Here is a 72,089-nt window from a genome sequence, read left to right as displayed (position 1 = left end):
ACAGTGATGTACAGGGCCAGGTTATGGTTGGCTCCGAACAGGGGGATATCCTCGTCGAAGAAGACGACCGGATTGCTCAGGTCAGGAGCGTCTCTTGTCATGTGTGCCACTATTTCTTCTGGGGAAGAGGTGGAGGGCACGGTTAATTTTCCCAAGTCCTGTAGCAAGGCTTGTCGATGCTCAAAAGACGTTGCGATCAGTTGCCAGATAGAGATCTCGGCTTTTGCTTTCTGGAGCTGTTTCAGGATCGAGTTCTCGGGAGCCTTTGGTTGAGTGTCCACCTCTGGGACGATTTGGTCATTCGTTGCTGGAACGACCGCTGGGTTGCTCGGATTCTGATAGGGACGTTCGGACCGGGTGAGATGTCCGATTTCATTCGTCCGCTTCTCCTTTCCTGGGACGACGTAGACATCCTCAACATCATCCCGCCATATGCCGTTAATTTCAGGGTCTCGAGGATACCTTGAAGGGGTATTCCTCGGTGGGTAGTTCTTGTGGGGAATATTTTTGTGAGGGCGATTTTTGTGACGGTAATTATTTTGAGGGTAGTTATTTTGAGAGTAATTCTCATGAATGTGGTTATTTTGAAGGTGGTTTTTGTGGGGTCTATGCCAGAATGGTCGCGGGAGCAATCCATCCTGGGGTGGGTAGTTTTGATTGCTTGGGGAATTCTCTTGCGGACGTGGTGCCGGGGGATTGAAGATGAGTCGACGGTAGGCGTCGTCGAGTCGGGTGATTCTCTCAGAAAGGGTGGCAATGGCCTCCTCAACTTGCTGAAACATAGTGAGCATAGTGGCAGCACTGAACACGAACACTCCGTCTAAAGGGTCCTTTTCCAGAGCATTTATCTCATCGTCAATTGGCAAGATGAGATGAGAGCAGTCTAGGGTCGGCTCATCGTCAGAGATGGCGTGAATTCCCAGAGGATTCCTCTTGTTGTTTGGCTTAGTTGGTGGGGGTATAGGCAAGTCTCCCTTCTCAATCATGTCTTGAATGAGGTGCTTGAGTTTGAAGCAATTTTCTGTATCATGCCCTTTCCCTCGATGATACTGTCAGTAGGCGTTGGGATTCCAAAATCGGGATTTCTTGGCGTCGGCCGGGTCCGGGGTGGGCCCGATCGGTTGTAGCTTCCCTTGGTCCATGAGCCTTTTCAAGGCACTTGCATAAGTTGACCCTATGCTGGTGAACACTCTCTGGGGGCGTTCAATTTTCTTGGCAGATGGTTCGACGAGGTTGACCTCATCAATCTTGTTTGTCTGACCGTAAGGGCGAGATCCGGTTGAGGTGGATCCTTGATAACCCCTGCCTGTGGTCTTTGCTAAGACACCCTTTCGGAGGTCGTCCTCAATGCGTGTCCCCAGAATCTCCAGATCTTGTAAAGTTTTGATATTCTGATACCCCAGCAGGTTGGCATAAACCGGGCGGAGGTTGTTGACAAATTTTTCCACCAGAGTTGATTCATTCGGCTTACTAACCAACTGAGTACTCACCCTCCTCCAACGGGTTAGGAACTCAGTGAATCCTTCCTTGTCGTTTTGGGTTAACACCTCGAGAGTACGGGTGTTGGCCTGGATCTCGACATTGTCGCCATACTGTTTCGCAAACTCAACTGCGATCTCATCCCAAGTGGTAAGGTTTTTCGGGTCTAAGGAGTAGTACCATTGGCGAGGTATTGGCTCCAAAGAGGATGGTAAGATCCTGGTAAAAAGTTCCTGTTTAACCCCCTTAATGGCCATGTAGTCTTTGAAAGCATGGATGTGGTTGAGTGGGTCCTCCACTCCCTTGAACTTAGGTACATCAGTCAGGGTGAAGTTGTCGGGTAACTGGTCCCCAACAGGTTCAAAACTTCGGTTATTTTCAAGGTGGATGTTGTTACCCCGGGCTAGGAGTTGTTCTTCCAAGAGTTTCAGCCTCTTCTCAGTCTGAGTCAGAGGTGGGGTATTATGTTCCCCAATTTCCTTGTTCTCCAAGGCGTCGATACGGGTCTCGACGCGATCCAGGGTGACCTTAAGAGCGGTAAGTAGGCTGGCTAGCTGATCAGTTGTGACATCTCTGTTGTTATCATTGTTGTTGTTGGACGAAGTCAAGACGGGGCCATGGCTCGAGGCGCGAAAAACGGCTCATTACAACTCAATCCGACACGGTTCCAAGACTGAACGCAGACAACACAGAGGAGGAGACCAAGATCGACTCAACAAGACGGGGTGACCGTGTGTGGTCCCTCGGTGCTGACTCGATTTATGACATGACGGTGTTTGACCGAACCTTTGACACGGGTCCAACATGACGGCGTGACGCCATTGGACGTGTCTCGTGGTGAGACGACTCATAAGTAAAGACCCATAAGTACGTTTCCTTTGACTCGATAGACACGAGGCGGAATTGGAATGGTGGACTGAAGTTTTCGAAAATAGAAATTTTCAAAAAGATTCATTTGTCGCTTTAGTGGGCGGTTTCCGAAGATAGAAATCTCCGCAAGTCGATCAGTTGAAAAGGGTTGTCTTAAGTTTATTTGCAAAAGACGGTTTGAGTTTGAGTCGGCTCGGAAAACGGCGTGTTGCTTCCCAAGACGGTTTTGAAATTCAAAATTGTATGTTTTGAAAATCGAGTTTGACATGTTTGAAGAGGTCTCGGGGACGATGCATGGTCCTCGGGATCCCGAAAGTGTCTCGAGAAAAAAGGGCGTGTGCTTTTCTCGGGTTTTGAAAGAGCCATTGTCGGCGCGAAACGGGTTAAAATCCGTGTCTAGACGCGGCGATTATAACGGCGTAAAAAGGTGATTTGAAATGGTTATATAAAACCGAGTTTGAAAATCGTCATTACGACGGCCTAGAAAGGCATGTTGAAATGGTTATACAAAACCGGGTTTGAAAATCGTCATTACGACGGCCTAGAAGGGCGTGCAACGGTCGGCGAAAGACCGAGGTTTGAAACGGCCATTATAGCGGCGCAAAAAGGTGTTTTGAAAGTTTGCAAAATGACACGGAAGGACTTATGATCAAGTAGCACATAAGCACTCACAGTTTCATTATATTATGCATCATGCTGACATGGGTTTTGGCTTAAAAGGGTGGGTTACACACCAAGCAATCAAACCCCGATTTGCGAGAGGGATACCAATCCAAACAAAATGTGTAAGGAGGGTGCCCTAGCCTCGTGCTCGAAAGTGATGAAAGCTCTTTGAAGAAACAGAAATGTGTAACGTCAATGGTATGCTTGACTCAATCGGGATTCGAACCGCGGGGATGAGAAATCTCACGCCTACGAGACGAGCCAATTGGTCGATAAAGGTTAGGTTGTGGGCCTGGACAAGGAACCCGACCGTGACTGTAATATCAATTAATGCATTCCAACCAAGACCTCGTTCGAGTCTCACCATCTAGGGATCACAAAGACGTAAGTGTCCTAGTTTTCCCCAGCGGAGTCGCCAATCTGTGGACGTGGGCCCACCTGCGTATGCCCAGCCGATCTGTGGACAACGGCAGTGGTCTTTTTGAAAGCCACGCTCGGCGGCGTAAAGGTGCTTTCGACCGGATCGTTTTAGATCGGTCGGTTTCATCTCGGTAAGGGTCTCGAAACGATTAGAGATGTTCGGAGTCGCCACCAAGCATTTGTGGGATGCACGAACCCGTTCGAATTCCACTTTATACCTCGGTCAAATCGAAGCACAAAGCAGCGTTTTGACATAGGTACTAAAGATAAGGAAATCGTCCCTCTTTAGCATCCTATCTCTAGAATGACTCTCGTACGCCCTGGATAAGGTCGTCCACTATCCAAAGTTTCTGAGTAAGAGGTGAAGGTACGTATTGGGAAGCCCTTTAATCAGACACCCAATCCCGCCCGCGTTTAGCGGCCTCTACTGATCGATCTTGGTTGGTTGAATGCAAAAGTTGATAAAACGGTTTAAATGCATGAATGCGCATACAATGATTTAAACCTAACATGTGAGCTTTCTAAGTCGGTTGATTTAATCCAAGTATCAAGTATAAGATGTCGAGTTGGATTAATGATTGATTTGCATGCAAGACGGAAATTAAACATCCATTTACCGTATTAGGTTTAGGGTGCATAACATGATCCATTTGTCTTAGTAAGGCATTTGGCAAATATGGATCGAATAGTCATCCGATCCGTCCTATATCCGGGTTAACCGAGTCGGGATCGCCCCGGACTAATCTTTGGAAGGGAACAAGCCCTGCACTGACGGCTATAAGAGGCGCGAGCCAACCGGCGGTGTAAAGGGCCTCCCTCTGTTTTGAAAATGAGAAAGAAAAGGCCTGCTTGAGGCGCGGGTTAGCCAACGGCCGTATGCCGTGTTCTCGATCTTTTAGAAAACGTTGTAAAACGTGTTGAAAGTGGGTATTTGAACCCGGTTTGATCTTGAAAGGGTCGTTTAGACCGCATTTGTTGATTTGAAGAACTAGACTCGAATAATCATCATTGTTTGATAATATTCGGTGTCGGGTTCGGTTTGACAAGCTTGACATGAATAGTTTTGAAGATGATTATGGACTAATTGTTTTAAGTCCATTCTGAATGTAATTAGTCGTTACTCATCATCGCACCCGGGTTAAAATCCGGCATGGTATATGGAACCAAGGATGATTTCGTGTTGGTGACTAATATGCATGTTTTGCAAATGTAAAGAAATGAAATAAAAGGTTTTAAAATACCTCTTAAATGTCATTAACCAAATATTATCACCAAAGCACGGATTTTAACCGTCATGGTATGAAGAACCAAGGGTGAAAAATGCTTTATGGTTAAAACATGTAAAATGAAACAAAAAGGTTTCGAAAATACTTGAAATGGTAAAAACCGATTACAAATATGAAAAATGGATTAAGGGAAATGACGAGAACAAACACGGTTGATCTCTCGTCCGAACACCCCATTTAGGCGCGAGCCGAGGCGACCTAAGGGGCTTCGCCTCAGACCAAAAATTAGTTTTGGCTCGTTTATTCCATGTTTTGGTTCATGTTATGCATGTTTTAGCATGTTAAAGTCATGAAACAAATGAAAACATAATAAAAGAGGATTTTTACACCCTCATACTTACATGTTTGGTTGTGGCGAGTGACCGACGTAAGTGTAACAACTTGTTTGATCGGAAAAAACTCGGTTTAAAACCGTTTTGGTAAGTAAAAGAGTGTTTTAAATGTTTAGTGATGGTGTAGTGGTCAAAGTGGTCGGACAAGTAGTTTAATGCACGATGACGGTACCAAACAATGTGTAAGGCTCGTGTTTACGATCGGTAGGTCGTAAACACGCGTCGGGTTGTGACTTTAGAAGTCGAGTCGAGAATTTTAAGGGAGAAAAGAGGGGGCGGACACTCGCGTAAGTCTCAAATGGGTGGCATTTGAGGGGTATTTATAGGAGAATGAGTGATTGTGTGAGTTTTGAGCGACGTGGCTACCTGGGCTGGTCAAAGAGGCGCGAGCCAAATCGCGGCACTTCGAGTTGTGTTGTCACTATCACAACAAACGCAATCATGATTTGTTCTATCCTAGGTTTTGTAGTCACATGTTTGGTACTTGACCATTCATGAATCCGGGAAAACTTAATATAGAAGGCTTGAAGATATTTTGTTTCTGTGGTTGACTCGGTTTGACTCGTTGTTGGAGTCGGGATTTTGAATTCTCGAGTCGGTTTTTTGGCTTGGTGTCGGTTTTGACTCTAGTTAGTGTCATCGCGACCCCGTCGTTGTGTATTATACACTCCAGGTATTTTTGAAATGTTTTGAAATGTTTTGTTTTAGAAATCGTTTTAAGTTTTCCGATGTAAAGTTGTACACAAACTGTCGATCAAACGCTGCGATCCTAAAACATGTTGTAGTCCGATAATCATCGGGTGTTTGTTGGAGTCTCCGTAGATACTGGGTATCTACAGAGTCACCGTGTTTCCTTACGGTTCCTTTGAGTTGAAGAATGACAAGGGAGAATGCTTCAAGGTGAATGGTCATCGAGTTAAGTACTTCTATGAGGGTCTACCCATTGAGACCCGAAATGAAGTTGATTTGGAAGACTCCCCATCCTTGGGGGATGATTGATTTCAAAATTAAGCAAGCCTTGGTTTGGTGGAGTTCCTCAAGAACCACCATTTGTATATAGCATGCATTTTAGGTAGATAATGAGAGATTTGGAACCATACTTTGTCAACTTTGGATTGGTGACGGAGGTCACACTTGAAGAAAAACAAGCATTATTTTCGTTTGACCCGAAATCCCGACATGATGCGTCGGCGTAGATGTGGAAAACACGAATCCCGAGGTCAACGAAAAAGCTCGAATTCCGAGTTAAAGAAAATTGAGCAAGTTGAAGGAAAACAAGTGACAAAGAGCTGATTGTAGTGCTCTGCCGGTAGGCCGGCAGCCGGTGCCCCTACCGGCACCGAGGGCAAATTGTTTTGAAGAAAATTGAAGGAGTGTTGTGTCCTGCCGGTAGGCCGGCAGCCGGCTCACCGGCAGGACACACATGAGTAAGCTGAAAACACGAAGAATTGCTGATAAGAGTGTGTTCTGCCGGCAAGCCGGCAGCCGGCCCACCGGCTGGACACACGTGAAGACTTGAAGAAAAATTGAAAATCTGGTGAAGAGGAGTACTCTGCCGGTAGGCCGGCAGCGGGCTCACCGGCAGAGCACTCATTCCCAAGTTGCTGAGAAGTTGATTTTGTGAGTGGAGTAGTGTTCTGCCGGTAGGCCGGCAGCCGGCTCACCGGCAGGACACACCTGGGCAAGGAAAATTTCAAGCGAGGGGAGTGTTCTACCGGTGGACCGGCAGCCGGTTCGTCCACCGGTAGCGAGGTCAAAATGTTTGAGGGAAATTTCGCAAAAATTGAAAAAATGAAGGGGTGCTCAGCCAGCAGACCGGCTGTCAGTTCACTTACCGGCAAAACGCATCAATCAGACTAAAATTAAAACCCGCAACACCCTTTATTTCTTCATTCTTTCTTCATTTCCTCATCTTCATTCCTCCATTATTTTTTCCCCTTTCCAACCCTAACTCCCTCAAATCTCAATCAAACTTCCCCCTACCTTCACCAATCTCCTCTAATTTTCACAATGTCGGGAAGAAGGACTAGAGCGGACGTAGCAACGGATCAAGCGGAGTTGATTGCCCGAGCCGCAAGTGACACTAATCCCGATCCGGATTTTCCTACGGTTGAGTTTACCACCCAAACTCAAAAGGGTAAGTTTATTCTATTCAAAAATCGTCCCCTCACCCCCACTAAGTTTTGCATCATCCGTCCTTGTCGGCCCTTGGGTTAGGTAGGGAAACGGAGGCTCTTTTTGCCAGGGTAGGAATGCGAGGGATGTACTCAATGCATGAATATACTTACCCTCGTATCACTTGGAAATTTTTGAGTAGTTTGCGGATTACCCCCGACAAACAAATTTAGTGGCCACCCTTAGTTTCCGCCTCATGAACCGGGAGCACAATATTACATTGGGTCGGTTGGCTCACATGTTTGGGTTGGAAAATGCCCCATCACATAACCCACCCGCTGATTTTCATTATTCCCGAGTGTGGAAAGCGATTTCCGGCCTAGAGGATAAAGTTGGAGTGAAAAGGCCCGCCATGAGTTGCCACAACCCCGTCATTCGGGGGTGGCATCGATTTATGGGATGCACTGTTCTAGCGGTGGATGAGCCGTGGGTTTTCCGGACCAATGAACTTGAAATTTTGGGGTCCTACTTGTTTACAAAACCCACCCCCTTCAGAATTAATGTGGCTCACCACCTTGCCATTCATTTGTCTAAAATTGCTAGTTCTCCGGGGCAAAAAGTCCCAATACATGTGGGTGGCATCATCACCCGCATTGCCCGTAATTTGGACCGTCCGGTAGACCTTTATACCATGAACTGGATACCCGGGGACACTTATTTGACCAAGCATTACTTGGGGACAAAGCTTGGTTGGCTTAAGACCAACCCCATTCACGACAAGGAGTATTGGCAAATCAATTACAAGAACTCAATCCCGCTCCCCAATTTCACGGCAATCATCATTGAAAAGGAGAAGGATTACTACCTCCTTGATATTGAAGAAGAACCGCCCACCGACCAACCTCCTCCTAATATTCCTTGTGTATATACAAGAGACCGTAGAATGGACACTCCTTCCTCCCTACAATACACCGCACCTCAAACCCACCAACCCCCACCTTGGCAATTCCAACAAGGTGAGGCGTCCTCCTCGAGCCAACCTTCCTATCCTCCCTTACCACCTTCTCTTATCGAGTGGATGGAGAGGATGGATATTGCCACGGCCAAGGCCGCTAGCGAGAGGGACATTTCGGGGCGGAAATTGGACCGTATTTACTATGATCAAGCCACCGGTACGTACCCAGTCTACGACGACTTTTGTAGATGGGATTACGTGCCCTTTGATGTCTCTCACCCTTCCTACTTTACATGGCCTGATGGGAACTACCCGAGAGCGGATGGGACGATGGTCCACGGAGGTCTTAACCTCCAACCGGACTACTTTTCCGCCTCTATCTTTCCACCGAAGGGGCATAACGCCCATTGGGTAAGGGGCATTCGGCCCTACTTTGCTAGTGATGTTGGTGCTTCGGGGTCCGGTGGGGCATTTATGGGAGATGCTTCTACGGGAGGTGATGGCGGTGTGATGAACATGAGTGGAGACTTCATGGGAGGTCTCATGGGCGGCGGTAGTGGAGGTGATTTCACCTTCAACCCCGAGGACTTGGTTCAATGCTCCGAGTTTACTACCGGAGAAAATGATGATGATGATGATGAGATGGACTCCTAGTACCGAGGGCCGAGTTGGTGGCCCGATTTCCTCCCTTTTCAATCTAAAATAACAAGTATGACCTCTCCCTAAATCCAAATCCTCTCATTCATGTTTAATTTTTCGCATGCACTTAGTTAGAAATTCACTTAGTTGCATTCATATAAGATTGCATTAGATTTCAAATTTGTAATATATTGTCACATTTAGTTATTGCATTCATATAGTATAGCTTGCATTGTATTTCAATATTGCATATAGGTTAGATCATGCATTGCATGCTTATTTGAAAAAAAAACCACTAAAAATTTGAAAAATAAAAAATCACCAAAAACACGCATTTATTTTCGAATTTCCTCCACACATTTATTTCCATCGGAAATATGTAAATAAATAAGTGTGGGGAGAAAATTCCGCCTATTTAAAAATACAAAAACATGTTATTTCTTTTCAAATATTTAAAAATCCAAAAACAAGTTCTTTTATTTCTCCAACTTGCCCTCCCATGTAAATGAATAAGTGTGGGGAGGGCCTAAAAAAAAACTCAAAAATATGTTATTTCTATTCTCAAAAAATTTTCAAAAATACAAAAATATGTTCCTTTCTTTTACCTATTCTCTCCCTAGACTTGTTCCCTTGGAGACTTACTCGGGGACGAGTAATGTTTAAGTGTGGGGAGGGAAATATCCACTTTGTGAATATTTGTTTATATTTGTATATACCTTTAAATTTGATAAAAATTCAAAAAATGCCTAAAAATTGAAAAATTTCAAAACTTACAAAAACATTGCATTGTATATATATGTTGTTTGTTGGCTAACCTTTGGCATAGACATCGACCATTCGAGGCAAAAAGGAGCTAGAAGACGCTTGGTAAACTCGTTCTAATCTCTTACTCCTTTACCGTTCTTTCTTTTTATCTCTTGAGTATATGAAGGAGAATGGGATTTTGTGCCTTGGATGTTCCCTTGGGGAACTTGTGGACTGTTGGTGTTGATGTGTTGCTCGGATTAGTTAAAATTGTTGCATGTTTACCTTATGTTCATTTCCATTTCTCGCATGCATTTGTTTCACATGTATATATATGTTGTGTTCCCTTCTTGTTGCATTGAGTTTGTATATAAAGTTTTGAACAAAATTTGGTCTAGGAAAGGAGTATGATACCCTCTATGATGATATTGTCTAGGTCGTGTCTTTCCCCTCTTAGTGGCTTGCACCTTGTGACCTCCTTGTTAGGGTGTTTGCTTGCAAATACCCGGGAAATGAGGCTAGACCGGAAAGTTTTGACCACCATGTGAGACCAAGACCGTAGACTAGGCCTAGATTTCGACATAGCTACTCAAATGTGAGGATAGAGCCTCTTTGGGATCAGTACATCCATACCCGGTCTCCCATAGGTGTGAGTAGGCTCCTTGCGTGGCATGTCACATCACGACGCACAAGCATGGCGTCCTTTCCTTTTAGACTATGAGATGTTCATTTATATGCATATTTTGAAACGACTAGTTGCATTTCATTGTTAAGCCTCACTTTGCCAAATAAGCCTAATTTTTCGACCCTTTAGACTAGGTCTTATTTTGATAACCCTTTTGAGCTTGAACCTTTTTCTTGGCATCTACAAAACTAGTTACATACCATAAACAACCTTCCCTTATCAAGAAAGTTGCTTACATGTTGTTGGTTGTATGAAGAAAGGAGTTTTGAGTCTTAGTTGATGATTTGAGTCGGAATAACTACCTTCATTTGGTTGGTTTGAATAAAGAGGTTTTGAAAAAGAAAAGAAAAAGAAATAGAAAAGTGAAAAAGTTATGAAAAATCCAAAAAGAATTAGTTGTTTTGTATATATTTGTGTTAAGAAAAAGAAAAAAAAAGCCAAGCAACACTCCATTCATCATTGGGGTAGAAAAAGGCGTTGCAAGAATAAAGGGGCACTTGATGTTTTTCCTAAGTGAGTCGGGTTTACACAATTTTTGCTTGATTTTGGCAAGCCAATTTCTTGTTAGGGTGTAGACGTTACTCATTGGTTGCAATAAGGTGATAATTTTTGTATTTTTCCAAAGTGAGTCGGGTTTGTACAATGTTTGAATAAATTCGGGAAACCAATTTTTGTTAGTGTGTAGACGTTACTCATTTGTTGCAATAAAGTGGAAGAAATGGAATTTTGGCAACTTCTTGATGTGTACCTCCACATTTTTCCAAAAATGGTGCTTGCACCAATCCCGTTTCGTCCCGTCACCTAGCCCCGTTACAACCCTTGTTTCTTTCATGCATATTTTCCTTTTTTACATCTCATTAATGGTCTTGTAGGAGAGGATTCCATGTTAGATTGCGGGCATGTCTCACGAGTCGAGTAGTTGAGTGATTTTGGTTACTTTTTGCACAAAAATCACCCGTTCTAAAAACAAAAATGAGAGATTAGTGAAAACCGCGAGGAAGTCGGTAGTCTTGGTCCCCTTAGTCATGGGTCGATTTGGTCGAATCTTGTGTGTGTCATGTAATTCTCGAAGGTTAGGCTTTGCTTCCCTCTTTCCCGCCTTTGGATTTGTTTCTTAGGCATTTGGTTGTCACATCAAGGTTGCTTGAGCCACCACTAGGGCATCGACACCCGCCAAGACTTTGAGATGGTATCTCCTGACCAAAACCTTTAAATGTTTAAAGTAAAACGGCCGCTTAGATGAGGAAAGCGGTTTGACTTTTTGTGATGCATCTTATATGTTGATTCATGCTTAATTGTTGGATGTGTCGAAAATTTTGTAGCAAGACCTAACTTGCCTTGCAATAGGGCACTTTCCCCTCATAAATGCCAAATTGCGAGTTGAAGGGGCGTTGAGTGCGCTAATACTCGATCGGCTTAGGTAGTAGCCTAGTTGAGTGATGCTTATATTGTGCACCCACTCTCCATATCTATTATAGTAGGGACTTGTACATTGATTTTGGACTTACTCGAGGACGAGTAAGGTTTAAGTGTGGGGAGGTTTGATATATGATTTATTTACACCTAATTTCCCTTTTTCTTTTATGCATTCCGACTCATATCGAGTCGGTTTCGTGTGCCTTTCCTTGCATTTTGTGCCCAATCCCCATACTTGTTATTTTGTGTATCCTTTTGCAGGAACCGAGCCGAGTATAGAGGAATTGGGGCAAGAAAGGCATTCCAATGCCTTTACATGAAGAAAAGGTGGAAAATGGTGAATATTGTGTTCTGCCGACAGACCGGCAGCCGGTCTGGCCACCGGCAGAACACATCTCCCAGCCTTGCCAAAGAAATTGAAGAAATGACCTGAAGGTTGTGTTCTGCCGGCAGGCCGGCAGCCGGCCCACCAGTAGGACACAACAGGAAAAATTAAATTGAATTAGAGAAGAAAAAGAGGCTTGACTTCGCTACCGGTTGGAGCACCGGTAGCCTGTCCACCGGCAAGACACAACATCAAGGGATTTGAAGATTCTGAAGACCGTGTTCTGCCGGCAGGCCGGCAGCCGGCCCACCGGCAGAACACACTTGCCAGCTAAAAATTCAAAGTTGAAGCCATTTTGACCGCCCTGCCGGTAGGCGAACCGGCAGCCGGTCCACCGGCAAGACGCAGCGGCTGACGAGATTGTGCTTTTCTCCTCTTTACTCCTCTTTTCTTTTTAATCTTGGGCAAGACTATAAATACCCCCTCCTTAAACCCCTTGTACACAGAACCCTAGATCTGAAATTATTTCCTTTTCAAAGTTTCAAACTTTGTTAATCATTTTGTTAATCATTCCTTAATTAGACAAGTTCTTCAATTAGTTAGTAATTGAAATTGGGGTGTAAGAAGATTGAAGGTTCCTCCTTCTTTATTATTCTATCCTAATTCCTTTTCTTGCTATTGAGTTGGTACTATTTCTCTCCCTATTTTCATTAGTTTACATTTGCTTTTCCTTTACGTTGGTTTGGTTGTTTATGTTAAATTTGCATCTTTGTTGTTTGATTGTTGTTGTTTTCACTATTGTTCATCTTTCCATTGTTCATCTTTGTTGGTTACACCCAAAGATTCAATCTTTGAGTTGATTGTGTTAAAGATTGTGTCTTTTAGTTTACTCATCCTTGTTATTAGATTAAATCATCTTTCTTTATAATTATTGTTGGATTGTTGCATGTTTAGAAGTAGAATTCATCCTCCCACCATGTTTATGCTTAAAGACTCCATCTTTATTGTTTATCTTGCCTTTAGAAACATGATGAGTGAGTAGTTGCCCTTCTAGGGTCTAGGGGGAGTCTAAACCGGATTATTGGGCATGATAGGTTGATAGTTTTGAGTCTTTGGTGTAGAATTTGTCTTTCTTAAGCATTGCATGCAAGGTGTTTGACGATTTGTGTGAGTGAGAACTTGCACCTTTTGTCTTGATAACTTAATTCCTCCATTAAATGAGAGTTTGTTGGTGGTTTTGTTGCATGTTTTAGAATGGGTAGTTGCTCAATGAGAGTTGGTAATTGCCTATAGGATTTTCAAGAGATTGAATCCCGTCCTAGGACGAACCTACACCTTAGACTAGTTTAATCGACTTGTTTGCCCATAGTTCGCTTAGATGACCCCGAAAACCCTAGTCTTTAATCAATCGAATAAATACTTCGCTTAATTACTTGCATTAGTTACTATTAGTTTAAACAAAACTCACCTCCTTACAATTTTTGACTAGACTTGATTCTTACCTAGACTAAGTAGAAACCCCCGCCGTCTTCGTGTTCGACATCCGACTAAATACTACATTTAATTGGGTTTTTATAAATTGTTTTGATAAGGGTAGTGACGACAAATACCTACAATCATTGGCGGATCGCCGTTTGTTTGAAAATTTTGAAAATAGCGAAGTTAAATTTTCACTATTTGCTTTTGAGAAAATGACGATCTTTAATATCGTCGATGAAAATTTGAAGTTTGTTATGTGGAAATTGGGCCGAAGCCCAAAATTCGCTGAAAGACTAAGGGACGCCTGATTGAGGCGTGAGCCACCTGGCGAATCAAAGGGGCTTCCCTTTTTTCTGTAAAAAGACGCGAGGTTTGGCTGCTCGTCATTCCTCATTCATCTTCAACCTTCGACACAAAAACCCGCAAAAACTCGCCATTGTTGGATTTTTGCGAGCTTCCATTCGTGCCATCAACAATGATGTCGTCTCAAGGTATGCATTTCCTCTTGAATCCATTTTTTTTTTGATCATTTGGCTTAATTGAATTAGGGCTAAATTTTACCCTAGAAAATCGATTTGGGCGGTTTTGATTGAGCCCATTTCGAGTGAAATTGATGATTGCATTAGGTTAGAAACCTGTTTAGGAGTATAGAGGTGCTTTTAGTTTGCATTTTGTCCCCGTTCTCGCTCCCTATGCTCGAAAAACGTGAGTGAGGTGAGAAACCGTCTCATTTCACAATGTCAAGTTTATTTGCTTGGATAATAGATCCCACTAGGTTGCATTGTAGTCGGGAAAGATCATTTTTGCCATTGTGGACCTTTGTTGGGTATTGTGGGCAAAATTGGAATTTTTGCCTTTTGTGACGGTCTTATGTCTGACAAAATAAGAGTCTGTTTGAGCTTGAATTGAGTCAGTTTGCCTTGAAATGGACCTTTTTTGTAGTTTAGGTCGCCTTGAGGCGTGATAAAATCACGTTTGCCTTTTTTGCGGTCGTTTTTGAATTTTGACCGGATTGTGCTCAAATTGGCGCATAAATTGCCCTTTTGAGCCGTAGAAAAATTTTCCATTGCCTTGGGAATGTATTTTTGGTTCGTTGGCGGACCTTGTATGGGTCTTGAAATTCCGTTTTTTTTGTGGTGGTTTTGACTCGTCTTTTGCTTGAAAAGATGGGCGAGTCGTTTTTTTTGTGCGTTCTTCGTTTTTTTTTGTGAATGGTTTTGTTAAGTTGGATTTTGGGCGGGATTGCCCTTATTTTGCTTTGCAGGTTGTGTCGTTGTTTTTTTTCGGATTTGTCCATTTTATGCCGTCATAATGCCGAAATTTTGGCTGACATTTTTTTTGTTTACAGGAGAGTGTTCGGGATAGGCTGGGTCCCTGGCTGCGACCTTTGAGGAGTTGTTCGGGACGGGCCTGGTTAGCACTCCGGTTAGTGCACCCGCCGCGGTAGTGGAGGATGTTACTGAGGAGGAGGGACCTCCTGAGCAGACTGTTGGGGCCACGGGGGTCGTTAAGGAGCGTGAGGTGCCCGTTGTTGAGGCTACTGTCACTGGCAGAGCTCAGACTGGGTCTGAGGCTGGTACCTCTGGGAGGAGGGTTTCTACGAGGGAGCGTCATCCCCGGGCATCCAGACGGACGTTACAGAACGTCACCAGGGTTGTAACTCCCCGTATTTTATTAAGTTGGATAAAACTATTTTAATTGCTACTTGGTACTTAATTACGTTGGTTAACGATTTATATATTTATTTTCTCGGCTAATTAATTAATTTCATTATAATTTTTACGTTAAATTTAATAATCGTTAATAAGTTCTTTTAAAAGTCAACTCAAGTTTGTTTAGCTGACTTTTTATTTATTTATTTATTTAATAATTTTTGTTTCTTTCTCGAGCCTCTTTTATCGAAGTCGAGCTAAGTGGGCTCCAGACGGATCTGAGAAGAATCGTCCAGTTAGCTATTTCGAGTTTGTTCTGCTAAATTAACAAAAATCTTTAAAATCCGCTAATTCAGTAAAAATCGCTACTAATTCTGATTCGAAGTGATTTCGTATTATTTCCGTTAACTAGCCGAGTTTGTTTTATTTTCACTCATTAAATTTCTTTATTATTAATTTCTTTTCATTTTTGGGACTCTCTCTTAAATCAGTTTTATTTAACTCGGGACGGTTTTAAAAACTAGCGAAATTTCTTAACGATGAAGAAACGTACGTATAATAAATAGCTAGCTAGCTAGCTGCTCCCGCATTTTCTCACGCATCATTCCTTCTTCTCCCTTCATTTTTCTTCTTTTTCGTTCTGTTTCAATTTTTAAAATTTTAAATTGATTATGCCACTCCGTTTGTCATCCGTTATCAATGATTTTCGTTCCATAGTGCTGCTGTCATCGTTCCTGTCAATCCGTTGTAAGTAAAATTCATTTTCATTATGAATTTTTACAAACCCAAGTTATATTTTCATCTTTATTTATTATAAGACGGTTGTAAGTGCTGAGATAAACGGGGTGGTAGAAGATTTGTTAGTCATAAATGATTAGTTCAATCGAAAAAAGGTAACAATGATAGGTTACTCAATATTACTTGTAAAACATGTTTATTTCGAATGCTGGTTAGTCTGTTTTATAGTTGAGACGGTGTATAATTATATATAGGGATCATTATGGATGTTAATTAGTTTGTTGTATAGTTGAGATGGTGTATACTGATATGTGGAGATGATTGAGATGGTGTATACTGACCTGTAGGGATCATTTGGGATGCTAGCTAGTAAGTGGTATATTTAAGACGGTGTATGCGAACATGTATGGATTGTCTTGGGTGCTAATTGGTGTGTTTTATAGTTGAGACGGTGTATACTGACATGTAGGGATTGTTTTGGGATGCTATTTGGGATTCTGTTTATTTTGTGGTATATTTAAGACGGTGTATACTGGCATGTAAGGATCGATTTTGGATACTAGTTAGTCCGTTATATAGTTGAGACGGTTTATATTTACATGTAGAGATTGTTGGATACTAGTTAGAGTATTGTATAGTTGAGACGGCGTATATACAGGTAGGGATTGTTTTGGATGCGGTTTTGATAAAAGAAAATGGTATATTATTTTATGGACTTGTCTGGCTATATTTGTACTTTGTTGCAGGTGAGACGGTAAGCATTATGGGCTGTATATGTACTTTATTTATGTTTGAACAGGTACGAGATGCTAGATAGATTGGTCGGCCAATACATGGTGGTATTTTCATATTTAAGTGTGTTTATTGCCATTCCCGTATTGCGTGGTTGTTTCCACCTTTGGATTGTATGGTTAGTCCATGCTAGATATGTAAGTACAGTGGGTCTAAATATGTTTGTCATTCTATACTAGTGGTAATCAATCTCATTTGTTATGATCGTTTCAATTCGGATCCTAGTTCATGTGTCGTGGACTAGGTGGCCGGATTGAAGTTACTCAGCCGTGGTTATGTGGTGTAGCCCGGTTACGAGTCTCGGGGTTACGGGAAGATACCGTAGCCGTTGAATCGGATACGTGTTGTATTCCGAGAGTATAGTGTCGGGTTACCGAAAGGCCGGTACTGTACTTAAGCTAGGACTGCTTATATCGGCTATGTGTTGTAGTCCGATGATTGTCGGGGTATGTGTTGTATCTCGAGAGCGTGATGCTATTTAGCTGTCCTACCTGGAGATCTTGGTTTACTCTTTATGGTTGATTTAGCATTGTACATTGACAGCAGTCCAGTACGTCATTTTGGTCATGGGTTGTCCCCGTGCTTCCTTTACTATGATGTCGTTTTTGGTCGTAGTAAAGTGGGACACGTTTTGGCTGTTTCAGTTTCGTTATTACATGATTTATTTTTCTTATTTATCTTTTCTATGTTGTATATGTTTTGTATTGTACTTATGTTATTACATTGTAATATGGCTGGGGGCATCTGAGTTACTCCCCACTGACTGTGGCATTCATTTTTATGAATGATAGGTGACAGGTCGGTGGTATATGCTAGGGGTTACAGGACGAGTGGCTAGCGAGCGTTGCTAAGGCAACGATATACCCTTTTGATTATCGTCCGTTATTGCATTTTTGGAAATTTGGAGGAATCCGAGATCTCTTGTATATTTGTGTTTGTATTATGTATTTATTTTGCAAAATTAGTAATTAGGTTTAGTTTTCAAATGTTTTTAGTGAACTCCGCGACCATGCCTCAAAGTGTTACGAACTTACGTATTTTCCGCTGCTAATTATATGTGTATGTTTTTGTATAACTGCGGGGGTTCACAGTTGGTATCAGAGCATAACGCTCCCAACGCACATTCGTGTAACCCCAATGAAATTGACCTAGAATAGGTGAGAGTGGGTAGAAATAAGGACCAAATTTGATAGTCTTTGTGTGTTTGCTACTTGTTAAGTACTAATCTGTTTGTTGGTTTTGGTAAAAAGTTTATATACAACTTGGAATCGATTACCAGATTGTCGACGTGTGAAGGAAAAGAGAGAAAGTGGTCATTGTACTGTATGACGATTTGTTAGACTAAAAGAAGGGGCACTTCTAATTCCTCGTATTTTCTAACCGTTCTTGGTACTGCTCGCTTTATTCTTTTAATTTTGATATCTTCACCATTCCATTCCTTTTCTTTACTATGGATCGTACTTTTATTTCTTCTAGTCAAGGTCATTTGAACTCTATGTTTAAGATTTCTTCGTTCGGCTTTTCTTTATTGGTTCGTTCACATTCCTTCTACATCTTTTCAGTACCATGCCCTACTTTACCTTTAGGTGGATTGATTACTTCGGTTTTGGGGTGAGCCTGAAAATCTTTGTGAGAAATATTGTTGGGAATACTCGAACCTAGATCTTTTCACAGGTTGTGTACTCGGTAGTTGGACTTGATCTTGCATGGATATAGTCTTGTTCATGATGAAACCATCTTAAATTTAGAGGAATAATTTTCATTATATTTGACATGGGGATTTGCTAAAATAAAAGGTATTATTCTTTGTTACTTTTCTAAAACACTCCTTGTTCTTGGTTGGGAATCATATTTCCGACTTATCCTTCGTGTCTTATTCTTTCCTCTGCCCTAACTTATAGAAGCTTGCCTTGGACTTTTGGAATATTGCAATTTTTGGGTAAGCTTAGAGAATTCAGGTGAATGGTGTTTTGAAGATCTTGGAACTTAGATGCGCGATAAAGGTTGAGTGTATTTACTCCAAGGAACCGATTGTGCAAGGATGAGCTTGTGTTTAGGATTAAACTTTGATACTTATTGTTGGTAACTTTTCTGGTTTCAGGTTTGTGATTTGATAACCGGTGAACCATCTTGAGGAAAATTAAGTTCACTGAGATTATTAGTAAGGATAATCTTTTAACTAATTTTATGGTTTTAGATCCAGTGTATTGGCTTGTTGGGTAAGTAAACATGTAACATTTGGGAAAATATTAGTGGAATTATCTAGTGACATATTCCTTCATGACTAGTTCTCTTTCTTGTCCATATATCGTTTACTTCTAGTGTCTTAAGACTAACCTCGTTTCAAGAACTTCCATTTAATAGTCATATCTAAACCTTTCATAATATTCCAAGTTATTCTTTCCATCATGCTCCATTTTGTGCTTATGCTCATATATCGTGTCATCGATTGTTCCTATCTTTGTGCGTTATCTTGGTTTAGACTTAATCTTTAAACTTGTTGGTTGACTTAGTCTTCCCTCATTCCAAACCTCTATCCGTTCCTAGTAATTTCTTGACCTGAGTTGTACTACCCTTGAGAATTCTTTTATCGCTGCCTGGTTCGTAGATACCTTAACTTTTCTTGATGGATTGTTATTAAAGGACCCTTGAGATATTTCACTCTTATTTGGATTGAGCATGTTTTTGTTTGACTTGACCTTGAGTGATAGAGTTAAGTTTGGATTTAACTATAAACTTGCGTGATTGAACGTCTAGGTAAGGTAAGGTTGTCAAACCAATGATTGTGAGCTACTTTGGGAACCATGCCAAGAGTGAGACTAGTTGATTTGGGATGAGAGTTGTTGGGTGTTTGCCATATAATGCTTTGTGAGAAAGAGAGAGTGTGACCCTCTATTTGGAGAATGTTGATCGAGTTCAGGTATGGTGTGTTAGCTAGCTTAGATAACCTAGGCAATGATCTTTTGGGATATTAGTGACCTTAAGGATCCACTTTCATGGTTTGGCTAGTGAATAGAATTTGATTTTGAGAATTTTGAGGAAAATCCTTGAGAATGTGAGAGACGAGCTGTTGGATACTTAGGGAACCAATTGTACCGAACTTGGGTATTTTGGAATTTTAGATGTCATACGATCTTTTCTCAAGTGTCGTGGAATTCTATGAGTAGAGGTTTATAAACTAAAGACCATGCTAGGTTTCGAGTGACTGTTCCCCATTTGGATAGACCTAGGGATTGTGTGGGTAATGATATCTGAAATATTGTACTTTGATGCTTAATAGTGAGTTGAATGGAAGAGGTAATGTTAGAAGTTGAGCGGGTATGATTAACGTTATGATATTTTGGCATGGTAGTAGAGGTGTATATTTTGGACAATATCAAACTTACGAGATTAGTCCTTCGATTTTCAATTGAGTGTCGAGGTTTATCGGAGATATGATATTGTTTCGGTTGAATTTAGTGAGATTCTATTGGAGGTATATGGAGATGAATTGGAATAAAATATTTGGAGATTCCCTAGATGGAATGTGTTGCAATAAAAAAAAAAATTCAATGGTGATTATTTGATGATTGATGTTTGAGTTAGACTACTTATAGTAATGTTGATATTGGAATTGGATTTGATAAACGGTAGCACGGTTTTGACCGTTTGCATAAACCGTGGATTAGTGAGTAACAGAAAACTGAAAATTAAGTGAAAATCATTAAATTTGTGAGTACAATTTGTTTCCAGTTTATAGATTTTGGTATTAGATATCCTATTTCATCTCTCATGTGTGACACTTACGAGCTCCACTAATTCGTTCATCCATGTTACATTGTTTTGATTCATTTCTCCGTGTGCCCCGAAATCATTGAGTTATCAGTAAGTTGCTGACTTCTGTTTTCTTTCATTTGGATTATTCTTATACTGAAGTGAAACTTTGGATATTAGGTGATCATTGTCGGGGATTAAAGTCCTCATTTTCTTCACTTATTCTTCGCACTCCTTCGTTTCGAGTTAGGAATTTAGCTTCCATAGTTCTTTCGCAGTCCGTTAAACATCTTGTTTATAACTTTTCTCAGTATGTTTACCCATCAATTTATTCATTGTTTCTTTACTTTTCCTTTTCCCAACGATTCAGTTTATACTGCTTTTCGTTAATCAACATTAGAATTTTGAGAAGTCGTTTCCTTTAAATTAAAAATTTTGCTTTATCTTTGGATTGTATTACACATTTATCTGTTTTTGCAAATGTGTTTTACCAAATGTAAATTTTCACTATATATAAATTTGAGATTTTATATGAAGTTTCAACTGTTTTGACGTTGGTTTAATGATTTAGCCTGTTATTGGAGACGTTTAATACCTGGTTCATCACTTGTTAACGCATTAATTTTAAGTTTTGTTTCGGCTTGGTTTGACTTGGTTTAGAATTGGACCGACTGAGTTCTTGTTCGCGACGGGCACTCGATCGTTCAATCGGGCGAGACTAATGTTATAAACCTTTCTTGAAAACTTGTTAAATGATTGTTTTGGTTTTAACTTTTACTTTTGTATCCTTTTTGTCAACAGACATCTTTTAAGACTAATTGTCTTTTCTTTGAGTTTTGTTTTTCTAATTCAAGTTTCGAGGACGAAACTTTTTGAAGGTGGGGTGATTGTAACACCCCGTATTTTATTAAGTTGGATAAAATTATTTTAATTGCTACTTGGTATTTAATTACGTTGGTTAACGATTTATATATTTATTTTCTCAGCTAATTAATTAATTTCATTATAATTTTTACGTTAAATTTAATAATCGTTAATAAGTTCTTTTAAAAGTCAACTCAAGTTTGTTTAGCTGACTTTTTATTTATTTATTTAATAATTTTTGTTTCTTTCTCGAGCCCCTTTTATCGAAGTCGAGCTAAGTGGGGTCCAGACGGATCTGAGAAGAATCTTCCAGTTAGCTATTTCAAGTCTGTTCTGCTAAATTAACAAAAATCTTTAAAATCCGCTAATTCATTAAAAATTGCTACTAATTCTGATTCGAAGTGATTTCGTATTTTCTCCGTTAACTAGCCGAGTTTGTTTTATTTTCACTCATTAAATTTCTTTATTATTAATTTCTTTTCATTTTTGGGACTCTCCCTTAAATCAGTTTTATTTAACTCGGGACGGTTTTAAAAACTAGCGAAATTTCTTAATGATGAAGAAACGTACGTATAATAAATAGCTAGGTGCTCCCTCATTTTCTCACGCATCATTCCTTCTTCTCCCTTCATTTTTCTTCTTTTTCGTTCTGTTTCAATTTTTAAAATTTTAAATTGATTCTGCCACTCCGTTTGTCATCCGTTATCAATGATTTTCGTTCCATAGTGCTGCTGTCATCGTTCCTGTCAATCCGTTGTAAGTAAAATTCATTTTCATTACGAATTTTTACAAACCCATGTTATATTTTCATCTTTATTTATTATAAGACGGTTGTAAGTGCTGAGATAAACGGGCTGGTAGAAGATCTGTTAGTCATAAATGATTAGTTCAATCGGAAAAAGGTAACAATGATAGGTTACTCAATATTACTTGTAAAATATGTTTATTTCGAATGCTGGTTAGTCTGTTTTATAGTTGAGACGGTATATAATTATATATAGGGATCATTATGGATGTTAATTAGTTCGTTGTATAGTTGAGACGGTGTATACTGATATGTGGAGATGATTGAGACGGTGTATACTGACCTGTAGGGATCATTTGGGATGCTAGCTAGTAAGTGGTATATTTAAGACGGTGTATGCGAACATGTATGGATTGTCTTGGGTGCTAATTGGTGTGTTTTATAGTTGAGACGGTGTATACTGACATGTAGGGATTGTTTTGGGATGCTATTTGGGATTCTGTTTATTTTGTGGTATATTTAAGACGGTGTATACTGCCATGTAAAGATCAATTTTGGATACTAGTTAGTCCGTTGTATAGTTGAGACGGTTTATATTTACATGTAGAGATTGTTGGATACTAGTTAGAGTATTGTATAGTTGAGACGGCGTATATATATGTAGGGATTGTTTTGGATGAGATTTTGATAAAAGAAAATGGTATAATATTTTATGGACTTGTCTGGCTATATTTGTACTTTGTTGCAAGTAAGACGGTAAGAATTATGGGCTGTATATGTACTTTATTTATGTTGGAACAGGTACGAGATGCTAGATAGATTGGTCGGCCAATACATGGTGGAATTTTCATATTTAAGTGTGTTTATTCCCATTCCCGTATTGCAAGGTTGTTTCCACCTTTGGATTGTATGGTTAGTCCATGCTAGATATGTAAGTACAGTGGGTCTAAGTGTGTTTGTCATTCTATACTAGTGGTAATCAATCTCATTTGTTACGATCGTTTCAATTCGGATCCTAGTTCATGTGTCGTGGACTAGGTGGACGGATTGAAGTTACTCGGCCGTGGTTATGTGGTGTAGCCCGGTTACGAGTCTCGGGGTTACGGGAAGATACCGTAGCCGTTGAATAGGATACGTTTTATATTCTGAGAGTATAGTGTCGGGTTACCGAAAGGCCGGTACTGTACTTACGCTAGGACTGCTTATATCGGCTATGTGTTGTAGTTCGATGATTGTCGGAGTATGTGTTGTATCCCGAGAGCGTGATGCTATTTAGCTGTCCTACCAGGAGATCGTGGTTTACTCTTTATGGTTGATTTAGCATTGTACATTGACAGCAGTCCATTACGTCATTTTGATCATTTTGGTCATGGGTTGTCCCCGTGCTTCCTTTACTACGATGTCGTTTTTGGTCTTAGTAAAGTGGGACACGTTTTGGCTGTTTCAGTTTCGTTATTACATGATTTATTTTTCTTATTTTTCTTATTTATCTTTTCTATGTTGTATATGTTTTGTATTGTACTTATGTTATTACATTGTAATATGGCTGGAGGACACCTGAGTTAGTCCCCACTGACTGTGGCATTCATTTTTATGAATGATAGGTGACAGGTCGGTGGTATATGCCAGGGGTTACAGGACGAGTGGCTAGCGAGCGTTGCCGAGGCAACGATATACCCTTTTGATTATCGTCCGTTATTGCATTTTTGGAAATTTGGAGGGATCCAAGATCTCTTGTATATTTGTGTTTGTATTATGTATTTATTTTGCAAAATTAGTAATTAGGTTTAGTTTTCAAATGTTTTTAGTGAACTCCGCGACCATGCCTCAAAGTGTTAAGAACTTACGTATTTTCCGCTGCTAATTATATGTGTATGTTTTTGTATAACCGCGGGGGTTCACAAGGGTCGTTGAGATGGGCCCCATCCGTCATGTTGAGTCTCGCGGCCATAAAAGACGGAGAGCGGAGACAGTCGAGGATGATGCCGACGTCGCGAGTTGGAGAGCCTGACGGGCTACGGCTCCACGAGGACTACACTTGCGGGCGGCGCCTGCTTGGGTCGAGGATTTTGACGGCAGCCTGCTGTTGCTTCGACTGGACCGATATATCTCCTACCGTGCTCACGAGGGTTTGGTGAGTCGTGTCCCTCGACTGAACTTTTGTCACTTTTGAAATGTCAGGCCTGAATAGGAATTCTGATGTTGTTTGTTTTTTATTTCAGGAGATCGGCACCATGAGGACTTTCTCGGGCTTCACTACTTGCCTGGGCTTTTACGACGTTCTCCGAGCCGGGACGAGGGCGTTGATAGAGAGGTCGTATTTTGGGCCGTTTGTGGCCGCTTGGCGGGATATTTACAGGTCTTCGATTAGGTCGAACCTGTGTCTGATCCGCGCCATGTTGGATCAATATTGGGATACAACGTCGTCGTTTCACATGGAGTTTGGGGAGGTTGGCGTGACTTTAGAGGACTTTGCCATGGTATCCGGCCTTCCCTGCGGCGAGTTGCCTGTTGAGTTTACCGAGACGCCGGAGAGAGTGTCCTCTCCTGCGGTTACCCGTCTGATCGGTACTGCCTTGTCGGAGCCTTCCGACGTCACTCCATACTTGATTGCGAGTTCGTAGGTGAAGGACCACTTCACTGGGAGGGTGGCAGGTGTTACTCCGGCGCCGTTGGAGAGTCCGGAGGCAGAGGTTGAGGCTGACACGAAGGAGGCGCGGTTGTGGTTGTGGTACTTCTTGGGTGCCACGTACTTTAGTGACAAGGGTGAGCGCTTGTCGACCAAAGTGCATCCTCTCCTTACTGACCTTGACACTTTGGGTCATTTTGACTGGTTTACGCCGGCTCTGGCGAGTTTCACCTGGTACTTGCACGCGGCGGTGCGTCCGGAGTCAGTGAGGGACGGTAGTGCCCCTACTTTGGTCGGTCCCGGCCTCATTTTTGAGGTACGAGTATTCTGTGGTTTTTTTTGAGTTTGATTTTGAAATTGATTTTGGCAATTTTTTGAGAGATTGGCTGATTTGTGTTTGCTGTGTTTGATTACAGGCTTGGTTGTATGCTTACTTCACTCCTCTGCATCCGGGGACCACAGGCGGTGTTCCCTCGACCTACCCTGCTGTGAAGGGTTGGACGGTGGCTCGGAAGAAGTCGATTAAGTCGACTTATGAGGACTGCAGGCGTCGCGTGAACAAGCTTCGGATTGCTGACGTAAGCTCTTGTTCTCATCCCCCACTCCTTTATAGAAATAGATAGAGATAGGATGACTAGGTAGCCTATGAAGCCCCCAGTTGGCTGAGTAGCTTTGTCTTGAATGCAGTTTGTTGGGCGGCCTAGGGAGCACTACACGGGCGTACCGGCTGCCATTAGGGAGCGTTTGCGGCCTCACAGCTTCCTGCATTTGTACTTGGAGACGGCGATCGAGCCGGTTTGGTACTTGGGCGAGTGTTTAGCTCGTCAGTGATTATATTCACCGAGATTTTTGTCGTGCTGGTCGACCCGCCCAGGTTGTTGTTCCAGGAGTCGACCCCTGATGAGGTTGTGGAGCACCTTCACGGCCAGGGAGGTGAGGAGCTGCTGTTACGGGACGTCGACTACGACACCTTCCGGTTGTCGAGACTTGCCTGGTACCCGATCGAGGTATGTTTTCCGCTGTTTTTCTTGTTTTCATTGCCCCCTTTTGATAAGAGGGTTTGTCATCTTTGATACGGATCCAAATGGTAGGGAGTCGACTTGGTGATGAGGACTCAGCCCCCAGCTTTCCCGACGGAGACCACCTTTCAGGGGCCGGGTGGCAAGGAGCTTCAGCTGCGCTTACCGGAGCCTGCGGTTACCGAGGTGACCGAGACTGGCATGGAGTGGAGGTTGATCGTTCTGTGGGTGAGTTCTTGACTTGAACACTTTCCTCGGTTACACTTTGCCTTACATTGTATTGAAGGACATTTTTGATTTGCAGGTGACGACCGTTAGTCATCAGGATTTATGGCGGATGGCTAACCGTTGGAGGGTGCTTGCTGGTGACCTGGCTGTGAGGGAGGCTCGGCTTTCTCAGGTACTTTTTGTGCTATTTTTTGTGTATTTTGTGTTGCATTTAATGTTTTTAGATCTTGATGATCCGTGTTGTGTTTTGTAGGGTACTGTGGATCCGGCGGAGCTTGCTCGGGTCCGTGCTGAGTTGGAGGCAGCCAGGTCAACGATCGAGGCCCAGGAGTTGGGGATCATCCGTCGAGACCAGGATTTGAGGCGTCGTGAGAACGAGCTGCGGAGCCGAGACGCGGAGATTGCCTCTCTCATGGCTCAGTTGGCTGCAGCTGAGGAGCTTCGCGTCGTGATGGAGCAGGAGACGCTGGAGAGTTCTCCGGAGAGGGAGCCTGAGCAGGTGGTGGTGTCTGTGTTGGCGGCGACTTCTTGGGAGATCGGGACCGGTCCGACGGGAGACGCTGAGTAGTAGTAGCTTGTCCATGTCTTGGACTCTTGTCTGTTCATATTTACATTTTGCGTGAGGCGGTTTGTATATATGTGTTTTTAGGTTGTAGCTCATTTTGTGATTTTTAGCTTTTTTGTGTTGTGTTTCGGAGGAGCGCTGTCGGCTGTTGATTCTCCTTTTGTTTTGCATTAGTTCCTGCATCGTTAGTGTAGAAAACAGGCAATAGATAGCACATATGCATAAACGTAAACACGTAGAAGCATTTGAACAAAAATTAACCAAGATGGCTCGAAGTTAAAATTGAAGTTTGAAAAATTGAAATGAATTTTCAAAAATTCCGCGACAAGTCATCTCGTTCGGAATTCAAAAGGAATTGATTTGGAAACTTGAGCAATTAACTCGTGTCGTGAATTAAATTGCGTCGAAATTATTGAAATTGATTTGTGATTTGAAAAATTCAAACTCAAACCGTCACGGATGAATTTTAGAAGACAATTTTTATGACTGTATTTGATTTTTGAGGTTAAGTCTCGAATTTGTGAGTGCTTGAAATTTTGAGGAAATTGACGTCGTGTTATCAATTTTCAAATTTTATTGGATGGATAATTGCGAAAAGGCGAAAAAAATTTCGGTATTTCGACTGGCATGGAAACGATTCGTCGCGGATCGGGGCGACTAGCCCTTCCCCCTTAAAAAAACAAAGAAAAAATTCGTATGTTGAAAGCTGCGTCATGGAAACCGTGTCGGATTTCGTAAAACGCGAAAACAAGGAAATGTGAGTGTGAGGAAACACAAAAACTTCCTGGATCATCCCGAAGAGGCGCGAGCGTCCTGGCGGGAGGTTTGAGGTGTCAGGGGAAAACACAAGTTGAAAGAGACAAGTCAACAGCGGGAATCCTGGGAAGGTCCAAAGAGGCGCGAGCAGCCTGGCGATGGAAGCCAGCTCTCCCCTTTTTCTGAAAAACGCGCTGATCGTTTTTGTATAAATAGTTATGTTTGCGCTTCATTGTTTCATCATCCGAAACACAAAAACACTTCTTCTTCTTCTTCCACAAAATATTTCATGGATGCTTTTGAGAATGCGTTGCGACAATGGTGCCGGGATTTATTGCCTCCCGAAAAGTATCAACTCATTTGCATGGGAGTTGGTCAATTGTTGGTGCTCTGTCAAGTCAAGGTGCAACCTTCATTTCTCAAAGCATGTTCTTGGTTTTGGGATTCGAAACACCATGTTTCCTTTTTCCCGAAGGGTGAGATTTGTCCTCTTGCCGAAGAAGTTGGAGCCATGGTGGGTGGCCATGTTGTGTTCCGGTGCTTCCTCCGACTCGGTTGTGCTACAAGGAGAAATTCCGTTCCATGTTGGGTTTGTCGTCAAGTGAAGTCAACTTTCTTCTTGCTCCACATGGTGTGGATATGTTGGCTCTTATCAACATCTTTTCAAACCGATTAGATGTTAATGTCTCGGAAGTGGCTAGGAGAAGGGCTCTTGCCTTTTGCCTTGTCCATGTGTACCTCTTTGTTGATGTTTTGAAGAAGGATGGGCCAAAATGCTATGGTAGCATGACCCTTATTCATATGGTTGAGCAAATGGAGCATGGTAGAGATCCATCATGGTTGGTGCTTGGAGAGATCATCTAAGCTTTGGATAAGGAAGACTCTTGTGGAGAAGCTCCCTCATTTGGGTCCCCAAGGATCCTTCAAGTGTGGCTATTGGAGAGACTAAGGTATGTGGAGCCTCCGGTTAATCATTCTTCTTATTCCTTCCGTCACCTTACCATGAGGAAGAAGTTGTACCCGGATAGTTTTGCTTCTACCGAGGCTTATTAGGCCGCAAGATTGGCGGAGGAGGGTGGCCCTCACATCCGTTGGGTGGTGCCGTGGTGGCACTTGAGGTCCTTCATGGGGTTGCCCGCTTCGGGTGCTAGTCCTCGTTCTTTGATGGTGGTGGGTTTGAAGGTTGCTTCCTTCATTTATCCCGAAAGGCTCATGAGGCAAATGGGGCGTCAACAAAAGGTGCCCGCTCAAGATACTCTTGTCCAAGAGAATGTTTTCCGGAACTCCGAGCTTGTGGAGGTCTTCGAAAGATGGTGGGCCACTCGGCCGCTTTGGGAGGTACCAAACCCCGTTGCCACGACATGGGTGACTCCCGCTTATGTCAAGTGGTCACGAGCTCCGTCCTTGGAAGAGAGATCCAAATTCCGTAAGGACGAGGTTGTCGACTTGAAGTATCGAGAGGTTGGCAAGGCTAACCGTGCCTTCTTCGAGGAGTATGTTGATGGAGCTACCCCCGATGTGATGAGACCACCGAAGAGGAGGAGTTCCGGCCACAAGAATATGGTGGGCCGTGCATTGGCTTTTTTTGGGTCGAACACGGGGTCTTGTGCTAGACCGGAGGCCGTCGTCGTCTTAGATCCGTTGAGGATCCGTTCCGAGGAGGAAGTCCATGCTAGGCGGGCCAACAAGAAGAACAAGGGGAAGATGTACCCCGAGGGAAAAGGCAAGGGTAGAATTGAAGAGTGAAGACCTCCATTACCCGTTTTATTATTATGTTGTATTATTGTTGTGAGTTTTTATTATGTTGTACTAGCTAGTTATTATGTGTTTTCTGCTAGTTTTATTATGTGAGGTGTTTTAGTTGACACCTTAGCTTCGATAAGTTCTAGACTCGTCGAGCTTTATTTGTTGTTGGTAATGTAATCCCTCCCATTATTAATTAAATAAGGGGATTGCCCGTGTCGAAAATTGTGAACGCTTGTTTCTTCCATCCATTTGGTGAAGGCGATTCGATTCGAATCGTCCTAAACGTTTGCACTTGGGAAATGGAATTTTTATGGGAAGGGAGAAAGGATTATTTTTGTATTTTGTGGGAAAGGGGAATGTTTTTCACTTTTTCTTTTTTTTTGATGGGGATGTTTTTTGTATGTGGGGTTTTTTGTCGTATGGGGATGGTTGTTTTTTATTGTGGGGATGGTTGTATCCTTCTTGTGTAAGAAAGGACTGCCTACGTATTCACCTGAATAGGTGAAATTAAACCATGATCGTAGTTCAAAATGTTTTGTAGATTTGATTGGGTTTTGTGGTTGTATCCCTCAGGTATAAGAGGGACTGCCTACGTATCCACCTGAAGAGGTGAAATCAAACAATGCTCGTAGTTCAGGGGTTTTTGTTTTAGTGCAAATGGATGTTGCCTTTGACAGATCAAAGGACATTCGAAACGGGCAAGGTGCCGCAACTTAGACTCGATAAAACATGCAATTTCAAATCAGAACGCGTTTGAGGAACTTGACTTGAAAAGGGTTGAGGTGGTTGCTAGTTATAAAACTAGGCTTAGGTCGTTGGTTGCTATGGTTCAAGGGTAGTATTTCTTAAGTTGGTCCAGGTTGGTCGGGTTTGTAAAGTCCTCCCCATCTAGGTCACTCAGTCTCACTGCGCCCCCCGAAAGTATTTTCTTGACCAGGTATGGCCCGGCCCAGTTGGGTTTGAATTTTCCCCTCGGATCGACGGGTAATGGTGCTTGAACTGACTTGAGGACCAAGTCGCCCTCCTTGATGTTCCTGGGTTTAACCTTCTTGTTGAATGCCCGTTGTATACGTCGTTGGTATAGCTGGACGTTGTGCAAGGCGCTGAGTCGTCGTTCGTCTAGAAGAGTGAGTTGCTCGTACCTTTGACGGGTCCATTCCGCCCCAGGGACTTAACTCTCCAGTAGGATGCGTAGAGAAGGGACCTCTAACTCTACCGGTTGAACCGCCTCCATACCGTATGCTAGGTAGAAGGGCGTGGTGCCTGTCGGTGTTCGAATGGAGGCTCGGTATCCCTAGAGTGCGAATGGGAGTTTGCTCGGCCAATCGCGGTAATTTTCTTGCATTTTCTTGATAATGGTGACAAGAGTTTTGTTCGCTGCCTCCACCGCTCCGTTGGTTTGGGGACGGTAGGGGGATGATCGATGTCGTTTGATTTTGTATTTGTCCAGCAAAGCTTGAGTTTCCGCCCGGAAGTGTGAGCCTTGATCGATGATATTATGGGGTACCCCATACCGGCAGATGATGTTGTTTTGAATGAACTTGGGCACTTTTTTGGCGGTCAAGACTGCATATGACTGTGCTTCCACCCTAGTCGATGGCGACGAGGACGAAGCAATGCCCCTTGGTGCCTACCGGGTTGACTTTCCCTATGATGTCGATGCCCCAGGTTGAGAAAGGCCAGGGTGACGTCATGGTGTATAAAAAGGATGGTGGTATGTGTTGTATGTTGGCGAAGATTTGGCAATGTTTGACGTAGTTACGGCAGTCGGCTTCCATGGTGGTCCAGTAGTAACCTAGCCGTGTGATTTTTCGAGTAAGCATCATTGCACTTATGTGAGGGCCACTTTCTCCGTCGTGGACCTCTCCCATAACTTTTTTGGCTTTGTAATGGTCAATGCAAAGGAGGAGTATTCCTTGGGGTGTTCTCTTGTATAGTTGATCTTGGTTTATCACGAATTGTGATGCAAGTAAGCGGATGGCTCTTTGTTCTCTTTGATCAGAGTTGGGAGGGAATTCGTTTTTGGTTTTGTAGTTGAGGATGGCTTGGTACCAAGGTTCATCATGGCTTTCCTCGTCGTCGATGATGGCACAAACGTGAGCTGGCTCGCTCCTTCTCTCGACACATAGGGGCATTGATGTCATGTCGTCAGGTATGTTGACGAGCACGACAAGTTTCGCCAGGGCATCAACAAATTGATTTTCCTCTCGCGGCAAGTGGAAATAATTGACTTGGTCGAAGAACTCGGCCTCTTGATTGATCTTTGCTCGGTAGAGAGCTAAGCTGTCGGATCGGATTTTCCATGATCCGGACACCTGATTGATGATGAGCGAGGAATCGCCGTGGACCCTCAGTCTCTTGATGCCAAGTGTGATGGCTGCTTGTAGGCCGATGAGACATGCTTCATATTCAGCGGCATTGTTGGTGACGGCAAAGTCTAGCTTGACCGAGATCGGAACATGTTCTCCCTCTGGTGATAATAGAAGGATTCCTACCCCGAAGCCTCTCAGATTAGATGCACGGTCGAAGTATAGGTTCCATGCGTCAGAATCGGCACAAAGGATGTCTTCGTCAGGAAGTGACCACGTGTCAGTCGCTGGATCCTCGTTGACGGGATTTTCAGCTAGGAAATCGGCAACCGCTCTTCCCTTGATAACCTTGAGGGGCACAAACTTGAGATCAAACTCAGACAGCATAGCGTCCACCTAGACAGCCTTCCGTTTAGTACGGGTTTTTCGAAGATGTATTTGACCGGGTCCATCTTGGAGCAGATGTGAACCGTGTAGCTGAGCATGTAATGCCGCAACTTCTTTGTTGACCATACTAGGGCAAGGCATGTCTTTTCCAGTTGGGTATACCTCGTCTCGTACTCAATGAACTTTTTGCTGATGTAGTAGATGGCTCATTCTTCGCCGTCGACTGTTTGCGCTAACATTGCTCCCATGGCTGTGTTGGTAAAAGTCAAGTATAGGGATAAAGGGATCCCCGGTTGAGGTGGCATGAGGACAGGAGGTTTGGATCGGATTTTCTTTATCCTGTAGAAGGCCTTTTGACAATCGTCGTCCCAATCGGTGTGATCGGAGGCGCGAAGCTTCTTGAATATTGGTTCACAAATCATGGTGAGCTTGGCAATAAAGCGGCTGATGTATTGGACCTGGCCGAGAAATCCCCGAATCTCCTTCTCGTTCCTAGGTCGAGGCATTTGCTGAAGGGCTTTGATTTTGGTTGGATCAATCTCAATTCCTCTTTTGCTGACGACTTGTCCCAAGAGTTTTCCGGAGGGGACCCCGAACGCACACTTCTGAGGATTTAGTCTCATGTTATATTTCCGCAGACGGGCGAAGAATTTCCGAAGGGCGCCGATGTGGCCGTCCCGTTCTTTTGATTTGACGATCATGTCATCGACATACACCTCTACCTCCTTGTGCATCATATCATGTAGGAGAATGGTAGCGGTTCTTCGATAAGTAGCCCCGGCGTTGATAAGACCGAAGGGCATGACCGTGTAGCAATATATACCCCACTGTGTAGTGAATGCTGTCTTATGCATGTCTTCCTCAGCCATTTTAATCTGGTTGTACCCAGCATACCCGTCCATGAATGATAAGAGGGCATGTTCGGCGGTGTTGTCCACCAGAATGTCAACATGTGGCAAAGGGAAGTCGTCCTTTGGACTCGCCTTGTTCAGATCCCTGAAGTCGACGCAAACCCGAATTCTTCCGTCTTTCTTTCGTACGGGCACAATGTTGGCCACCCAATCAGAGTATTCAGACACTTTGATGAAACCAGGCTTGAACTGTTTATCCACTTCTTCCTTGATTTTTAGGGCCCATTCAGGACGCATCCAGCGTAGCTTCTGCTTCACAGGTTTAGCTCCGGGCTTAATGGGTATCTGGTGCTCTGGAATTTCCCTGTCAATCCCAGGCATGTCTCTGTAAGACCAGGCGAATAGGTCCTTGTATTCGTGGAGGAGGTCAATGAACTGTTGTCTTTCCGAGGGGTCCAGGGTTGTCCCTATCCTAAGTTCTTGAGGTGTAGTGTCGGTCCCTACGTTAATAGGTTCGGTCTCCTCAATGATGGGGGTTCTGGTTTCCCGTTTGTCAAGTTCTTTGGCTAGGTGAGGTGGGTAGTCACTCAAGTCAAATTCCTCATAGTCATTCGAATGCATTGCGATTAAATTGAGACGAGTCATAAGCAAACTTAGCGTTCATTAAGTTGACGCGAGCGAAAAGCTCGGAGAGGACAGACATCTCGTGGTCGGTCAGAGGCGACACAGCAGAGGAGGTGGCCCCTGGAACAGGCTCCAGGTTGTCACCTTTCATGGGAGTGGAGGTGACCCTAGTAGACTCAGCCTCTGAATCAGCCACGACATTGTAATAGAAAAGTGGGAAGGGGACCTTGACTGGGACATCAGGAGTGTTAGGAGCTATGACAGACTCTGACTCTGACTCAGACTCAGATTCAGATTCTTCTTCACTTCCCTTCTTGAACATAGGGCCTTCTCCAGTTGTGATCTTGAGAATGCGGCCTTGGCGATCGGTCCATTTGACGGTCTTCCTCCAACCCTGTGTAGCTTTCTCTGGGTCAGTGTCAGAGATCAAGGCGGTTGGGTCAAATTGATTGTCCTTCAGGGCGATGTTGATGATGTCCTCATAGTCGAGGTGCTTAATGTTATCTTCTCCAAAGAGGAGGGTGGCAGCTTGTCCATTGAGGCATGACGACGGCTTAGACTCGGATGAAGCAGTTTCGGTGTTGTTGGGGATGAAGTAGCGGTCCTGGAAGACTTCCACACCCGGTTACCTAGCCTTGGCCACGGAGTCATAGATCGGCTTCAGAAAGCCATGGTAGAGCTCTGATTCTCCCTCGGGGATAAAGTATCCGTTGAGGGTCAGATGATAGGGACGGAGAATAACTCCGTGCTTCTTGCGTTTTCGGACTAGGAGGTTCATCTCCTGGATATCTTCATCGGTAGGTTCAAATCCTAGCCCGAAGGGAATTTTGGGGACCTTAGCCTATTTCAAGAGAGGTAAGGTGCTCTTCAGTGGATTGAGGGGCAAACCCGGGAAGTAACCCTGGCGCATCATGATGCGGTTGACTGTGAGGTTGGCAAACGGGTCACAATCAAAGGGTGTTGATTAATCAGTTATGGCATTCACAGCTTGGAATCCCCACATTTCATTATCATCTTCCTCAGTGGCCTGGGAGGCTATTCCCTTTCTCATGATAGCTTTGATCGGGAAGCGAGAATTGTGATTGTTTTCCGTTGAAGGGGACCCGATCTTCCGGTGGAGAGTTGAGGTAACTGCTTTGACGGCGTGAATCCAGAGACGTCCCAAGAGCATATTGAAAGAGGCGTCGATGTCGACCACTTGAAAACTGGTTTGTCTTTCCAGCGGTCCGGTTGCGACGGTCAGAGTGATGAGCCCCGCGACCTTGCGACGAGTGCCGTCGTAGGCGCGTACTCCATGATTTATCGGGACCTAATCAGCTACCTTAATACCCAGCTTGTGAGCAGTCTTGAGGGGAATGACATTCACCGCGGATCCGTCATCCGCAAGGACCATGAGCACATTCTTCTTGAGACATTGTACGGTAATGTACAGGGCAAGGTTATGATTGGCTCCGAAGGGAGGGATATCTTCGTCGGAGAAGACGACTGGGTTGTTCAAATCAGGGGCGTCCCTCGTCATGTGCGCCACTATTTCTTCAGGGGAAAAGGTTGAGGGCACAGTAAGTTTGCCCAAGGCCTGTAGCACAGCCTGTCAATGCTCAAAGGACATTGCGATCAGTTACCAGATTGAGATCTCGGATTTTGCCTTCTGAAGCTGTTTGAGGATTGAATTCTCAGGAGCCCTCGGTTGAGTGTCTACTTCCGGGACGACTTGGTCATTCATCGTTGGAACGACCGTTGGATTGCTCGGATTTTGATAGGGGCGTCCGGACCGGGTAAGGTGACCGATCTCTTTCGCCTGTTTCTCTTTCTCTGGGACAAGGTAGACATCTTCAATGTCGTCTCTCCAGATGCCATTGATTCCAGGATCTCGAAGGCACCTTGGAGGGGTATTCCTTGGTGAGTAGTTTTTGTGAGGGATATTTTTGTGAGGGTAATTTTCGTGGGGGTACTTTTTGTGGGGTTGATTATTGTGAGGTTGATTATTGTGAGGTGTGTGCCAGAATGGTCGCGGGAGCAATCCGTCCTGGTGTGGGTAGTTTTGGGCGCTCGGAGGACTTTCCCTCGGGCGTTGTGGTGGAGGATTGAAGATAAGTCGACGGTAGGCATCGTCAAGTCGGGTGATCCTCTCGGAGAGACTGGCTATAGCTTCCTCAACTTATTGGAACATAGTGAGCATAGTGGCAGCACTGAACACAAACACTCCGTCTGAGGGATCTTTCTCCAAAGCATTCACCTCATCATCAACAGGCAGGATGAGGTGTGAGCAGTCCAGAGTTAGCTCATCATCGGAGATGGCGTGGATCCCCAGACATTTGTTTTGTTGTTTGGCTTAGTCGGCGGGGGTAAAGGCAAATCCCCTTTCTTAATCATGTCTTGGATGATGTGTTTGAGTTTGAAGCAGGTTTCAGTATCATGCCCCTTCCCTTGATGGTACTAACAGTAGGCGTTCGGGTTCCAGAATCGGGACTTCTTAGCATCGGTCGGATCCGGGGTACGGTGGGTCCGATTGGTTGTAACTTTCCCTGGTCCATGAGCCTCTTCAGAGCACTTGCGTAAGTTGACCCTATATTAGTGAACACTCTCTTGGGGCGCTCAACTCTCTTAGCAGATGGTTCAACGGGGTTGACCTCATCGATTTTGTTTGTTTGACCGTAGGGACGGGATCCGGTTTAGGTGGATCCTTGGTAGCCTCTGCCAGTAGTCTTGGCCAAGACACCCTTCCGGAGGTCATCTTCAATGCGTGTCCCCAGAATTTGCAGATCCTAGAAGGTCTTGATATTTTGATACCTTAGTAAGTTGGCATACACTGGGCGAAGATTGTAGACGAACTTTTCCACCAAAGTTGATTCACTTGGTTTACTGACCAATTGAGTACTCACCCTCCTCCAACGGGTTAAGAACTCGGTGAACCCTTCCTTATCGTTCTGGGTTAGAACCTCAAGAGTACGGGTATTGGCTTGGATTTCAACATTGTCAGCATATTGTTTAACAAATTCGACTGCGACCTCATCCCAAGTGGTAAGGTTTTTCGTATCAAGGGAGTAATACCACTGGCGAGGGATCGGTTCCAATGAGGATGGAAAGATCCGGGTGAAAAGTTCCTGTTTGACCCCTTTAGTGGCCATGTAGTCTTTGAAGGCACGAATATGATTGAGCGGGTCATCCACTCCTTTGAACTTAGGTACGTCAGTTAGGGTAAAGTTGTGAGGTAATTGATCCCCAACAGGCTCGAACCTTCGGTTGTTCTCAAGATGGATATTGTTACCCCGGGCTAGGAGCTGTTCTTCCAAGAGCTTTAGCCTCTTCTCAGTTTCAGTCAGAGGCGGAGCGTTATGTTCTCCAATTTCTTTGTTTTCCAGGGCGTCGATACGGGTCTCGACGCGATCCAGGGTGACCTTAAGAGCGGTAAGCAGGCTGGCTAGCTGATCAGTCATGACATCTCTGTTGTTATCATTGTTGTTGTTGACAGACGAAGTTGAAGACGGGGCCATGACTCTGAGGAAGAAAAACGGCTCACATTACAACTCAATCCGACACGGTTCGAAGACTGAACACAGACAACGCAAAGGACAAGACAAAGATCTGACTCAACAAGACGAGGGTGACCGTGTATGGTTCCTCGGTGCTGACTCGATTTATGACGTGACAGTGTCGACCGAACTTTTTACACGAGTCCAACATAACGCCGCGACGCCATTGGACGGGTCTCGTGGTGAGACGACTCGAAAGTAAAGAACCATAAGTACGTTTGCTTCGACTCGATAGACACGAGGCGGGATTGGAATGGTGGACTGAAGTTTTCGAAAATAGAAATTTTCAAAAAGATTCATTTGTCACTTTGTGGACGGCTTCCGAAGATAGAGATCTCCGCAAGTCGACCACTTGAAAGGGTTGTCTTAAGTTTATTTGCAAAAGACGGTTTGAGTTTGAGTCGGCTCGGAAAACAGTGTATTGTCTCCCAAGACGGTTTCTGAAATTCAAAATTGTATGTTTTGAAAATCGAGTTTGAAATTTTTGAAGAGGTCTCGGGGACGGTGCGTGGTCCTCGGGATCTCGAGAGTGTCTCGAGAAAAGGGTGCGTGCTTTTCTCGGGTTTTGAAAGAGCCATTATCGGCGCGAAACGGGTTAAAATCCGTGTCTAGACGCGGCGATTATAACGGCGTAAAAAGGTGATTTGAAATGGTTGTGAAAAACCGGGTTTGAAAATCGTCATTATGACGGCCTAGAAAGGCGTGTTGAAATGGTTATAAAAACTGGGTTTAAAAATCGTCATTATGACGGCCTAGAGAGGCTTGTTGAAATGGTTATAAAAACCGGGGTTGAAAATCGTCATTACGACGGCCTAGAAAGGCGTGTTGAAATGGTTGTAAAAACCGGGTTTGAAAATCGTCATTACGACGGCCTAGAAAGGCGTGTTGAAATGGTTATAAAACCGGGTTTGAAAATCATCATTACGACGGCCTAGAAAGGCGTTCAACGTCGGCGAAAGACCGAGGTTTGAAACGGCCATTATGACGGCGCAAAAGGGTGTTTTTGAAAGTTTGAAAATGACGCGGAAGGACATATGATCAAGTAGCACATAAGCACTCACAATTCATTATATTATGCATTATGCTGACACGGGTTTTAGCTTAGAAGGGTGGGTTACACACCAAGCGATCAAACCCCGATTTGCGAGATGGATATCAATCCAAACAAAATGTGTAAGGAGGGTGCCCTAGCCTCATGCTCGAAAGTGATGAAAGCTCTTTGATGAAACAGAAATGTGTGACGTCAATGGTATGCTTGACTCAATCGGGATTTGAAACGTGGGGATGAGAAAACTCACGCCGACGAGACGAGCCAACTGGTCGAAAAGGGTTAGGTTATGGGCCCGGACAGGGAACCCGACCGTGACCGTAATATCAATTAATGCATTCCAACCAAGACCTCGTTCGAGTCTCACCATATAGGGATCACAAAGACGTAAGTGTCCTAGTTCTCCCCAGCGGAGTCGCCAATCTGTGGACATGGCCCACCTGCGTATGCCCAGCCGATCTGTGGACAATGGCAGCGGTCTTTAGAAAGCCACGCTCGGCGGCTTAAAAATGCTTTCGATCGGATCGTTTTAGATCGGTCGGTTTCGTCTCGGCAAGGGTCTCGAAATGATTAGAGATGTTCGGAGTCGCCACCAAGCATTTGTGGGATGCTTGGAACCCGTTCGAAATCCACTTTATACCTCGGTCAAATCGAAGCACAAAGCAGCGTTTGACATAGGTACTAAAGATAAGGAAATCGTCCCTCTTTAGCATCCTATCTCTAGAATGACTCTCGTACGCCCTGGATAAGGTCGTCCACTATCCAAAGTTTCTGAGTAAGAGGTGAAGGTACGTATTGGGAAGCCCTTTAATCGACACCCAATCCCGCCCGCGGTAGCGCTTCATTCGATCGATCTTGGTTGGTTGAATGCAAAAGTTGATAAAACGGTTTAAATGCATGAATGCGCATCCAATAATTTAAACCTAACATGTGAGAGCTTTCTAAGTCGGTTGATTTAATCCAAGTATCATGTATAAGATGTCGATTGGATTAATGATTGATTTGCATGCAAGACGGAAATTAAACATCCATTTACCGTATTAGGTTTAGGGTGCATAACGTGATCCATTTGTCTTAATAAGACATTTTGCAAATGTGATTTTGAATGAGCAAATAGTCGTCTAATCCGTCCTATATCCGGGCTAACTGGAGTCGGGATCGTCCTAGACTAATGCTGGAAAGGGAACAGGCCCTGTACCAGACGGCTACATGAGGCGCGAGCAAGCCGGCGATACAAGGGGCCTCCCCTGATTCTGAAAATGAGTAAGAAAAGGCCTGCTTGAGGCGCGGGTCAGCCTACGATTGTATGCCGTGTTCTGACCTTTTGAAAACATTACAAAACGTGTTGAGAAATGGGTATTTGAACCCGATTTGGTTTGAAAGGGTCGTTTAGACCGTATTTGTTGATTTGAAGAACTAGACTCGAATAGTCATCATTATTTTGATAATATTCGGTGTCGGGTTCGACTTGACAAGCTTGACATGAATAGTTTTGAAAATATTTATGAACTAATTGTTTTAAGTTCATTTGAATATAATTAGTCGATACTCATCATCGCACCCGGGTTAAAATCCGGCATGGTATGTAGAACCAAGGATGACTTTGTGTTGGTGACTAATATATTTGTTTCGAAAATGTAAAGAAATGATGAAAGACTTTAAAATACCTCCCAAAATGTAAAGAAATGAAATAAAAGGTTTTAAATGCCTTTTAAATGTCATTAACCAAATATTATCACCGAAACACGGATTTAACCGTCATGGTATGAGGAACCAAGGGTGAAAAATGTTTTATGGTTAAAACAAGTGAAATAGAATAAAAAAGAGTTTGAAAATATTTGAAATGGTAAAAACCGATTACAAATATGAAAACGAATTAAAGGGGAAAGACGAGAACAAACACGGTAGATCTCTGACCTGAACACCCCATTTAGGCGCGGGTAAGCCTGCAACCTAAGGGGCTTCTGTCTCAGGCCAAAAATCAGTTTTGGCTCGTTTATCCCATGTTTCGGTTCATGTTATGCACGTTGTAGCATGTTATAGTCATGAAACAAATGAAAACATGATACAAAGAGGATTTTTACACCCTCATACTTACATGTTTGGTTATGGCGAGTGACCGACGTAAGTGTAACAACTCGTTTGGTCGGAAAAAACTCGGTTTAAAAGCGTTTTGGTAAGTAAAAAGAGTGTTTTAAGATTAGTGATGGTGTAGTGGTCGAAGTGGTCGGTCAAGTGATTTAATGCACGATGACGGTACCAAACAATGTGTAAGGCTTGTATTTACGATCGGTAGGTCATAAATACGCGTCGGATTGTGACTTGAGAAGTCGAGTCGAGAATTTTAAGGGAGAAAAGAGGGGGCGGACACTCGCATTACTCTCAAATGGGGGGCATTTGAGGGGTATTTATAGGGAAATGAGTGGTTGTGTGAATTTTGAGCGACATGGCCACCTGGGCTGCTCAAAGAGGCGCGAACCACGTCGTGGGTCTTCGAGGTGAGTTGTCGCTTTCACACAAAAACAATCATGATTTGTTCTATCCTAGGTTTTGTAGTCATATGTTTGGTACTTGACCAAACATAAATCCGGGAAAACTTAAGGTAGAAGGTTTGAAATGTTTTGTTTTTGGTGGTTGACTCGGTTTGACTCGTTGTTGGAGTCGGGATTTGAATTTTTGAGTCAGTTTTTGGTCCGGTGTCGGTTTTGACTCTAGTTAGTGTCATTGTGACCCCGTCGTCGTGCATTAAACACTCCAGGTATTTTTGAAATGTTTTGAGATATTTTATTTTCGAAATCGTTTTAAGTTTTCCGACGTAAAGTTGTACACAAACCGTCAATCAAACGCCGCGATTCCAAAGCATGTTATAGTCCGATAATCATCGAGTGTTTGTCGGAGTCTCAGCAGATACTGGGTATCTACAACTCCATGTAGTTGCTAGAACTTTATTCGGCCGAGTTGGCTTGTAAAATTCATTTAACATTTGTTTTGTTGAATGTTATGCTTTGGTCTCATCCTTAATTTGCATGTGCATTCTCGCCTAAGCCTGGGTGTCCCTGCTTACTTCGTTTTGCCAGGATCATCCTTTTACGGGCGTCCCAGATTCCTCTAAAATATTTGATCAAGGTTCTATTTGGGGTGCCCTTGCCTACTTCTATCATTTCGGTATAGGACTCTCTCTAGGGGTGTCACGCCTACTCCGACCATTTTTGATCAGAGTATTCTTCTAGGGGTGTCTTCGCCTACTTTTCATTTCGGTCCAGGCGTCTCTCTAGCGGAGTCTCTGCCTACTCCGATATTTCGGTCTGGGTGTCCGTTAACGAGTGTCCATGCCTACTTCGTCGTTTTGGCCCGAACGTCCCTCTAGGGGAGTCCCTACCTACTTTAGGGTATTCATCTGTCTTTTCGGTCTTATGTATCCCTTTTTACGGCTGTCCCTGCCTACTTAGAAGTCTTCGCTCCTCAGTTTGGTCTTGGGTGTCCCTTTACGGATGTCCTTGCCTACTTGGACGTCTTCGCTCGCCGTTTCGGTCTTGGGTGTCCCTGCCTAATTGGACGTCTTCACTCATCCGTTTGGTCTTGGGTGTCCCTTTACGAGTGTCCCTGCCTACTTCAATGTCTTCCTGGCTATTGCTCCACTTATATGGCAGCTTCCCTGCCCCCTGTATGTTGCGCTGATAGGAAATAACCGATTGTTTCAAGGGGTGAGGTTACAATTTTGCACAGAGCCGTCGACACACTATTACAGATACAGGCTATAACAACGGTTAAAAACCGTTGTTATATAAAAAAGCGTCCGTTGTAAAAGGTTTTAACAACGGTTGGTTTTCTTAAAGAACCCGTTGTTAAAACTATTAACAACGGTTTTAAGTATAAAAACCCGTTGTGGAAAGTGTGACTCAATTTTGGTGGGAAAGTTATAACAACGGTTGTAATATAAAAAACCGTTGTTATAACTAAAGACAACGGGTTGTTTCTCAATAACCGTTGTTGTTTGTTTTTAAAAAATAAAAAAAAATTAAATTAAATATTACTAGATGCATGCGTAATTACGGCCCGTTATAATTCCGATGCATGCATTATTACTGCCATCCCTGTGCATATGAATGGACAATATATGGAATGAGAAGGGTTATAATAAGATTTGAAGCAGCAGAGAGAGATATGATGATGATTATGGCACAACTTCCTAAACATATATTAATTAAAAAACAACTTAAACGACACATTACTTAGTATAAATACATGCATTATCTCAACCACCATTCCATTATCTCACTATCTCCAAACCCTAACTGCTAAAACAAACTCTAAACCCTAATGAATCTTTCAAACAAACACCAAACTTCATCAAAAAAATGAATGATACCATCCTTAAGACTCTTACTATGACCGAGAACAACAACAGTTTCATCTGCCGGTTGCTCCACACTGAGGACAGTTTCAGGAGCTACCTTGTGGATGCTCGATCCGCACTCAAGGAGCAAAAAAAAAGGCTTGACAGAGCAGCAGTTGTTGCAGCTATATGACGATATAGCAACTGCTGAACGAAACCTCCAAATAGCTAAGGAGGAGAGGATGGATATCATAGAAGAGAATAAGACTCTCGATGAAAATATAAGAATTGCATTTTTATCAATGTATTTCTTTTTTTAATTTATGTATTTATATATATATATATATATATATATATATATATATATATATATATTAATTAATTAAGTTTATCATGCATTCCTCTCTATCATCTTGCTTCTTCTTTGTTTTATTTTATTTAATTTGTTTTACTAGCTAATTAAGCGAATAATACTTAGAGAAATAACATAATGATCGATAAAAACACATACATGCAAATGAAATAATTAGAAAAAGAAAATAATGACGATGAAAGACGATGAAACCAACAGTGACGGCGAGATTTACCCGATAATTAGAGAAAGTAAGAGACGATGAAACCAACAGTGACGGCGAGATGAAAAAGCGACGATGAGAAAGAGAGAAAGAGACGATGAAAAAGTGTGTGTTTGTGTTTGTGTCTGTCTGTGTTTGTGTTAAGGTTTGTGTTTTGTGGCTGTAGCTGATCTGTGTTCGTGTGGTTTATAGTATGGAAAGTATTGACAATGGTTGTTAAACAAAAACCGTTGTTAAAAAGTTTTAACAACGGGTTTAAAAAATAACCGTTGTGATTACTTTTCACTAACTTTGCGCCAATTTTGCGCCAAATTATTAACAACGGTTGTGCATGTTTGACCCGTTGTTAAAACTTATAACAACGGTTATATAACCATAACCGTTGTAATTAATTTTAGTAAAATTCGCGTCTATGGTGATTTTCGTGAATAAGCGTTGTTAAAGGGGCGTTGTAGTTGTCTGGATTTGTAGTAGTGACATGTTTGATCGTCCTCTGGCTCACTCATATCAATGGTACAAGGATTCCTTAGGTTGTGTTTGACTAGCCTGGAATGTCCATATCGGCGTTCTAGTGTGCCTCTAATTCAGCTATGTCCATGTCGGCCAAGGTGTATGTACCAGACCTAAGGATCTTGGTGATTTGGTAAGGGCCTTCCCAGTTTGCAAATAACTTGCTACATAGATTGCCCTGTCCGACTGTTGCGCTTTTCCTTAGGACATAATCTCCGACCTAGAACTATCGTAGTTGTACTCTTGGATTGTATTATCTTTTCATTCGGTTTTGGTATTCTACTATGTTCAGCCGGGCTTATTTCCTGGTTTCCTCGACAAGGTCGAGGGTGCTTCTCATGGCTTGTTCGTTGCTCTTTGGGTTGTAGTACATGTTGCGTGCGGTGGGTATTTGTATTTCCACTAGCAACATTGTTTCTGCTCCCTAGACCAGGTTAAAGGGTGTATGGCATGTGGACTCTTTGAATGTGGTTTTGAGTGACCATAAGATGTTTTCCAGCTCGTCTGCCCATGCTCCTTTTAGCTCATCCATGCATTTTATTAGGCCAGCCAGTATTTGCTTATTGGTGGTGTAATACCCGCTCTGTTAGGGACCCTTTGACTGCCCCTTTGACCATAAAAGACCCTTAGTAGAAGTGCAAGAGAGAGTTGTATCACATTCTTTACTGTTTACTCGACCAAGTAAGGGTCACTCGGCCGAGTACCGCTACCGAGTGCAGGGTACTCGGCCGAGTATATTCCATACTCGACCGAGTACGCGTTCTGACAGTGTGTTAATATAAAATACGGAGGCTACAACGTAATTCTTTTTCCACGATACATTTTCACCTTTTCATAAACCTAATTTCCTCTCTCTCTCTCTCTCTCTCTCTCTCTCTCTCTCTCTCTCTCAATTCTATGATCTCTCACCACCCAATTAAGAGTTAACCTTGAACACTAATCCGGAAAGGGCGGTAGCGTATGCATGGAGTCACCGAGTCGGGTCGTCGCCACCTTTGGCAACCGTTTGTTCTTCAAGGTAAATTTGTGGATACTGGTTTGTCGTTTTGTTTATATTAATAGCTTACTAATAGGACATAATCGTGGTTGTAGGATAGGATGCAGATTCGTGCTTGGCGTGGTAAATGATTGATGCATTTCTATGGAATAGCGAAAAGGTAGGGTTTCCCTACTTAGTTTCAATTCATGGTTGTTTGTTCATATCTTTTTTGTGGGTGTCTTGATGAGTTGATTCAGCTACAGTATTGCGATGGTGATGACAGTGATGGTTATTATTGATACTGATTGTGAAGCCATTGTCAGGAGATGGTCTTCACCCCTATGTTTGCCCCTTGTGGCTCCCGTCACAAGGGGAATGTGCATTGAGCTAGGCCCGACACCCATAGGAGTAGTCGAGCCCGAAGGTCCGACCTGGCTGATGGACATTATCAACTTCAAGATAGAAGGAAAGATACTAGTGAGAATGACGGAGAGAAAGATCCGAGCAGTCGCTAGCCAATTCCTGATGATAGAGGGAACATTCTATAAAAAAGGGTTATGAAGTCTACTCTTGAGATGTCTGAACCCAAGGGAGGCCCAACAAGCACTATCGGCCATCCACGCTGGCATCTGTGGGCACTACATCAGAGTTAGAAGTCTGGCCCCCAAAGCATTAAGAGCAGGATATTTCTGGCCTACCATGAAGGCAGACGCCAAGGCATTGACGAGGAGGTATAGTAATTGTCAGATCCACGCACCTATCATTCCTGCACCAGCAAGGGACCGACATCTAGTGCTGAGCCAAATACCTTTCGCCCAGTGGGGGATGGACATACTAGGCCCTTTCACCATAGTGAGTGGAGGAAGGAGGTTCCTAGTCGTCGCCATCGACTACTTTTCAAAATAGATGGAAACAGAGGTCGTGATAAGAACCACCGAAACAACAGTCAGGAAAGTCATATAGCAGAACATCATCACCATATTCGGTATTCCCAAGATAATGGTCGTTGACCACAGGAGACAATTCGACAATTCGAAGCTAAGGGAATGGCTAGAGACCTACGACGTCATACGCGCATATTCCGCTGTTTGCCACCCATAGAGTAATGGCCAGGCAGAGGCCGCCTGTAACACCCCCACTTACCAAGGAGTCTTGACAAGACCTTCCCCAATAAGTGTTTATGTTCATGTTCAGAACCAATTTATGTATTTGTGAGGGTTATACAAAATTGAACAACTTGGTTTTTACTCCTCCAAAATGAGAACAAAGAGTTTGTGGCTCGTAATGCTGTCTTTCTAGAAAGATTTTCATTTTATGAAAGACAGAGTGGGAGAAATTTTGAACTTATGGAAGTCCAAGATCCACAAACTGATTATAATGCAAGAAGACGTTCTTTATTAAGGCTCAGTGGTTATAAGGAGATAATTTTGTGATAATATTGAGATACTTTTCTAAATTGACGAATCTTCAACCCTCATCAAAGGCTTTTCTATAGTATGAACTCTATGTGATGGCGTGACACCATGCAATTTGAATTGGTCTTCTTGCACAAGATGTGATAAGGAAGAAAGCATGAGATGTTTTCGAGACTTGATCTGGGCCGAATACTTTGCACCAAATTAGGTTACCTTGATCCTGTCATAAAGGTTACATAAGATGTTTTAATTTTGAGTTGGTTACAGAGAGTTTGTGACAACCCAAATGCCTTTATCAATTCGTATGTTCTTAGCAATATAGCCTCTCATAAGGATGAGATTCGGCAAAAGGATAATAAAACCTTCTCCTTGAATGAATCTCATGAAGGGAGAAGTTTTGTTGATCTTGTCAATGCTAAGAAGCCTAGCATGCTTGAAAGATCCCTTTTGTGATCTTATATACGTCAAGGAATTGGAACCTTGGGTTCAATCATGTCGTCAATGAGAATGGTATTACTCGAGTTGTCGAGGTACCATGATTATACATGGAGTTTAGTGGGAGCTAAGGTGAGTTTCTTAGTCTAAATATGTGTTTGACATATTAGTGACTAGAAATATTCTCGGGTGAATACTTGAGAGTAGCATGGCGCATCTTAAATATCCGGATCTAATGAGATAGATCTCCATGGATATTAGCATTTTAGTCAAGAGACTTACGTGACAAGATTCTTGACTCGTTCAAATTGTTGAACACAAATATGATCTCTTTTGCTTCCGCTGCAGGATTGATTAATTATGCTAAAAGCTGCTTTTATCGGGACTTATCATATTGAGAATATGAGAAGTCATTACCAATCATTTACTAGTGAGTGTCACTAGATAATTATCAAGAGCATCCTTGAGTACTTGAGAAGCCCTGAGGATTTACTCTTGTAGTTTGGATGAATTATGAATTTCGTGTAAAAGAGACACTGAAAACAGTGGGAGTGTTTGACTGGCTTTAGAACCAGAGTCTAAAAACTTGTTTAGACATGTACTCAGAAAAGTTCTATGTGATGAAAAGATTACATAGAACAAAGGAAAATAGCATTGGAAATTAGAGTGATGCAACTGTTGCTAATCCTCTAACCAAAGCCGTTGGCATAAGGTAGACATGATGGTTATGTCATCTCAATGTGATTGAGTAGTATACCTTAATTGCTGAAGATCGTTATGTAAATATTGGATAGAGTATTAATATTTACATAAGTGATGATCGCATTCATTGTTTGAGTCTCTTTAAGAACTCAATTATTCAGTTTTGACTGAAAACATTTAATACCTTGTTTATTCGAATTGGTTGTGGAGACAATGTTAAACCCCAATTCAAGTGAATAGGATGAATATTGTATTAGCCCCTAGTCACTTAATGAGGTGACGTCTCGGAGTGACTAGATTGTAAGTCGATTGATGGTGGGTTCAGCACCATAAGGTCATAGGGATGACTAGTCGTTTACATAGGCAGACTGTGGGACACTTTGCCGGGCAGTGACATATATAGAGTCCCTTAGATCTATTGCAGACGCCTGGTCGTGGCAGGGACTTCTATGATATTTCTATGAGTCGATTCTTCAAACTGAAGACTATTATCTGAGCCAGTGCAGTTTCCGAGTGACTTTGGTTTTTATCCTAGGTCGTGCCATGAAAGGAGGCCAAAGGGCATCTACTGGGTCATGGTGATCTGTATTGTGCAAAAGGATAGATAGGGCAGACATGAATTGTCCACCCACGTTGGGTTTATACATCTCTAGGCCACTCGAGGAGTTGTGACTGGGAAATGCGTGGCCACGCTTGGAAGTAATCTATGGTAGATTTTTCCGGTCTTGCAGTCACACTCCCGATCGAGAAAACCACTAACGATATATTCATATCTAAGTGCGACCTGAAAGACACCTTGTATTGAGTGGGAGATTGTTATTAAAACGGATAAGAGAATCGGTAACACACCCTTATATAGTACAAGCAGGATATTGTTGGGATAAGGAGTTATCCACAATCGTGTGTTATAATCATCGCACAACTTGTCTCGGACAAGTGGGAGATTGTTGGAGTAGTTGTCCTCCACAATAGTGTGTGACCATATTAAATCTCATTAAGGAATATGCATGGGATATTCATTGGCAATACTAGTCAGCTGATCAACGTATATCGGTAACGGTTGGCCAACTAGGGTTTGATGTTACTGTCGTGAGACGACGGTGTTCAGCTGATCCCTTTCGGTCACACCTAAAGGAACGAACCACAAAACGAAAGCTAATTAATTGTATGAGATACAGTTTAATTAGTCCCTTGATAAATTGACTAAGAGTTAGTTGATTAATTTAATTTAGAGACATATCGAGTTGTGAACTCGAGGCGCGGCAGTTATTATTTAATTATGCGATAATTAAATAACAATTTAATTGAGACAGGAATTAATGATTAAACGGTTAATTGTTAAATTAGTACTAATTGACTAATGTGATTAGTATTGGAACGTAAACATATGTGTAGCTGTACACGTATATTTACGGAGTGTTTTAGACGAAATTAATCGGGAAGTATTTAAACCTAAAATGATGTTTAAATAAAAATTACACGTATTTATGCGACAAATATAAGAACCAAAATGGACCCATATAAGGTCCATATGGACCGTGTAATGTGATGTTGATAATTGTGTCATTAGACACAATTATTATACTCTTGGAAACATACTTTGTTCTTCCCAAGTTTTGTCTAATCTAGGCCTTATTTGATTGGGCACAAAATACAACCAATAACCCCTTCTCCTCTAATATTCTAGCCGGCCCCCCTTAGTATCCCACCCCATTCAATTGTTCATTTTTTTACTTTAATTTTTGCATGTGAAAATTGAAAAATAGAACATCTCTCTAAAAATATTAGAATTTCATACTAATTTTTAGTAATCAATAAATCTAATATTCCTAAATTATTACTAAGAGTTAATAATACTTTTTAATAATATTCAAGGGTGGTATTTGGTGTAACTAGTTTACACACCATATACTAGTTGGTGCTTTTGTTCTTGGGTGCAATTAGAGAGGAGATCTTCTACTTTGAAGATTTGGGTTTTTGGATGATCTTGCCAATATTAATAGCTCAAGAACAATCAAGATGGTGATCTTGGTTGTGCCCTATATTACCATTCTCATTGTAAGGAAAACTTGTTTTTCCTCTTCTTTTATAATTTTTAACACTCATATATTACATGCATAATGCATAGATCCAAAGATTTCTAAAATAAAGAAATTTTGATAACCTAATTAGAGAGGTCTAATTTGGGGTTATGGTCTTTCATCTTTGTGAAGGTAATGGTTTCCAACTTTCTTATGGACTTCTTCTTGGTAAGGATATCTTTCATGTATTTTGCATAGGCTGTAACATGGTTGATTAGCTCCGTGAATGATACAGAAACCTCTAGGTTCTTCACAATCTCCATGAACTTTACAAGTTGCTCATCAAGCTTGGGCTTGGCTTGGCGACTTGGGAATGAAAGTCTAATCACAATAGGCTCTTTATCAACTTCTTTGGCCTTCTCTTCATTTCTCTTATTTGATGAGTCATTAGTAGTTGGCTCTACCACCTTAGGATTTGTCCTCAATGGTTCCATCACATCACTTTGATGACATTTTCCTCAACAATATTCTCTTCAATTAGAACCTTAGGTCCCTCATATCTTGTACCACTCCTCAAGTGGATGGCATTGATAATTTCATGTCCTATAGGAGGATTACCTTGAGGAGGTAATTGTCCTTTTCGTCTTTGGGAACTTGAAGAGGCCAATTGGGACAATTGAGTTTCCAACATCTTGGTGTGAGCAAGGATATTGTTGATAGTAGTGTCTTTGGCTTTGCTATCTTTTTGCATTTGAGCAAAGAAATCTTGTTGGCTCTTTTGCATTTGGAGGACCGCTTTTTGAACATCAAAAGCTTGGTCATTGGATTGATTGTAAGAGGGTTAGTTTTGGTTGAAGTATGGTCTTTGAGTAGGATTTCTCATTGGAGGTGGGGTGTATGTGAGTTGAGGATTTTGAACATTTTGGCTTTTCTATGAGAAGTTTGGGTGAAATTTGGTGTTTTCATTGTAATAGTTGGAATAAGGGGTGTCATTCTTGTATGCTTGGAAATCATTCACTTCCTCACTTGTGCCCCTACACTCTTGTTGACCATGTCCCAAAGTTCCACAATTCTCACACACCATTTGGAATAGAAGATGTTGCTATCATGGCATTGACATGTTGCTTGGGTGATTGAGAAGCTTCATTCTTCTTGGCTATGGCTTTCTCAAATTTCAAGTTCATTATGTCAATATGGGTCCTTAGTTAGGCACCCAAATCGGCACTCAATTGTGTGATGGAGTCAACTTCATGTCTCCCTCCCCTAGTAGCTTTTCTTAGCCTACTATATTGAGAGTTTTGAACCGCCATCTCCTCTATCTTTGCCCAAGTTTGGTTGTCATCTACCTCGGTAAATCTTCCATTAGAACCCATGTTGAGCACATTCCTTGAGTCTTCATACAACCCATTCCAAAATTGTTGAACAAGAAACCATTCGCTTAATCCATGATGAGGACAAGAGCGACATGTATATTTGAATATCTCCAAAGCCTCATATAGAGACTCTTCATCTCTTTGCTTGAACCCGGTGATTTGGGCTCTTAACAAGTTAGTCTTCTCCGGAGGATATAACTTCTTGTAAAAGGCAAGTGCTAACTTCTTCCATGAATCCATTCCAAGAGTGGCCTTGTCTAGGCTCTTTAATCATTGCTTTGCGGCTCCGGTCAAGGAAAAAGGAAACAACACTGATGTGACTCATATTTGAGCATATTTAGTCCCCGAATTAGCCTCGTTCCTATGCTTTTTAGTGCATAATTCGGTCATTTACTATCTTTAGTTTCTCGTTTTGCATATTCTTTGAGGTTTTGATCCCTTGGTAGGAAAGGAGTGCAAACCTTGCATTTTCATGGCAAAATGGAGCTAAATTGATCGAATTCAATGACCAAGCATCAAAGGGAAGACAATGCTAGAAGGCCTATGTAGATAATTGGGCAATGGTGAAAGGATCCTTGCATCTCCAACAAGATCCTTGTGGATTGTTAAAGAAAGAAAAGAAGAGAAGTGACTGCCCAGCAATCCGAGCGTCGCAGTGCCCAGGACGAGCGTCGCCCTGCTACAGTCCAAGCGTCCCGTGGCCAAGACACACGTCTTGAGGCCTTGTGATCCGACCGTCCCGACCCCCAATCCGCTCGAATTCCTCTCCAGTGCAAACCGTCCCTCAGCCAAGCCGCTCGGGACGAGCGTATTTCTTGAAGACTATGAAAACGGATATGCGCATCTCCTTCGAGAGGAGCACTTCCTCAACTTTTCTTAAGGGTCTTAATCGTCATTTAAGCCCTTAGTAACCCTAATTTATGTGCCTAATACTTAGTATAAATACCCCATTGTACTAATTGGATTATCATGTTCTTCTTATGCATTCTTAATCTCATCTTAATTTTGTAATCAACTCTTAATTTAGCATTAATACAAATCTCATTTATTAATCTTTACTTAATTTCTCTATTGTTCATCATTTATTTTTGCGTAATTGAAGATTATTTGGGGTTTATTTGGAGGATTGACAACCTTCCATCAATCATCAAGTACTTCTATTATTCTTTGCTTTATTATTTGGAATCATCTTTAGGTATAATTCTCTCTTAATCCTTGTTAATTATTGCTAATCTTATTCATTTGTTCATCATGTTTTGTCTTGCTAGTATGATTGACAACCTTGTTAGCATGTTAAACTTAATAATGAGTGAGTAGTTTCCTTAACTAGGGTTAATGGGTAATTAGGGGAAACCAACATGGGGATTGATTCATGCTTAATCTAATATGCTTTCATAATTAATTTGCTTGCTTGTTGTGATTTCAACTTATGGACATGTTATGTTTGATGAAATGCGAGCCTATGAATCCTTGCATTTTTTACCCATCACCTATCTTTTCAATGAGACTTGTAAGACATAAACCAACTCGAGTCTCATTAGACCATACATATAGTTGGATAGGGAGGATTAAGTCGACTTGTAGGTGTTGTACAATCTAATCGATTCGGCTCCGGGACCCAAACCTTCCTAGGGATTGTAAGATATACACTAACTCGATCCCATCACAACAATAATTGCTTGCACCTAGTTGAAAACATGTTTGTATGATCAAATCTCATGAATCCCCTATGAACCCATGACACCCTAGTGCTTTTAATCAATTGTTTACATCTCATTTTAATCATCTTGCTTGCTTTCATTACTTTATTTACATTGTTATTTAGTTTAGTTGATCTCCTACCTCAACCCAAATTGTGACACCCTTAGACACGACCATTTGCAATCGAAAATCCTACATCAATACCCGTCCCTTGGGATCCGACCTTTACTTACCTCTTTACTAATAGTAGAGTAGTTTGTGAAGTTATAAATATTGTTTTGGTCTAGGTAACTTTTGACGACGAGTAAGAAAACCGACGAACAAAAAATGGCGCCGCTGCCGGGGACTGTGTTTACTTGATTTGATTTTTTTTTTATTGCTTTTTAGTTGTGTCTTTCTTTACCTTGGGGAAGTCAAACTCCTCATGGTTTGTTCTAATTGTTTTCGAGTTCTTTGATATTTTGCATGTTTAGGAGATCACAAGGTAACTTGTTACCCATTAATCTTGAAATTGAAAGAACTTTGACCAACAATAGAAGACTTGCTAGAAATACTTTGAGAGGTATTGGTGAGATTGTGGACATTCAACCAAATAATATTGAGTTCATTAACCCTTTTGCAAGAGAAGGAGAGGATAACCCAACACAAAATCAACCACAAAGTCAACCCACAATGCCTAAATTTTCATCACATTCCGTACCAACCGAGGAGAACCTACCAAATGGTACTCCCACGCCTCAACATTTAACCGGTAATTTGATTGCAAAATCCGCATTTATACAATTAGTCGAAAGAAGCCAATTTGGGGGGATGCCTAGTGAAGACCCTCATTCTCATATGGAGACTTTTTGTGACTATTGTGATGCGATTTCTCAAACCGGAGTTACTCAAGACCAAATTCGATGGGTCTTATTTCCTTTTTCTTTGATTCGTACCGCAAAATAATGGTTAAAGAGCCTAAGGCTACTCTTGGTATTGACCCTTGGAAGAAATTGGCACTTGCTTTCTACAAAAAGTTCTATCCTCCGGAAAAGACTAACATGCTAAGAGCCCAAATCACCGGGTTCAAACAAAGGGACGAAGAATCTTTGTATGAAGCTTGGGAGCGATTCAAGGGAACGTGCCGCTCATGTCCTCATCACGGACATAGCGAGTGGTTCTTGGTACAACAATTTCGGAATGATCTATATGAAGACTCCCGAAACATTCTCAATATGGGATCAAATGGTATGTTTACCGAAGTTGATGATAATCAAACATGGAACAAGATTGAGGAAATGGCGGTCCATAACTCACAATATAGTAGACCTCAGAAGGCTACTAGAGGAGGAAAGCATGAAGTGGACTCTATTACTCAATTGGGTGCTCAACTTAGTGCTCATATTGATACCATTAATTTGAAGTTTGAGAAGGCTATGGCTATGCTCGAAGAAGCCTCCAAATCTAAGCAACATGTGAATGCCATGGTGGCATCTTCATCAATTCCAAGTGGAGTATGTGAGAGTTGTGGAACTTTGGGACATGACCAAAATGAATGTAGGGGAACAAGTGAACTAGTGAATGCTTTCCAAGCATACAAGAGTGGTACCCCTTATTCCAACTATTATAATGAAAACACAAATTTCATCCCAACCTCTCATACAAAAGCCAAAATGTTCAAAACCCTCAAACAACATACACCCCACCTCCAATGAGAAACCAAGCTCAAAGACCCTTTTATAATCAAAACCAAGGTTACCAAAATCAAACTCCATACAATCAAACAAATGACCAAGGTTTTGATGTTCAAAAAGCAGTCCTTCAAATGCAAAAGAACCAACAAGAGTTTTTCACTCAAATGCAAAAGGATAGCCAAGCAAAAGATATCACCATCAACAATATCCTAGATCACACAAAGATGTTAGAGACCCAAATGTCTCAATTGGCATCTTCAAGTTCACAAAGACAAAAGCGGCAATTACCACCTCATGGTAATCCCCCAAGACAATAATCGGTGAGTGCCATCCATTTAAGAAGTGGTAAAAGGTATGAAGGGCCGAAGAGGCCCGTTGATGAAGATGTTGTGAATGCTAGTGACAAGGAAAGAGTTGTTGAAAACTCTAAAGAAGAAGAACCCACCATTCAAGAAGCTTCAAAGAAGGATGAAGAAAAGGCCAAAGAGAAGGAGCCTATTGTGATTAGACTTCCTTTTCCAAGTCGTCAAGGTAAGCCTAAGTTTGATGACCAACTTGGGAAGTTTATGGAGATTGTCAAGAACATGGAAGTCTCAATTCCATTTATGGAATTAATCAATCATGTCCCAGCCTATGCTAAGTATATGAAAGATATTCTTACAAAGAAGAAATCCATCCGGAAGCTTGAGACTATTGCTTTCACTAAAGTGAGTAGTGCCATCCTACAAGGAAGTTCAACTCCAAAACTAAAGGATCCGGGAAGCTTCTCTATTCCATGCACCATTGGCGACACCACAATCAACAAAGCTCTATGTGACCTTGGGGCAAGCGTGAGTGTCATGCCATATTCGGTAAGCAAGAGGTTAGGAATTGGAGAACCCAAGTGCACTAATATCACACTTCAAATGGCGGATCGATCTACGAAGACACCTTTAGGGGTATGGGAAGATGTGCCGGTAAGAATTGGCAAGTTCTTCATCACGGTGGACTTTGTTATTGTTGACATGGAAGAAGACTCCAACATTCCTATCATTTTAGGAAGACCTTTCTTACACACCGCGGGAGCGGTAATTGATGTGAAACATGGAGAGCTAACCCTTGAAGTGGGAGATGAAACAATCACTTTTAATCTTAACAAGACAATGAGAGCTCCCCGATTGCATGAGCCATGTTTCATGGTTGATCACTGTAGCCGAGAAAGTGATAAGAAGAAATTGGCATCTCAATGCAAAGAACAAGCTATGGGTAAAGAATCACCACCCATATGGAAAGAGAAAGTGGATGATGTTCCATCAAAAGAGCAAGGAAGTTTGAACAAAGAGAGCTTGAAAAGATCACCCATGACAAGTGAAGAAGGAGGCCTCATTGGCCATAATGACAAGAAGAAAGAGAAGTTGTTCTCATCAACTCGTGATATTATTAGGGAACAAGTAGATGAAGTATGCGGTCTTTGGGATGATGAGTTTGAAGGGATATTCAATCCCTATATAGGTAATTCTATGACCCAAGACCACCATGAAGAACAACAAGTGCAAAGGTCTATTGAAGATCTTTATCATGACAATGAATAAGCTTTTGACTACTTCTTCAAGGTGTTGAGCAACCTTAACAACACCTTCAACATGCCCCCTTGACATCTCATTATTGGATGAGAGTTTGGTGGAGTCCTCCCTAAACAACCACTTGTAAATATTCTAACTCCCTAACTCGCATTTTAATTATTGTATTGCATTTTTGTCAATTTTGGATTTACATTTTTATGCCTTGATCAAGATTTTCATCATTTTGAGAGAAAGTGATAGAGGGACTTATGTGATTATTGATGTGTAGTGTTTTGACATAGTGTGGGGATAGCAAATTGCCTAGGCTATCCAAGCCTTCGTAGTTCCCCCACAATGAAGACCACAAGAAATGAAGAGTAAATGACACGGGTTACGAAATGCCCACGGATGGACCTGAATTCGTGTGGCAGAGGGACAACCCGAGCGACCCGACGAGGATCTGCTCGTCCTGAGAGGAACCCGAGCATCCTGGGTAGGATATGCTCGTCCTGAAGAAGCTGGAAAATGAAGATTTTGCTCTGACTGAGAATCCGAGCGTCCCACTTGAGAATCCGCTCGTCTCAGTCAGGACGCTCGTCCTACTGGGAATCCGCTCATCTTATAACTAACAAACTTTGGGATTTCTCCCTGACAAGGAATCCGAGCGTCTCCAATTCAGTCTGCTCGTCCTGCTCCAGAAAGACGCTCGTCCCAGCCCGTTTTTTTCCTGAAGTCAAAAACAGCAGAATCCGCTCGTCCCAACCCAGTCTGCTCGTCTCCCCCTCTGATTTTCAAATATAACGGGATTAAAAACCCCTCTTTCCCAATTCATTTCCTCATTCATAACATAAACACAACTCTAAACCCTCAAAACCCTCATTCTCTCCATCAACCAACATCAAATTTCTCAACCAAAATCACTCAAATTAAAACCAAACTCCCTCAAAACTCAAATAAATCACTCCTTCACCAACAACAAGTGATTAAAACACCAACATCTTCAAAGTTTGAGTCGATTTTTGGGATACAAGGCAGCATTCAACTATCCTATATCGATTTGGGTCTTATTGGAATTTGAAGAAATCAAGCTTATCTTTGGTGTTACTATATAATGGAGCATGGCAGGAACAAAAGGTGAAAGTAAGGCACCTCCAAAGAAGAACCTTTCCAAAAGACAACAAGCTCTTCAAGCTATTCAAGCATATAAGGCATTGGTGGTTCAAAATGCAAGGCTGGAAATTCAAGAGTCTATTCCTCCTATGGAAGCTACTACTTCTACTCCGGTTGTTGAACAACTAGATGATTATCCGGAGGTAATTTTCACTTCCGACTCTCATAGGAAGAAATTTGTTTCCTTTGTTAAGAAATCTATTTTACCCACCAAATTCATATGCCAAGAGAATTTGTCAAAATTGGGTGTCTTAGAACAAACCAAGACTTTTTTCGAGTCCATGGGATTGAGTACATTGTTTAATATGCAAGAGTTGACTTACTCATCCCTCACCTTAGAGTTCTTAAGCTCTTTGAAAGTTACCAAGGTGGAGGCTATAAGGAACACTGAATTCCGGCTCGAGAATGTTGATAGGAAATTGTCTTTTGAAAAGTTTGGTAATGTTTTTGGCCTTAGTAATGACCCGACCTACACAAAGAAACCTACCAAGTATGATCCCGCTCCCCAATGGAAGGCTATTACCGGTAGAGAGTTTACATCTTATCATGATTGTCGTGCTCTTTTTGTCCATCATCCGGGCATAAGGGTATGGCACAAGGTTGTTGGGCATACTTTGATTGCTAGGAAGGCCATGGACCATTTCACCGAACTTGACTTTATTTATCTCGAGTCGACCTTGAACATTGGAAGAGAGTTCACCAAAAAGTACAACATTCTCCAACTTTTGATTGAGAGGTGGCTCAAAGTCGATCATGGCAAAGAAGGCACGTCCTTTATTGTTAATAGAGGTTTAGTAACTTATTTGGCAAAACACTTCAACCAGAACTTCAACAAGGATAGCACCTATAAACCGATTAAGGGAGGCCATATCATTGATCTAGCCACCATGGTTCAAAAATTCAAATGGGTCACGAATGATACTCTTGATGACAAATTTGGGTGGTTAACAAAAGATGCTAAATCCTTCACATTGCCAAGCAAGATTTTCCGATTGAATGTTCATAGGCCAAACTACCTTCTCCCACTCTCCAAGGAAGCGAGTTTATTATACAACACCAAGGGGAAGACATTGCCGAGCCCTCCTCTTCCATTATCACCCCACCTTACCCATTCACCTACCATGAATTTCAACCCGAAAATGTCAAGGCAGGGAATGACTACTTGACTCTCTTGATGAAAGAAATGCACAAGCAAGCTTATGAGGATAGAGTCAATGCTTATAAGGCAAAATATTCGCCTCTCCTACATCTTGCTAGGCAAGGACTTCTTGACCCATCTTGTCCTTTGCCTAGTTGGGCGGATAAGGAAACCTTCTTTCCTAGTGCTTCTAGAGGTGATAGCTTGGGTGAAGAGGAGATGGTTGTTGTTGAGAGTGATGCTCAATAAGGTGAAGAAAATGAAGAAAATGAAGAGAATGAAGAAGAAGAAGAAGAGGGTAGTGAGGAAGAAGAGGGAAGTTCAAGTGCAAGTGATGATAACTCCGGAGCTATGGAGGTTGATGATGACGATTCAAGTGAAGTTGGTGATGATGATGGAGATGATAGTGATGACGCCATGGGCGAAGATTGAGTTTTGTCTATTTCTCTTGTTTTTCATATAATTTGCATCTTGATCATAGTTTGGAGTCCTAGCATCATCTAGAAGATTCACACCTCCACCACATTGAGGTGTTTCTTTTATTGTTTCCATTTTCAAAATCCAAAATGACAAATGTAGTTTCATGCATAGCATCCTTATGCATGAACTCCCCCAATTTTTGACATTAGAAATAGTGTCTATTTTGGTTTCGGGAAGTTTATGCATATGCATTGGGAGCTAATCTAAATTATGCTCTCAAACATAACAAAAACCCATGCATCATATAGCATAGCTTAGTTTGCATTCACTATTGTTTATATGTCATATAGTTTGCATTTAGCTTAGAAATCATGCATTTTCATATAGATTGCATAATTTCCTATCGTATTGGCCATTGAGGACAATGCCCATACTAGTGTGGGGATGGGAAATTCTAACATGGATTTTTAAACAAAAATGATAAAAATTGAAATTTTTTGAAAAATACAAAAACATGTCTTTTTATTTCATAAATCATAAAAACCATAAAAATTTGAAAAATTCAAAAATCCAAAAACATGTTCATTTCCTTTGTAGTGTAGCCCTGTATATATTGTTTTGTATATATTGTGTTTGTTTATCCTTTTTCACATTGATCGACTACGCCACATCCGAGACATGAGGATATTGAAGACCGCATGGTATGATCTTTCCAATCTCCTTTTTCCTCTTTATGTTAATGACTATGTGGCTTCATTTTGTTTGATGCGGTATAAAAAATGTGAATTTAGGATTGCATTTAGATTATTTGGCATACTAGTTGGTAGAAGCATATGCATTAGAAGGTATAAATGATAGTTGCATCATGACATATAGTTGCATTTTGGAAAAATTCCGTGAAACCGTCTATTTGGGAAGCTTGACAAGTGTATATAAGGCCCTTGTAGATACTTTTTCTTCTTGATACTTTGCTTGTTAGAATGCTTGTAAAACACCCTAGGATGTGTCATGCTAGTATCCTTTGACCCATGGATTAAGGCCTAGTTAAGAGTACCTTGTAGTGTGATAACTCCTTGGCTACCGTTTATTCCAAGGTGACCCTTGAAACCATGCAACCATCCATCATCCATGTTCTACCACATTTTTGTCATCAAAGGGAATGGGCACAAAAATTGTTCAAAATTTGAGTTCAAGAAATGAAATGAAAAGTCAAAAAGTTTGCAAATTGCATCACATGAAAAGAGGAGCAAAAATAGACTCCTAAAGCTTCAAATATAAGCACCCTCCCTACAAATAGGGTGACTTTGAAAATGTTCGAAAAGAAATGCAAGAAAAAGTTGAAATTGTCAAGTGTTGAAAATGCCAAACATAAAAAAGAAATGGCAAAGAAATGTTCTCAAAATGTCAAATGCCACAAGAAATTGGGGGGGAAAAACAACAACAAAAGCAAACTCCCACATGAAACTCAAAGTACTATCGATCCCTTTTCCATCGTATCCACTTTTGTGCATGGTAGAGAGGGGACAACCCTTCTTCATGTCTAGACAAGAAGGGGAATTCCGCGATCCTCCAGTGTTTCTAACACCATAGGGAGTCTACTCTTGACGAAAGCATTTAACGATTGAGGACAAAGGTACCCTAACTTGACATAACTTGGAGGTGATATATTGGTATCCTTCTAGGCTTAGTAGTTTGAAGAAACCGTATCTATGATGGAATATGGCTATTCTTTTGTAGATGAATCCATTACTTGTTTTGTGTGCTTAAATGCTTCGATTTGTCGCCATTTTGGCAAGCCCCACCTTGCCTTTCAAGAAGGCATCCTACCTCATAGTTGTCTTGTTGTGAGTTGAAGGGGCGGAGTAAGACCCGCTAATTTCTCACATCGGTTATATTAGTAGGTTAGTTTAAATAAAGGGTCCTAGTTTTTGTCACCTCTTTACTCGGGACGAGCAAAGGTTCGGTTTGGGGATATTTGATGTGACTCATATTTGAGCATATTTAGTCCCCGAATTAGCCTCGTTCCTATGCTTTTTAGTGCATAATTGGGTCATTTACTATCTTTAGTTTCTCGTTTTGCATATTCTTTGAGGTTTTGATCCCTTGGTAGGAAAGGAGTGCAAACCTTGCATTTTCATGGCAAAATGGAGCTAAATTGATCGAATTCAATGACCAAGCATTAAAGGGAAGACAATTCTAGTAGGCCTATGTAGATAATTGGGCAATGGTGAAAGGATCCTTGCATCTCCAACAAGATCCTTGAGGATTGTTGAAGAAAGAAAAGAAGAGAAGTGACTGCCCAGCAATTCGAGCGTCGTAGTGCCCAGGACGAGCGTCGCCCTGCTACAGTCTAAGCGTCCCGTGGCCAAGACGCTCGTCTTGAGGCCTTGTGATCTGACCGTCCCGACCCCAATCCGCTCGGATTCCTATCCAGTGCAAACCATCCCTCAGCCAAGCCGCTCAGGACGAGCGTATTTCTTGAAGACTATGAAAATGGATATGCGCATATCTTTCGAGAGGAGCACTTCCTCAAGTTTTCTTAAGGATCTTAATCGTCATTTAAGCCCTTAGTAACCTTAATTTATGTACCTAATCCTTAGTATAAATACCCCATTGTACTAATTGGATTATCATGTTCTTCTTATGCATTCTTAATCTCATCTTAATGTTGTAATCAACTCTTAATTTAGCATTAATACAAATCTCATTTCTTAATCTTTACTTAATTTCTCTATTGTTCATCATTTATTTTTGGGCAATTGAAGATTATTTGGGGTTTATTTGGAGGATTGTCAACCTTTTATCAATCATCAAGTACTTCTATTATTCTTTGCTTTATTATTTGGAATCATCTTTAGGTATAATTCTCTCTTAATCCTTTTTAATTATTGTTAATCATATTCATTTGTTCATCATGTTTTGTCTTGCTAGTATGATTGACATCCTTGTTAGCATGTTAAACTTGATAATGAGAGAGTAGTTCCCTTAACTAGGGTTAATGGGTAATTAGGGGAAACCAACACGGGGATTGATTCATGCTTAATCTAATATGCTTTCGTAATTAATTTGCTTGCTTGTTGTGATTTTAACTTATGCACATGTTATGTTTGATGAAATGCGAGCCTATGAATCCTTGCATTTTTTACCCATCACCTATCTTTTCAATGAGACTTGTAAGACATAAACCAACTCGAGTCTCATTAGACCATACATATAGTTGGATAGGGACGATTAAGTCGACTTGTAGGTGTTGTACAATCTAATCGATTCGGCTCCGGAACCCAAACCTTCCTAGGGATTGTAAGATATACACTAATTCGATCCCATCACAACAATAATTGCTTGCATCTAGTAGAAAACATGTTTGTATGATCAAATGCCATGAATCCCCTATGAACCCATGACACCCTAGTGCTTTTAATCAATTGTTTACATCTCATTTTAATCATCTTGCTTGCTTTCATTACTTTATTTACATTGTTATTTAGTTTAGTTGATCTCCTACCTCAACCCAAATTGTGACACCCTTAGACACGACCATTTGCAATCGAAAATCCTACATCAGTACCCATCCCTTGGGATCCGACCTTTACTTACCACTTTACTAATAGTAGAGTAGTTTGTGAAGTTATAAATATTGTTTTTGTCTGGTAACTTTTGACGACGAGTAACAAAACCGACGAACCAAACACCCATCGAATTTGGTCTTGAGTTACCCCCGTTTGGGAAATTGCATCACAATATTCACAAAAAGTCTCCATGCGTAGATGAGGATCTTCACTAGGCATCCCTCCAAATTGACTTCTTTCAACTAATTGTATGAATGCGAATTTTTTCAATGAAGTTACCGGTCATGTGGGGTGGTGTTGAAGTACCATTAGGTAAGTTCTCCTCGGTTGGTACGGAATGTGATGAAAATTTAGGCATTGTAGGTTGATTTTGTGGTTGGTTTTGAATTGGGTTCTCCTCTCCTTGTCTTTCAAAAAGGTTGGTAAACTCAACACTATCCGAATGGATGATACCAATGTCCACAAGTTCTCAAATACCCACAATTGTTGAAGTCCAACTAACGGTTCTTCTAATGTTGGTCAAGGTTCTCTCAATCTCGGGATCAATAGGCAAAAGATCGCCTTGTGATCTCCTAGACATGAAAAAATTAAACAACTAGAAAACAATTAAAACTACCTTGAGGAGTTTGACTTCCCCAAGGTTAAAAAAGACACAACTAAGAACAACAAAGGATAACAATTCAATTGAACACCGTCCCCGGCAACGACGCCATTTTTGATTCGGTCTAAACTTTGTCGTCTAAGCTAACCAATCAAAACAATATTTATAATTTCAACTAAATACTCTTAGTAGAGTGGCAAGTAAAGGTTGGATCCCAAAGGACGGGTATTATATTGATTTATCAGTTGTAGAAAGCTATGTATTAGGGTGTCACAATTTGGGTTGAGTTTGAGGTTTGCAATCTAAACTACTTAACAATGAAAAGAAAACAAATGAAAGTAAAGCAAAGCAAGTAAATAGGGTTTGTAAACAATTGATTAAGGCACTAGGGTGTCATGGGGTTATAGGGGAATCATGGTGAAGATCATACAAACAAGTTTATATAGATGCAAGCAAATTATTGTTGTAATGGAATCGAGTTAGTTTATGTCTTACAATTCCTAGGAAGATTTGGATCTTGGAGTCGATGACGTGAGCGTGTCGTTGTACACCCAATCAAAACACATTTATAATATTCAACAAACAACTAGTTAGCGGTAAGTCGAGGTCGATCCATGGGACGGTGTGCTTTAGGTTCTAAGTATATCTATCTCAATTTATGCTAGTGTCACAATTTGTTTGGGTTTGTAGTTGTGTCCTAGACTAATGCAAGCAATAAAGTAAAGAAAACAATGAACTAAGAAATGAAAACAAATGACTAAAAGCACTAGGATGTCATGGGGTCATAGGGGATGTCATGGTGTTGATCATACAAACATGTTTACAATGTTGCAAGCAATTAATGTTGTGGAGGAACCGAGTTGTTTTATGTTTTACGGTTCATAGGAAGAGTTGGGTCCCGGAGCCGAATCGATTAGATTGTACAACACCTACAAGTCGAATTACTTTCCTCCTATTCAACTTCTATGCATGGTCTAACAAGCCTCGAGTTGGTTTATATCTTACAAGTCAAGTTGAGTAGATAAGAGATGGGTAAAAATGCAAGGATTCATAGGCTTAGCATTTCATCAAACATAACATGTGCATAAAGTTGACATCACAACAAGCAAGCAATTTAATTATGAAAACACATTAGATTAAGCATGAATCAATCCCCATGTTGGTTTCCCTAATTACCCACTAATCCTAGCTAAGAGACTACTCACTCATTATCAAGTTTAACATGCTAACAAGGTTGTTAATCATATTAACAAGGTAAAACATGATGAACAAGTAAGAAAGATTAACAATAATTAAAACAAGGATTAAGAGAATTATACCTATGGAGATTCCAAAATAATAAAGGAAAGAATAAAGGAAGAGAACTTGATTGATTGATGAAGGGTTGTCAATCCTCCAATAATAACCCAATAATCTTCAATTACCCAAAAGTAACAAACTTGAACAATAATTAAGGAGAGATTAATGTGAGATTTGTGGAAAGATTAAAGAGTAATCTATTCTAATCTATTCCTAATCTAATCTAAGAGGAATTTCTAATGTGGAGGCTCTCTACTCTACAACTCCATACCTTGATTATTTACAAGTGGGGTATATATAGTAGAGCTTCATTAGGTTAACTAAGGCTAAATTAGTAATTACATTTTTAAGTTCTAAGCAGGGAATTGCTAGTCTTTCCGGAGAGATGAGCATCTCAGCTGAAGACGCCGCAATCCGTTCGTCCAGGAGGGGAATCCGCTCGGATTCTTGCAGGGGTGGACGAGCGTCTTTAGGCAAATCCGCTCGGATTGTAGCAGAGGAATCCGAGCGTCTTCGAGGCTTGGACGCTCGGATTATGCTTCTTGGACAGGCGTCTTGTCTCTTTGGCCGCTCGGATTCTGCTTCAGAATCCTTCTCTTCACTTTCTTCTTATTCTTGTGGGATTAGTCTTTAGTTCTCGCCTCCTCTTTATACTAGTCCATCAAATATCGTCAATAAGCTTCCAAATATGCACGAAAGACGGGAATTTCTGCCTTATTATCTTCTTTCCTACAAAACATATAGAATGCACTAGGAAAGAAAATAGGAAGGATTTGACGGATAAAATGGCCATGGAATATTATAATAGTATGCAAAATAGGCTCAATTACGGGACTAAATGTGCGCATATAATGTTCACATCAAATATCCCCAAACCGAACCTTTACTCGTCCCGAGTAAAGAGGTGACAAAAACTATACCTTTATTTAAACTATCCTAATAACATAACCGATGTGAGACAATTAGCGGGTCTCACTCCGCCCCTTCAACTCACAACAAGACAACCATGAGGTAGGATGCCTTCTTGCAAGGCAAGGTGGGTCTTGCCAAAATGGCGACACATCCAAACATTAAAGCACACAAAATCAAGTAATTGATGCATCTACAAAAGAATAGCCACTTTCCTCATCTAAGTGGCGAAAATTATCTACAAGGGAAGCAATTCAAGGGTACACACTCCCTCATAGATGCAATTTCTTCAAACTACTAAGCCTAGAAGGATACCAATAAATCACCTCCAAATTGTGTCAAGCTAGGGTACCTTTGTCCTCAATCATTAAATGCTTTTGTCAAGAATAGACTCCCTATGGTGTTAGAAACACTGGAGGATCACGGAATTCCCCCTCTTGCCTAGACAAGAAGAAGGGTCGTCCCCTCTCTACCATGCACAAAAATGGATACGATGGATAAAGGGATCAATAGATATTTGAGTTTCATTTGGGAGTTTGCTTTTGTTGTTGTTTTCCCCCCAATTTGTGGCATTTGACATTTAAGAACACTTTCTTTTTGCCGTTTCTTTTGATTTTTGGCATTTCAATACTTGACAACTTTTCGCATTTTCTTTTGAACATTTCCAAAGTCACCCCATATGTAGTGAGGGTGCCTTATATTTGAAGAATAGGAGTCTATTTTTGCTCCTCTTTTCATTTGATGAAAATTGCAAACTTTCTTTCATTTCTTTTCTTTTCTTGAACTCAAATTTTTGAACAATTTCTTTTCGTGCCCATTCCCTTTGATGACAAAAAATATGGTAGAACGTGGATGAATGATGGTTGCACGGTTTCAAGGGTCACCTTGGACTAAACGGTAGCCAAGGAGTTATCACACCACAAGGTACTCTTGACTAGGCCTTAATCCATGGGTCAAAGGATACTAGCATGACACATCCTAGGGTGTTTTACAAGTATTCTAACAAACAAAGTCTTAAGAAGAAAAAGCATCTACTAAGGCCTATATGCACTTGTCAAGCTTCCCAAGTAGATGGTTTCACAAAAATTTTCTAACATGCAAACTATATGCCATGATGCAACTAACATATATACATCCTAATGCATATGCTTCTACCAACTAGTATGCCAAATAAGCTAAATGCAACTCCTAACAACACATTGTTTATACCGCATCAATCAAAATAAAGCCACATAGTCATTAACATAAAGAGGAAAAAGGAGGTTGGAAAGATCATACCATGCGGTCTTCAATATCCTCATGTCTCGGATGTGGCGTAGTCGATCAATGTGAACAAGGATAGACAAACATAATATATACAAACAATATATACAAGACTACACTACAAAGGGAATGAAAATCTTTTTGGATTTTTCTATTTTTCAAATTTATTATGGGTTTTGTTTTTATGAAATTAAAAGACATATTTTTGGTATTTTTCGAAATTTTTCAAATTTTATGCATTTTTGGAATATAAATTCCCATCCCCCACTTTATTTTGGACATTGTTCTCAATGTACTTGTAGGAGTAGGAATAAATAGGAAATACATGTTTTTGAATTTTTTGATTTTTTTGAAATGAAGTACAAATGCAATGATATGATATAAATGAATGCATGCTCTAACTAAATGCAATTCTATATGACATATATAACAAATGAGTGCAATCTAAACTATACTATATGATGCATGATTTCTAGTAAACTATGGTCACCTATGATCAAACCTCCCCAAACCGATTTAAACACTATTTCTAGTGTAGAAAAGAATAGGATTGGTCATTAGTGACTATGCATGAATTCTAGTCTATATGCAACTATCTACATGAATCATCTGAGCTAAATACAATGCAAACTAATCTGATCATGTGAGATATATTACAATGCAAGCTATACTAAATGAACTAACTAATGCAAATGCGATATGAGATATAATACAAATGTAAGCGAGAGCTAAACTAAATGCAATGTATATACAAAATAGAGAGGGAGAGAGAAGTATCATACAAATGGAGGTGATTAGGTAGGCCTCTTTCACTCGTCATCATCCTCATTTTGGGGGTAGCCATACCGGTGAGAACTTCCTCCTTGGTCATACCCTCCTCCTTGGCTAGAATGCCCTCCACCACCAAGATTCCAAGCTTGGTCCCCTTGATTAGGGAACAAAAGTTGTGGTTGGGCCCAAGAGGGCTTAGGGCCATTAGGGTCAATATACCCTTTTTGAGCCATTTGATAGTACTGAGGATAAAGGGCCAAGTAGTTGTCGACCCTCCCTTCATGTACCCCGAGGTCGACTCTATTCATAAGGCTCATCAAGTCATTAATACCCGGGGTATTGGGGATTTCCGGTCGGAATTGGGTATAAGGAGTAGGGTATGGTGGGATAGGCACATAGGAAGGTGGGGGAATACGCCTTGCCGGTATCCCACGAGGTATTTGTTGTTGGCGGGGTGTCTCTTCCCTTTGAGGGGGATTGCCGATGATTTGGATATCAAGGAGGTAGCTTAGCCTAGGCGAATACGGGCTCAATCTTGGGTCGGTGCCCGGTATATTCCACCCCGAAAGAATGATGGAGGTGCACCCTTTTGTGAACCATTATACACTCCCTTCTTGAGTGTAGGCACACCACCGGTGGTGGATGAAGACGGCGTCCTCATCAATCAAAGTAATCCCCTCAAGGGGAGCATAATTCCCACGGGAGTTGAACCCGGGGTAAAGGAAGTTAGCCAAAATAGTAACTAGACCTTCCATCACGAAGGTCTTGAGTTGGGTGCTCCCTTGAGCAAAGTCATGAAACCTTGTAAGCATCTCAAGGGGGGTGTTGAAGTTGTATCGCCTCGTCCCCCGAACATTGAGATAGGACTCAAGAAATGTTAAATCAATGCGAGTGCACCTATCTTGTTCATACCTCCCAATGATGGTACCGGCCACAAAGCGTTCGGTGATCCGAATCACCGGATGTTGGATGGCAAAGGTATAACATTGCTTTTGGTGGGAAAAATCCCTCCCGGAAATGGCCTTCCAAAGTAGGTCCACATCGAAATCGGCGGGTTTATCGGTATAGTCGGTCGGCACAACAAGACCGAAAATGTGAGCAAATTGATCAAGTGTAAGGCTATGGTCTAGGTTGCAGAACCTAAACTCCATGCTCACATTGGTTCGAGTGTTCGTGACAATACGAAGGCTACTCAAAAATTCCAGGGTGAGACTAAGGTACGTCTCCTCATGGGCATGGAAAAGTTTTCTAATCCCTAAGCTATCAAAGAACATCTCGGTGTGGTACCTTATCCCAAGGGTTTCTAACACCTTAGTATCTATAAACTGAGTGGGTTCATAGTTCTTACCTAGCAATTCGACAAACTTCTTGCGGTGGGCATCGGAGGTGAAGAGTACCTCCGAGAAGTACTCAAGTTGCTCTATTCCTCCTTTCATGATGGGGCGGAAGTTCCTTGGCGGCATTATCTCTTGTGGGGATGAAGAGGATGAACCCTTGCGTTTCCTACCGGCGGATTCAACAAATTTCTTAGCCTTGCCCTTGAGATTCATCATCTTGAACTTGGAGAAATGGGATTTTTGTTGGCTTTTGATGTGAGGGGAGTGTTTTTGGGGATGAAGATGAGTGATTTAGGGTTAGATAAGGTGAGGAAATGAGGGAGAAATGGGGTGTTTTTATAGAAAAAAGGGGAAGACGAGCGGACACGGGTGGGGCCTGGGCGGATAATTCGAGAAAAACACCAGAATCCGAGCGTCTTCTCTGCGGGACGAGCGTCTTGCCTCAGCCGAATCCGAGCGTCTTACAGAAAATCCGCTCGGATTTCATGACAGGGACTTTGCATTTTCTGAAGTAGGTGGAAGACGAGCGTCTTCTGTTTTGGACGAGCGTCTTACTTTGGACGAGCGGTTTCTCAAAAATCCGCTCGGATTTTGGTACAGATCCAAAACTTTGCTTCAGGTGTCTTTCAGGACGAGCGTCCAAGATGCAATCCGAGCGTCTTCTTTTAGGACGAGCGTCTTTTGCCAAATCCGCTCGGATTACTGTGGCATGGCCAACGATGTCGATGAGGGCCTTGGACGAGCGTCCAGCCCTCGGGACGAGCGTCTTTCGCTGCTTTTCTTCCTTTTCTTTCTTTTCTTTGCAAAATCATACCCTTTCACCAATTTGATGTTCCTCCTCATCTTTTTCTGAAATTTTGCTCAATAAAAATGTAAGAAAACTCTCTCTCTCACTACTCTCATGCAAGAAATTAAATAAAAATGCAAAAATGTACAATATTATACAAAGTGAGATTTCAAGAAATATCTTACAAATGGTGGTTTGAGATAGAACTCCACCAAACTAGTTTAAATTGTAGAAATTCTTGTCCATAGAGCTCAAGGCTCTTAATAGAAGATCAAAAGCTTGTGAACAAGCTCCAAATAAGCACAAGTATGGGTTGCTCCATTTGAACATGAAATTTGGCCAAGGAAGCTTGTCATAAGTTCTTTGTTTCACCTTGTCCTTGGCACTAGAGCTTTCCCAATGCTTCAAACCAATAAGCCCATGATTCTCGTCAATACTAGGTACGAAGTATGGTTCATTTTCATCCGTAGACTTCCACTCACCAACTTTTTCTTCAATTTTGGTGATGATGATAGCATTTTGATTATTCAATCCTTCAAGAGTGGAAGGAGAATTCTCATGGCTTTGATGATCGAGTTCCTTAGAAGTTTTCATTGTGGATGCCAAATTTCCACAAGTAGCTTCACGTGCAAGTTTCTCTTTGAGCTTTTCCATCAAGTAGCTTTTGTATGATACCTTGACCTTTTGGAGAAGGTCCACCATATCCTCTTCAACAATCATTGGCTCCATGGTAGGTGTCAAGTAGTCTTCATGGGATATAGGGAAAGGGCATTCATCTTCATGATAGGATATCTCAAATGTCTCAAGGATAGGCTCCTCGAGCAAGGTGATATTACAAGTCCATCCCTTAGGCTCATCATCATCGTTGCTACCTTCATATGAATCATGAATGGGGGCTTCATTCTTCTTCAATAATTCTTCCTCCAACACCTAAATGTTCACATCAAATGACACACCCTCATACTTACAAAGGCTAAGAGTACTTGGCTTACTCAAACTCATATCTTCTTCATCAAATACCACACTTTCATACTCACAAGAGCTCAAAGAGATTGGCTCTTCCCATTTCTCATCAAAGGTAACTCCTTCAAACTCGCATTCATGATCAATGTCTAAGGAATGGTGAGGAGTATTTACTTGGGCTTCTTTCATTTGGGTAATTTGAATTTCCAACTCCTCACCATGGGTAACAATGCTTTGAAGAACATTGTCCCTCTTTTGGCTTTCCTCTAGCATTTGTTTGAAGAAGTTTTGATGATCTCCCATCATTTGGAGAATCACATTTTGAATGGGTTCATCTTCTTGTTGTGGGTATGTGTGAAAGTGGTTGTATTGTGGTAATTGAACGTCATTATGAAGTGGGTATTGAGTGGGTGGTTGTTGTGGACATTGGATGTGGTGATCTTGGTGAGAAAATTTGGGGTAGTGGTTAGGATTTTCATTGTACAAATAGTAAGGTAGGTTTGTGTTGACTTGCTTCTCAAACTCCCCATACCCATAGTCATACTCAAAAGATCCACCACATACTCACTAAACTAAGTTTTGAGCCATCATAGCTAAGACAAGGAAACAACTACAAGTATGGAGACTACACAAAAACGGTAAGAACAATCCTTGAGGAACAAGTTCCTCAAGGTGAAAGCAAAATCAAAATAGACAAACAAGTAAGAACTTAATCACATAGCACCATCCCCGGCAACGGCGCCATTTTTGACGTGAGCGTGTCGTTGTACACCCAATCAAAACACATTTATAATACTCAAAAAATAACTACTTAGCGGTAAGTCGAGGTCGATCCATGGGACGGTGTTCTTTGGGTTCTAAGTCTATCTATCTCAATTTATGCTAGTGTCACAATTTGTTTGGGTTTGTAGTTGTGTCCTAGACTAATGCAATTAATAAAGTAAAGCAAACAATGAACTAAGAAATGTAAACAAATGATAAAAGCACTAGGATGTCATGGGGTCATAGGGGATTCATGGTGTTGATCATACAAACATGTTTACAATGTTGCAAGCAATTAATGTTGTGGAGGAACCGAGTTGGTTTATGTCTTACGGTTCATAGGAAGAGTTGGGTCCCGGAGCCGAATCGATTAGATTGTACAACACCTACAAGTCGACTTACTTTCCTCCTATTCAACTTATATGCATGGTCTAACAAGACTCGAGTTGGTTTATATCTTACAAGTCAAGTTGAGAAGATAAGAGATGGGTAAAAATGCAAGGATTCATAGGCTTAGCATTTCATCAAACATAACATGTGCATAAAGTAGACATCACAACAAGCAAGCAATTTAATTATGAAAACACATTAGATTAAGCATGAATCAATCCCCATGTTGGTTTCCCTAATTATCCACTAATCTTAGCTAAGAGACGACTCACTGATTATCAAGTTTAACATGCTAACAAGGTTGTTAATCATATTAACAAGGTAAAACATGATGAACAAGTAAGAAAGATTAACAATAATTAAAACAAGGATTAAGAGAATTATACCTATGGAGATTCCAAAATAATAAAGCAAAGAATAAAGGAAGGGAACTTGATTGATTGATGAAGGGTTGTCAATCCTCCAATAATAACCCAATAATCTTCAATTACCCAAAAGGAACAAACTTGAACAATAATTAAGGAGAGATTAATGTGAGATTTGTGGAAAGATTAAAGAGTAATCTATTCTAATCTATTCCTAATCTAATCTAAGAGGAATTTCTAATGTGGAGTCTCTCTACTCAAAAACTCCATACCTTGATTATTTACAAGTGGGGTATATATAGTAGAGCCTCATTAGGTTAACTAAGGCTAAATTAGTAATTACATTTTTGAGTTCTAAGTAGGGAATTGCTAGTCTTTTCGGAGAGATGAGTATCTCAGCTGAAGATGCCGCGATCCGTTTGCCAGGAGGGGAATCCGCTCGGATTCTTGAAGGGGTGGACGAGCGTCTTTAGGCAAATCCGCTCGGATTGTAGTAGAGGAATCCGAGCGTCTTCGAGGCTTGGACGCTCGGATTATGCTTCTTGGACGGGCGTCTTGTCTCTTTGGCGCTCGGATTACATTTGAAATCCTTCTCTTCACTTTCTTCTTATTCTTGTAGGATTAGTCTTTAGTTCTCGCCTCCTCTTCATACTAGTCCATCAAATGTCGTCAATAAGCTTCCAAATATGCACGAAAGACGGGAATTTCCGCCTTATTATCTTCTTTCCTACAAAATATATAGAATGCACTAGGAAAGCAAATAGGAAGGATTTGACGGATAAAATGGCTATGGAATGTTATAATAGTATGCAAAATAGGCTCAATTAGGGGACTAAATGTGCGCATATAATGTTCACATCAGTCGAGTCGGTCAAGACTTTACCACACCTACAAGTCGACTTAGTTTCTTCTTATTCAACTATATGCATGGTCTAACAAGCCTTGAGTTAGTTTATGTCTTATAAGTCTTGTTGAATGGATAAGGATTCATGCTAGGTTGTCAATCAAGCATTTCATCAAGCATCACATGTGCATAAGTTGAAACTATAACAAGCAAGCAATCATATGAAAACATATTATATTAAATATGGATCTACCCCATGATTAATTCCCCTAATCCCCCATTAACCCTAGCTAGAAGACTACTCACTCATGATCATGGTAAACATGCTAATAAGGGTGTCAATCATACTAACAAGGTTAAACATGCTGAATGAGTAAAGCAATAAACAATAATTAAGCAAAGGATAAAATGAATTGTACCAACTTAGGATGATCCAAATAATAAGCAAAGAATAATAGAAGAAAACTTGATGAATGAGAAGAGTTGTCAATTCTCCAATAAACCCAAATAGTCTTCAAATTACCCAACTAAATCTAAGAACACTTGAATAATTAAAGAAAGATTAAGATTTTATTAAGATTGAATTGTTTAAT

At 41.5% G+C, this 72,089-nt stretch overlaps 1 non-coding gene across 1 annotated transcript; it reads right to left on the bottom strand.

The window, feature by feature from the left end:
- Nucleotides 1–52,734: 52,734 nt before the first annotated feature.
- LOC141624993 (small nucleolar RNA R71) lies at nt 52,735–52,842 on the bottom strand. The gene has a single exon (XR_012534792.1). It is a non-coding gene; the product is annotated as a small nucleolar RNA R71 (small nucleolar RNA).
- Nucleotides 52,843–72,089: the final 19,247 nt, after the last annotated feature.

This window comes from Silene latifolia, chromosome X (assembly GCF_048544455.1).
Source record: "Silene latifolia isolate original U9 population chromosome X, ASM4854445v1, whole genome shotgun sequence".
Taxonomy (NCBI): Eukaryota; Viridiplantae; Streptophyta; class Magnoliopsida; order Caryophyllales; family Caryophyllaceae; genus Silene; species Silene latifolia.
The sequence above is the reverse complement of the archived record's forward strand: the minus strand, read 5'-3'. Positions and strand labels throughout refer to the sequence as shown.